We start from the raw sequence: 63,047 nt of genomic DNA, 5'->3' as shown, positions 1-63,047 counted from the left end.
ACACGTGTGACATCGTCAGATGTCACAACTGCAATGAAGAGGGGCACCTGGCAAAAACCTGCCAGGCAGCCAAAAAGTGCGACGGATGCGGCGCCGAGGGACACCTCCTTCACCAATGCAAGGTAAGCAAACCTTCCTTTGCGCAGGTGGTGGAAGCCGGCCGGCAGAAACCGGTCTCAAGACAAAGGGAGAGAAGTGAGAACAAAGAACCCGCACCTCCCCCGCAGAGAACCGAAACTGCTGAGGCCACACCCCCAGCCGCACCAGTGCCACAAGATGGCTGCCAGGACGACGGACAAAATGGCCGACCGGAGGAAGGGCCCTGGATAACTCCCAGCAAGAAGGGAAAGCGAAAGTGGGAGAAGAGAGGCAGGGCGGATCCACCTTTGGAAGGACAGAAAAAAAGAATGGTAAGGGAGAACCGTTTCCTCGTCCTGGAGGAAATGGAACTTTCTTCCCTCGAGGCCCAGGAACAACCGGAGGAGGCACCCTAGGAAATGGAAACCCTCCCCCCCGAGGCCCAAAGACGACAAGTAACAACCCAGCAAACGGAACCCCCCTCCCCTGAGTCCCACGGACAACAGGAGGAGGCAGCCCAGGAAGAGGTAACCCCCTCCCCCGAGTCCCAGGGACAACAGGAAGAGGCAACACAGGAAGTCGGAACCCCCTCCCCCGAGGCCCAGGAACAACAGGAAGAGGCAGCCCAGGAAATGGAGCCCCCCCTCCCCCTAGGCCAAGGAGCAACTGGAGGTTCCCGAAACTCCTGGAGAAAGGGAAGAAAAGAGCCTTCCCGAAGCGGTGGCGGAGAGTATCCTCGAGGAAGACTAGGATTACTTTGAAGCCGCCCTGGAGCCGGGACTGATGGTAGGGCTGGACCTGTCCAGCATGTTTACCTTTCAGTGCCCAGCGAGACCTGGAGGGAGCCCAGCATATTCCCCCCAGGACCCGAACGAGAGGAGTTACATCTAGGCTAAACAGTGCCCAGATGTAGACTCCCAAGTTTTCCACTGTAAGCACAAAGAGAGGAGGTTCAACTTTCACTTGTTTAATCATGACTATGAAACTTATCTTTCTAACAACTAACGTGAGAGGCCTAAGAGACCCGGTGAAAAGACGGGGAGTCTTTCATGATCTGGCCTCAAAGTCTTTCTCAGTTTGTTTCTTACAGGAGGTCCACCTGAAGGATGAAAGCGACAAGCTGACATTCAGCAGGGAATGGACGAAGGGAGAATCATGCTGGAGCGTAGGAGGGGTCCACTCTTCCGGAGTGGGAATCCTCCTCGGAAACCCAGAGATGACGCTGGTTTCCTCCTTCTCGGTGGTGCAGGGCCGGATCCTGGTCGCAGACATCGACTGGAGGGGGCAGAAGTTGAGAGCAATTAACGTCTATGCTCCGACGGAACCCTCTCTCCGGAAGGAAGTGTTTGCTGACCTGGCCAGCTGCTGCACCACCAACAGACAGGTGGTGCTTGGCGGGGACTTCAACGTCGACCGGGAGAAGGGGAGCGACGCTAGCTCAGCAGAGCTGGAGTCGCTACTCAAGCAGTTCTCCCTGGTAGACGGTTTCAGACGGTGCCGCCCTAACGACGGGAAATACTCCCGGGGAGTGTGCAGCCACCTGGACTACATCTTTCTGCACACAACCTGCTCCCTGGAGTCGGCGATGGTGTCCCCGGAGTGGTATTCCGACCATGAGTGCGTGACAGTGGTGGCTAACACCAACCTGCCTGCATTCGGTCGTGGGTACTGGAAGCTGAACCGGGAGATACTGGAGGAAGACGACTTCAGGGCACTGTTCAGTAAAGACTACGCAAGCTGGGTCGACATGAAGGATGGCTACAGCTCCGTGGTGGAATGGTGGGAGTTCATGAAGGACAGGACCCGAACCCTGGCGCAGACGTACTGCAGACGGAAGGCAGCCAGGGAGAGGAAGGAAGCTGCGCAACTCCTGAAACAACTAGAGGAGGAGTACAGCTTGGCTAACAGGGGAGGAGCCTTCAATTCAGCCTGGGCATGGGACCTGAAGGAAAGGATCCGCAAGCTGCACACTAAGAAAGCCAAGGCTTTCCTGGTCAAGGCACAAAGGGAGCATTATGAAAATAATAAAACCTGTTCCTCTTATTTCTTCAATCAGGTCCGAGAAGCCCAGAAAAAGAGGGTGATCTACAGCCTGAGACGGAGAGATGGAGAGGAAGTGCTGGACGAGAGCGACAAGGTAGAAGCGACCACCACTTTCTACAATGAGCTCTTTTCAGAAAAGCAAACGGAGGTGGAGGCAGGTGATGCTTTTCTGGAGGAGCTGAAGGCACGAGTACCGGAGGAGGTGAGGGAGGACTTGGAGGGTCCGATCGCGGCCGAGGAGCTGAAGCTCTTGTCCATGGAGAATGGCAAGGTGCCGGGGCCGGATGGACTCCCCAAGGAATTCTACACCTGCTTCTGGGACACCCTGGCGGCAGATCTGGTGGAAGTGGTGCAGGAGATCTTCCGCAGGGGAAACTCGGAAACACCATGAGGAAGGGCGTCATCTCCCTGCTCTTTAAGGGAGGAGATGCCGACGACCTCAAAAACTGGAGGCCGATCACGATGCTCTGCATGGACGTAAAGATCCTGTCCAAGCTTCTGACCGCCAGACTGAGAACCGCCCTTCCCCACATCATCCACAGCGACCAGACGTGTGGGGTGGAAGGGCGATCTGTTAGCTGGAACCTCCAGCTGACCAGAGACACCAGCGCCTGGGGCGAGGACCGGAATATGCCCATGACTGGACCAGGAGAAAGCCTTCGACAGAGTGAACCATAGCTATCTGTTTAGGGTGCTGGAACGCTTCGGTTTCGGAGAGATTTTCAGCCTCTGGATTAATATACTGTACTCTGACATAGGCAGCAGAGTCAATGTGAACGGAAACCTGGGGGATTTCATTCCCCAGGAATCCGGAGTATGACAAGGCTGCCCCCTTTCACCCCTTCTCTATGTTCTTTTCACAGAGCCCCTAGCAGAGGCGGTGAGACGGGACCCTGTCATCAACCGCCTGGAGATACCGGGAGGCGCGGGAGAAACCCTGAAGATCTCCCAGTACGCTGACAACACGACACTGTTCCTGAGGTCGGACAGGGGGCTAAGGAGGGCCCTGCAGGTCATGGAGCAATACTGCAGAGCCTTGGGGTCGAAGCTCAACCGCCGAAAGAGCAAACTGAAGTTCTCCGGGCCCTGAAAGCACAGGACGACGGAGCCTCTCAAAATACTGGGGGTTTCCTTCCAGAGCTAGGACAACGAGACCATCAACTGGACCGAGAGGATCGCCAAGGTGAATGTGATGCTGGGTCTGCGGTGTACCCGCTGCTGGCCAGACTCAGACGAGAGCTGCAAGGGATGATCTTCGGCTTCGTCTGGGGCGGCAAGTACTAGTACATCACGATGAAACCGGATGTGTCAGCCGGTCGAGGAAGGGGGTCGAGATGTCCCACATTTCCCCCTGAAACTCGACTGCATCTTCTACTGCAACCTCTGTTGGGCTCAGCGGGAGCCCATCGGCCACAAGTACCAGTACTTTGTCAGGCTGTGGCTCTCTGTCCCAATAAGGCACTTGGTCCAGTGGTCAAACACTGGGCCCAAGGCAGAAGGCGACCGGAGTTCTACATCCGCGCTGTCAAGTGGAGCAGGAGGTACGAGGCCACGAGAAAGCCAGAGCTCTGCACCAACCACAGAGACTTGTACAAAGACAAGTCTGGGAAAGGACACAGCCCAAAGAACTTGACAACCAACTGAAGGACCTCAACTGGATGGCTGTACACAAGAGACTGGCTACCAGAAAGGTCCTCTACAGACACTCGATCTCCAGGAATCCGCATTGCCCCCGGGACACGTGTTTTGTCGAGGAGACTCAGGAGCACGTGTTCTGGAGCTGCCTCTTCGCCAAGGCGGTGTGGGGCAGAATGGACAACATTATGCAACTCCTGGGAAAGGATGTGGTGCTCAGTTACCAGTACATTCTGCTGGGGGCTGGCACCCACCAGACTGGACAAGGGGACACAGGACCTGTGGGGGCTGCTACTGTCCCTCACAAAACAAGGACTGTGGAAGGCGAGGAACACTCTCATCCGGCACAACATAAAGTGGGGGGCGAGGGAGCTGGAGGAGAGGATCATGGAGGACCTCAGGAGGAGGACGAAGCACCACGTCGCCAAATGGGGTTTCCCCACGGCGAGGGAGCGCTGGAATGGACTTTGGGCCCTATACAGAGATTAAAGGACAATAGCAAGTGGTAGGTTTGGAGGTACTCTCTTAATTGCGCAAATCCGCCCCCACTTGAAAAGATTGATAATGGACAATCAATCTCTGTTCCGCCGTTGTTTTTTACTACATGGAGTGTTAATATGTGTGAGATGTTCCTTTTGAGATGTTTTTTTTTTTGCAGAATAAAGTATATTTTGTAGAACAAAAAAAATCTTATGACAAGGTTTACAAGTTATCTGTTGAACTACATTCTAATAGGTGTGGTCACATTCCAGGTCATTTGTTTACGTTTTTGTTTCTGCAGCAACTGTTAGATGAAATGTGCTAATATGTAACCTAACTCCAGTGTGAATAACTAGAAGAGGGGAGCAGCTCCATTCCAGACCAAGGGAGCTTTGAGATTGGCTGGGCCAGATCTCTCATTTGCATATCTGATTTGGAAATATAACACTACACCCCCTTCTTGCATGGATTTAACTTGCACCCAAGAGTCACCTACTGTGTATTGCTACTTATTTTTTTATGATAAGTGGTTATTACCAGTTGACAGGTTTTATTTGTTGAATTATAAATGGTTTTGTATTATCATCCTGAATGGCCTGTACTCAAGGTTTGGTAGGGTATGTGTTTTCATTTCATTTACCAAATGGAATTTTTGCTCTTTTAGTATTTGTCTAGAAGGCTTTCTGAAGTCAGGAAGACCATTTATTTGGTGAAAAAAGATTCTGTATTAATATTAATATTGCTCATACAACATAAATAGGGTCTTTTATGAATAAAAAGATCTTGCACTTGGAAATCTTGATAAAGCTGTGTGCTTCCATACACTCGAGCAGTTTTGATTCCTAATATTTGACCTTAGGTGTGGGAACGGGTCTTTTTTGCAATTTGATTTCCAATTGATCAGCACAGTATAGAAAATAGACCCATAAAGCAACCTCAGCAGTGACAAATGTCACTGGGTCAGTTGGGTTTATACGTCGGGGTCCGGTAGTGAAGCTCCGCTCCTGTTTAGCCTCCGAAGCCGTACAGGGTGCAGCCCTGGCGCTTCAGCACGTACACCACGTCCATGGCGGTGACGGTCTTCCTCTTGGCATGCTCGGTGTAGGTGACGGCGTCGCGGATGACGTTCTCCAGGAACACCTTCAGCACCCCGCGGGTCTCCTCGTAGATCAGACCGGAGATCCGCTTCACTCCCCCACGGCGACCAAGGCGGGTTGGGTTTATACGTCGGGGTCCGGTAGTGAAGCTCCGCTCCTGTTTAGCCTCCGAAGCCGTACAGGGTGCGGCCCTGGTGCTTCAGCACGTACACCACGTCCATGGCGGTGACGGTCTTCCTCTTGGCATGCTCGGTGTAGGTGACGGCGTCGCGGATGACGTTCTCCAGGAACACCTTCAGCACCCCGCGGGTCTCCTCGTAGATCAGACCGGAGATCCGCTTCACTCCCCCACGGCGACCAAGGCGGGTTGGGTTTATACGTCGGGGTCCGGTAGTGAAGCTCCGCTCCTGTTTAGCCTCCGAAGCCGTACAGGGTGCGGCCCTGGCGCTTCAGCACGTACACCACGTCCATGGCGGTGACGGTCTTCCTCTTGGCATGCTCGGTGTAGGTGACGGCGTCGCGGATGACGTTCTCCAGGAACACCTTCAGCACCCCGCGGGTCTCCTCGTAGATCAGCCCGGAGATCCGCTTCACTCCCCCACGGCGAGCCAGGCGGCGGATGGCGGGTTTGGTGATTCCCTGGATGTTGTCACGGAGAACCTTATGGTGACACTTAGCGCCTCCTTTCCCAAGTCCCTTTCCGCCTTTGCCTCTTCCAGACATCTTTGTAACGAACAGTTCTTTCCGGACCCTATGCGGACGACACAATCCGACGAAGTGGGGAAACACTGGGGAAACGTCATGCAGGAATACGGGGCTGAAGACAGGGGGGCGTTTCCAAGGTGCGCTGGTGCACAGCGGAGGTGTGGCCGAGGCGAACAATCCAAAAGAGAAGTCCTAAGGGGATATCCAAAACACACGAGAAAGTCCAAAACCAGAAGATCCATCAGAACAAGTTAAAAACCACGAAGGCTGGGTCGGAACCGGAGGACAGGGAACAGGAACGGGAACCGAGATTAAAACCTTAACGGGACCAGGCGCTTCCATGTCCCAGACTCGCACGATACGGAAATCAGATGCAGAGCCCGGATGAGCGTCAGCGCCAGGCTTTTAAGGTGGGCTGGGAATGGGAAACAGGTGCAGAGAATGAAGTCTTAAGTGAAAGGGCTGGAGCACCCTTAAGAAGGGGGAACTAATATCGTGACAATCTTCTAGTTATCAGCTGTGAACACAACACACACTGCTCATCTTTGATGTACAGATGCAGCCATTCAAAGTGCGCGGTACAGACACGTACCGGAGGTAATTGGCTACGGCGTCGTGCATCGTGACGCGCGATGACGCAAAATACCGCGGTGCGTGATTGGTTGACCGACAGGGGCACTCGTGGTCCGTTGGTCTGTCGTAGAAAGACTTACTGTAAACGTCTTTACTGTGCCCGTTGTAGATATTGAATTTTACCACTGAAGGGAAATCTTAGTAGCTGAGCATAAAAAGAATAGGAGCATACTGTAACGCGTGTGAAGGCCATAAACGATATTAATTTTGGAACATAAACATACAGTATATAGCTGGTCTTGGAAAAAAATACACACCAGTATTCCATTTCTCCCTAAACATTGTAAGCTTCGAAGTCTTTAACGTGATACCGGAGTCAACAAGCATACTTTTAGAATTTGATTAAAAGGGAATATAATATGGAATCGCGTATCTCAAGAATTTAATAACGGTATGATTACATCCGTGTGCTGCGACAGGGCTGTGTAGGGCTGTTTCGCCTGCCTGTTCATGCGAGCTGTCTTGTAACCTACTGGTCTAGGTGTGTGACTACCAACTGACAGGTTGTGTGTTCGAATCCAGCTGGTGCTGGACTTTTCATTTTTATTTATTTTTTAATCGCGTAACATAAACATATTACTGTATGCAAACTGTACTGTATACAGTATGTATATGTATATTTAATGTCTTAACTATGCCCGTTTAATTGAATTTAAAAAAATTATTTAACACGAACATTAAGCTGTTTACATCTTCCGCCTGAGAACAGTCACCCGTTGCTACCCAACGCAGAAACACAGCCACTAACTAGCAAAGAGAGGGCATTAGCTACCCAATATGATAAAGAAATAAATGATTATTTTGTTTATTTCTTTTGCACATTTATTTGAACATTTCCATCGATTGTACAAGCACTTGGAAACTGTCCAATCCCTAGTTCATCAGGCATTTTACCAGTCTGGCGCCGGTCTGTGTCTTCCAGGATATAATGCCAGCGAACTCTTGTTTTTATGTCCACTATAACAGACAATCTCCTTTGCTTTTAACCGAGCGTTTAATAATTTCCTAAAATGAAAATGATTTACTTTATTTCCCTCACGGGATCAATAAAAGTATCTATCATCTGTCTAAACTATGGGACAGAATTCTGGGGTCTCCCCATACCAGAGATTATGGTAGGGCTTCAGAATGGTGATTGGCTGACACCATCTGACATCCCTCTGATTGGAGAAAAAAGATGTGCTGGTTTGCTATACATACTGTACCAGGAAGAGGATTTCTTTCTATTCAAAACGTGTATTTTAAAAGTTTAAGAAGTAAAAACCTTACAGCGTACACAGATTTCTAAACTGATCAGGATCATTATCTTTGTCTTATGCATAATAATGTTCACCGCTCTGTCCAGCAAATTAATAATAAACTTTATTTTATATAGCGTTTTAAACGAATAAGTAATTAGATTGCTCATAAACCTAATCACTTGCTTTTTCTTTTTATTTAGGCTCAGATTTCAACTATAGATCGTATTATTAATAACCATAATAACAACCAACCAACAAAAACAACCATATAAACATAATACCAACCAAAAACATAGATAACAACCACAATACAAAATCAAATATATCAAACCATTTTACTCTCGCAAAGTCCTCCAATTATCATAATCCGGCCCCTTATGCAAAACCAAACCTTCCTCCCATCCCAGTTTATCCTGTTTATCATAAACAAAATCCACCTCAATTTTCAACATAAAGCATTACACAAAATCAATACCTCAACACTCCATACTCAACAATGATAATTCACAAACAGCCAGAACATGTAACTACACATTCCCAAACAGACCTAATTTCCATAGCCCCGCCCCTTATGCAAAACCAACATCCCTCCCCTGTTCTCTCTCTCCCCTGGCAGTTGTAATTGTTTTTATTTTCAAATAAATTTTAGCAAAGTCATGTATTTTAAAAATCTTAAGAGTTTTATATTTATGTCTTTATTTGGTGGTTTCATTAGTGACAAAGGCTAAACTTTCTTGGAAAAATGTCTTTTATGTAAACCATGTTTGCTATTAATTCATTCAGGGCTAAAATATGTTCATTGTCTTCTAATGAAAGAAGGGTTCCTTTCGCCGTAGTCGGGAGCCTAGCCTTTAACTAGTAAGTACTGTACTTACTGGGTTTTTGAGGGGGGGGAGGTGTCTTTCGCTGGAAATCTCGCCTCCTACTTTGAAAATACCCGTGAAACCGGTTCAATTCGTCACAGCCAGCACTCCTGCAGAGAGGGGGGTTGTACTTGCAGTGTATACAGTACACGTGTTATGCTCTTCGTTAATGTCTAAGCCGGAACATATCATTAAATCTAATTTTGTATTTCTTAAAAAAAAATCGTTTTCCCAGCCTAACAGTATTGTTTTTAACCTGTAAAGCGCTTTGAGGAGCCACCTTTAAAGGCGCCATATACAATAAAGTTCATTATTATTACTATTGTAAATTTGCTGGACAGAGAGGTGAACATTATTACACAGAAGACAAAGATAGCAATTTACGTTGCATTGTGTATCGTGCTGCTTTAATACAGTTTTAAATAATTAAAAGTCTAAACAGTATCAGCTTTATTTATGGGTTTTAAATAAAGGTGATTTAAACGCGATTTAAATCAATATAAATGTTTATATTGTAACGCATAGGTGACTATTCATTGTTATTAAAATGACTTAAATTCGATCATGTTGTGATATTTAGAAATATACATTTGTTTGGTGCGAGTTAAGTTTTATTTAATCTCTGAGCCATACTGATTCTTCTGGAAGCCAGTTTCCGCCAGGGAGTAAAAAAAAAAAAAACACACTATGGTATTCTCTCCAATGCAGTGCAGTTAAAAACATACCTCTGATGCTGCTCCTAAATGAATATCGTTTATGACCATTAGAAGCTTTATGCTCCTTTTCTTTTTTCCAGTGGATTGAACAGGGAGAGGCATTTCATGATGTACTTTTCACTGATGAAACAACAGTGGCTCTGGAACAGTTTTCAACCATGTCGTTTTATAAAAAGGGGAGATATGTACACATTACTGAAGCTAAAAGTTTAGCCTTTGTCACTAATGTAACCACTAAATAAAGACATATAGAAATCCCTACGTTACAGACTGTATATGGCTGGTATTGGTAGTTTAAAGAAAAAATACACACCAGTATTCCACTTTCTCCCTAAACATTTTAAGCATTAGAGTCTTACATATGGTTATTTCGGAAACGTTTGTACGTGCTCCTTCTGACCATGTTACTGTTTACTGTTACTGACCATATTAAGTTTAAGTGCCTGTGGGCACTTTTCCTGTCCGTGGGGGGTGGACCGTCTTTCATTAGAAGGTTAGTCTGTTCTACTCTGAGAATGTAGAGGGGGTGGAAAGTGCCCCCGGTCATTTAATTAGTATTAAAATTCACAATGATTCCCTTGCGAAGATACGGACATAGGAATATTCGTGCGTGGTCCAAAAATGGCATAAAAACGACAAAGTGAAGGTTGTGAAAACATTCACAATGTACTTTATACACAAAGCAAATATACCCCCCCCCCCTCTCAATTCAATTGAGTAGTAGTGACATTTTCATGGATCTTTTTAACAATAAAATTTACAACATCAGACTTCAGACACAATTAAACAGGCCTCAAAAACGTCTGGTACAAACATTTTCAGCATGGTGAAACATGGTGAACATTTCCACCACTGCGTCACACCACACAGCTGCCAGCACACCTCACCGTGCCAGGCCACCACTGCATCACCCTGCTGCCAGCGCACCTCACCGTGCCAGGCCACCACTGCATCACACAGCTGCCAGCGCACCTCACCGTGCCAGGCCACCACTGCGTCACAACACACAGCTGCCAGCGCACCTCACCTTGCCAGGCCACCACAGCGTCACAACACACAGCTGCCAGTGCACCTCTACATACCCGACCACCACTGCATCACACAGCTGCCAGCGCACCTCACCGTGCCAGGCCACCAGCTGCGTCAAACCACACAGCTGCCAGCGCAACTCACCGTGCCAGGCCACCACTGCATCACACAGCTGCCAGCGCACCTCACCGTGCCAGGCCACCACAGTGTCACACCACACAGCTGCCAGCGCACCTCACCGTACCAGGCCACCACTGCGTCACAACACACAGCTGCCAGCGCACTTCACCGTGCCAGGCCACCACTGCATCACCCAGCTGCCAGCGCACCTCACCGTGCCAGGCCACCACTGCATCACACAGCTGCCAGCGCACCTCACCGTGCCAGGCCACCACTGCGTCACAACACACAGCTGCCAGTGCACCTCTACATACCCGACCACCACTGCATCACACAGCTGCCAGCGCACCTCACCGTGCCAGGCCACCACTGCATCACACAGATGCCAGCGCACCTCACCGTGCCAGGCCACCAGCTGCGTCAAACCACACAGCTGCCAGCGCAACTCACCGTGCCCGGCCACCACTGCATCATACAGCTGCCAGCGCACCTCACCGTGCCAGGCCACCACTGCGTCACAACACACAGCTGCCAGCGCACCTCAGCGTGCCAGGCCACCACTGCATCACCCAGCTGCCAGCGCACCTCACCGTGCCAGGCCACCACTGCATCACACAGCTGCCAGCGCACCTCACCGTGCCAGGCCACCACTGCATCACAACACACAGCTGCCAGTGCACCTCTACATACCCGACCACCACTGGATCACACAGCTGCCAGCGCACCTCACCGTGCCAGGCCACCACTGCATCACACAGATGCCAGCGCACCTCACCGTGCCAGGCCACCAGCTGCATCAAACCACACAGCTGCCAGCGCAACTCACCGTGCCCGGCCACCACTGCATCACACAGCTGCCAGCGCACCTCACCGTGCCAGGCCACCACAGTGTCACACCACACAGCTGCCAGCGCACTTCACAGTGCCAGGCCACCACTGCGTCACAACACACAGCTGCCAGCGCACCTCAGCGTGCCAGGCCACCACTGCATCACCCAGCTGCCAGTGCACCTCACTGTGCCAGGCCACCACTGCATCACCCAGCTGCCAGCGCACCTCACCGTGCCAGGCCACCAGCTACGTCAAACCACACAGCTGCCAGCGCAACTCACCGTGCCAGGCCACCACTGCGTCACAACACACAGCTGCCAGTGCACCTCTACATACCCGACCACCACTGCATCACACAGCTGCCAGCGCACCTCACCGTGCCAGGCCACCACTGCATCACACAGATGCCAGCGCACCTCACTGTGCCAGGCCACCAGCTGCGTCAAACCACACAGCTGCCAGCGCAACTCACCGTGCCCGGCCACCACTGCATCACACAGCTGCCAGCGCACCTCACCGTGCCAGGCCACCACAGTGTCACACCACACAGCTGCCAGTGCACTTCACCGTGCCAGGCCACCACTGCGTCACAACACACAGCTGCCAGCGCACCTCAGCGTGCCAGGCCACCACTGCATCACCCAGCTGCCAGCGCACCTCACTGTGCCAGGCCACCACTGCGTCACAACACACAGCTGCCAGTGCACCTCTACATACCCGACCACCACTGCATCACACAGCTGCCAGCGCACCTCACCGTGCCAGGCCACCACTGCATCACACAGCTGCCAGCGCACCTCACTGTGCCAGGCCACCACTGCGTCACAACACACAGCTGCCAGTGCACCTCTACATACCCGACCACCACTGCATCACACAGCTGCCAGCGCACCTCACCGTGCCAGGCCACCACTGTGTCACATAGCTGCAAGCGCACCTCACCGTGCCAGGCCACCACTGCATCATACAGCTGCCAGGGCACCTCACCGTGTCAGGCCACCACTGCGTCACACATATTTCAGCGCCATATATTTCATGGATATTATGGAATATAATGGATGGATATCTTAGTTATCTTTCTAGTTCACAGGTTTGCATGCATAATTTAATTTTGAAAGCCACTGAGACATCAGGTACTACTGTTGTATTTATGAAAAAGAAACAAAACAAAAAACATACAAACAACTGTGCCATCCTACTCCTTAGTTAATACATTTTATTATTCAAAAACAGTTAACATTGTTAGCAAAATATTTTGAATTATATTTAACCATATATAATATTATGTAACCAAAATCCGCAATATGGAAACATAACCTGTGTAATTGTTGATAGATGATGTACTCGTAACATTTTTTCAAGACGAACTACAACATTTAAAAAATGACTTGTATGTACTTGATATCTCTAATCAATCCACGGGTCCCAGCCCAAAACGAAACTAAAACGCATACCGTTTCGCGGTTCTTATTAGTTGCTCAAAAGTAATTTGACCGTATGAAATGTATAATATAAACCTAGAAACATATACGTGAGCAGTACTTAAGCACTGTAGTATCGGTGTTAAGACATACCTCTCAAATACTGTAAATCAAGTTAAAAATATCTCAAGACCGATTCTGCTCATAATGAAACCATGTTTCGTGTATGTTTTCTTTAAAGTACCGAGACCAGCCATATACTGTATGTTTATGTTCCAAAATTAATATCGTTTATGGCCTTCACACGCGTTACAGTATGCTCCTATTTTTTTATGCTCAGCTACTAAGATTTCCCTTCAGTGGTAAAATTAGATATGAATATTCAATACTTAAACGGGCACAGTTAAGACATTAAATATACATATACATACTGTATACAGTACAGTTTGCATACGGTAATATGTTTATGTTACGCGATTAAAAAATAAATAAATAAAAATGAAAAGTCCAGCACCAGCTGGATTCAAGCACACAACCTGCCAGTTGGTAGTCACGCACCTAGACCAGTAGGCTACAAGACAGCTCGCATGAACAGGCAGGCGAAACAGCCCTACACAGACCTGCCGCAGTACACGGATATAATCATACCGTTATTAAATTCTTGAGATACGCGATTCCATATAATATTCCCTTTTAATCAAATTCTAAAGGTATGCTTGTTGACTCCGGTATCACGTTAGTTAAAGACTTCGAAGCTTACAATGTTTACGGAGAAATGGAATACTGGTGTGTATTTTTTTCTTTAAAGTGCCGATTCCTGGAACACCCCTCTGAAGTGGTTCCATAAGAAAAGAAAGCGTTGATAAATACAAGTGTCTTTTTTAATACACTCTTTGCTGTGCTCTTGAGGATCCTTGTGATATTTTAAGCTCTAGTTGAATGATAGGTGTCGCATTTTAAATCATTTTTGTAGTTAGAAATTATGAAACGCCCTGTTAAAAGCAAGGAAGTTTTTATGCCCGTTGAAGTAAAACAAAATGCCTGACAAAGTATGGCTTGGACAGATTCCAAGTGCTTGTACAAATGTGCTAAAGAAATTATACTTTGAGTATACAGCTTGTCCAAAGTCATCCATTATTAATACTATTAGTAATATCTTCAGTAAAGGCTTTGATGCATAAATATTTCTTATAAAGGTAGGTTGTGTACTTTTGTCCAACTGAGCAATCTTGCTTTCATAAAATATACCAACATTTTAATGACTGATGATTAACATGCTGTAATACACAGTTCAAAATTAAAGGCTCAAATGCTGTACATGAGAGGTTAAGCTCCCCCTGGCGGTTTTACAAGGCGACGCCGGATAGTTAGTCACGTGACACACGTGAACCGCGTGATACCCCGGTGGGCGTGTCGCGGTATGCCGCGAAATACCTCACCCATTTTGAATGGCTGCATCTGTACACCGATAACTAGTGTTCTCGGTGCACTCCCAGTGTTCAGAGGATACCCAGTGTTCCCAGTGCACACCCAGTGTTCAGAGGATACCCAGTGTTCCCAGTGCACACCCAGTGTTCAGAGGATACCCAGTGTTCCCAGTGCAAGCCTAGTGTTCAGAGGATACCCAGTGTTCCCAGTGCACGCCCAGTGTTCAGAGGATACCCAGTGTTCCCAGTGTTTGAGTTCTGCTTCTCTGGTGTTTCCTCTAAAGCAGCTTTCCTCCCCCGGAAATGCAGTCGGCCTTTCTTACCCAGAGGGGAAAGCATTCCTTCTCTGATCTAGGGTGTTTTTTTTTTGTCTGTCTTCTATATCTGTTACCTTGTTTAACAATCGCTAGCTACCGTCATTAGCCATTTTTAATAATGGTCGTACTTTCGCGTCATTGCAGTTTGCACAGGCCTGCTTCCTGTCGAAGAGGACATCTTGAGCAAGAGTTTGACCTGCCCAGTGTAGACTTCAGAAACCCTTAATAGGTCTCCACCAACCTTTCCTGCGTTTTTCTGAAGGAAATACAAATGTAATGTAATATGAGCGTTATGTAACACAAGCATGATGTAGTATTGTGAGTATCACTTAGGGATAATTGTGTCTGGGCTCTGCCCACGACATCAGGGCACAACAAAGGCATCCCTTCTGTCCCCTTTAACCAATGTGCAAACAATTTATCTTTTATTCCTCATTTATGTAGAGGCTGGAGATCCTTAATGAAGTTATATACTTTTTCACCTGAACAATCAGTGCAACATGCATCACAATCTGAGAGAGAAACAGAGTTTGATGACGCCCTGCACAGCCATCCTGGCTACCTCAGCCCCTGCTGTCCCCTTTAAACAGCATATAATTTATTTTTAATTTATATAGAGGTCGGAAACCCTTAATGAAGTTATATACTTTCTCACCTGAACAATTAGCGCTGCTTTTATTAAAGTCTGAAAGAGAAACAGAGTTTGATTAGGTACAGCAAAGCCATCCTGGCCCAGTGTTCCCTAGTGCCTAGTGTTCAGTGGATACCCAGTGTTCCCAGTGCACGCCCAGTGTTCAGAGGATACCCAGTGTTCCCAGTGCACGCCCAGTGTTCAGAGGATACCCAGTGTTCCCAGTGCACACCCTTGAAGTGGTGTTCCAGCCATACTCACTGTGACTTGTGGGAGCAGGAGTGGTGGTGCTGGATGTTGTTAAGTCTGGGAATGAATGAAAGACGTTAGTTCAGCACCAGCTCCAGACACCAGGTGGAGAGCTGACTTTGGTGTTGCAGGGAGAGCTTTTAAAAAATCGTTTGACAGGCCAGACTGATTAATTGATCGGTTCAGTTAATCCGGTGTTCAGAGGGTGCCCAGAGCACTCCCGGTGTTCACAGGATGCCCAGAGCACTCCCAGTGTTCAAAGGATGCCCAGCGCACTCCTAGTGTTCACAGTGCACACCCAGTGTTCAGAGGATATCAAGTGTTCCCAGTGTTCAGAGGATACTCAGTGTTCCCAGCGCACCCCCAGTGTTCAGAGGATACGCAGTGTTCCCAGTGCACGCCCAGTGTTCAGAGGATACGCAGTGTTCCCAGTGCACCCCCAGTGTTCAGAGGATACCCAGTGTTCCCAGTGCATGCCCAGTGTTCAGAGGATACCCAGTGTTCCCAGTGCACGCCCAGTGTTCAGAGGATACTCAGTGTTCTCAGTGCACGCCCAGTGTTCAGAGGATACCCAGTGTTCCCAGTGCACACCCTTGAAGTGGTGTTCCAGCCATACTCAATGTGACTTGTGGGAGCAGGAGTGGTGGTGCTGGATGTTGTTTAGTCTGGGAATGAATGAAAGACGTTAGTTCAGCACCAACTCCAGAAACCAATGGGAGAGCTGACTTTGGTTTTGCAGGGAGAGCTTTTAAAAAATCATTTGACAGCCCAGACTGATTAATTGATCATTGACATTTTGACTGATCTAATTGCTTGCTGGATTGTCAGAGGGTTGGCTGATCTGACAGATCGATTCACTGATTTATCCCAGGCAGTTCCTGGTCCAGTCAGTCCGGGGGTCTGTGTCCCCGGTCCAGTCAGTCCGGGGGTCTGTGTCCCCGGTCCAGTTCTGGACACTCCACTCAGAGCTCTTCCCAGGTCAGGGTGATCCCCTCCAGACCCCCCAGTGTGCAGCCCCCACCTGGATGATGCTCCAGTCCGCTCAGCACACAGCAGCTCTCAGTGGGGAGGAGAGCAGAGGGATGGAGCCAGTTCAGAGAGGGGGGGTGATTAGGAGGCCATCATGGGACAAGACCAGGGGGGGAATCAGGCCAGGACACTGGGGTAACACCCCTACTCTTATCCAGAGGCACCCCGGGATTGTTAATGAGCACAGAGAGTCAGGACCTCGGTTTGACGTCTCATCCGAAGGACAGCGCCTGTTTACAGTCCAGTGTCCTCCGTCACTATACTGGGGCATCAGGACCCACACAGACCGCAGGGTGAGAGCGCCCCCTGCTGGCCCTACTAACACCTCTCCCAGCAGCAACCTTAGTTTTTCCCAGGAGTCTCCCCTCCAGGTACTGACCAGGCTCCCACCTGCTGGGCTCCAGTGGGGAGGGGGCTGCCAGCTGGGAGCTGCAGGGTGAGATGGCTGCTGGGCAAACGATGGCTAAAGAGCTTCCTAGGACACCCTGGACTTCGTGGTCGACTTCCTGCTCTTCAGACGGAGGTGGCTTGAAATCTGTCCCGTTTCAAGGAGTATTGGACACGATGCCCCCCCTGCTATATCCCTGCCAACTGGTGGCACGCCGACGACGAGGACTCTCGGCCTCAATCCATCAACCACAAACTCTCCGGGATGAAAGAGAAGGACAGACTCTGTTCGTTCATTTCGGTGGGGGGGGAGGGAAAAAAACAAAAGCTAAACAGATTTTTTTTAATTTTTTTTATTGATGCTTAACAAAAGAACAAAAATTACAATACAGATTAATGTCAAGGGTTTATTTAGTGACCCCCCCCCCCCCATCTTACGATCATCACAGGACCTTAAAATAATACTTAATAATACAAGGTCATGCAGACGGTCTGAGGACTCAGGTGGAGATAATGTGAAAGGTTTCCACAGTCCAGTCTGGGGTCCCTTAGCTTCAGTCCAGACTGGGGTCTGGGGTCCCTCAGATTCAGTCCAGTCCAGTTTGGGGCCCCGCAGCTTCAGTCCAGTCTGGGGCCCCTCAGCTTCAGTCCAGTCTGGGGCCCCTCAGCTTCAGTCCAGTCTGGAGCCCCTCAGCTCCAGTCCAGTCCAGTCTGGGGCCCCTCAGCTCCAGTCCAGTCTGGTGTCCCTCAGCTCCAGTGCAGTCCAGTCTGGTGTCCCTCAGCTCCAGTGCAGTCCAGACTGGGGTCCCTCAGCTTCAGTCCAGCACAGACTGGGGTCCCTCAGCTTCGGTCCAGCACAGACTGGGGTCCCTCAGCTTCGGCCCAGTCCAGTCTGGGGCCCCTCAGTTCCGGTCCAGTCCAGTCTGGGGTCCCTCAGCTCCAGTCCAGTCCAGTCTGGTGTCCCTCAGCTTCAGTCCAGCACAGTCTGGGGTCCCTCAGCTTCAGTCCAGCACAGAATGAGGTCCCTCAGCTTCGGTCCAGCACAGTCTGGGGTCCCTCAGCTTCGGTCCAGCACAGACTGGGGTCCCTCAGCTTCAGTCCAGACTGGGGTCCCTCAGCTTCGGTCCAGCACAGTCTGGTGTCCCTCAGCTCCAGCATTGTCTAGTCTGGTGTCCCTCAGCTCCGGTCCAGTGCAGTCTGGGGTCTCTCAGCTTCAGTCCAGTCCAGTCTGGTGTCCCTTGGCTCCAGTCCAGTCCAGTCTGGTGTCCGTCAGCTCCAGTCCAGTCCAGTCCAGTCCTTGGTGGGGAAGGCGACTCCGATCTTAGCTGGCACAGAACCAGGAAAGGAACCTAGAAAGAATATTGTTATTGCAGGTGTGAGGGACACAGACACAGACGTCACCATGACATCAAACAGCAAGAGGAGACTCTTCCTTGAATCACAGACACGACCGGGCGGCGCCCCCCTGTCTGCTCACCTGCACCTCCTCTTCTTCTTCTTGTCCTTCCCGGCAGCCTGCTCCTCCTCTCCCTCGCTCTTCCTCTCCTGACCTACAGTCTCCACCGCCTCCATCAGCTCGTCCTGATCATCTCTCTCCACCGACACGCAGCTCAGGGAGTTTAAAAAGACGCACCAGCGCTTCTGAAGCAGAGACAGGAGAGTCACGTTAAGAGTCGGACTGGACACTCCAGTACATGAACACTGCACTGAGAGAGAGAGAGGGGTTCATACAGACACACCTGGACACTCCAGTACATGAACACTGCACTGAGAGAGAGAGGGGTTCATACAGACACACTGACTGGACACTCCAGTTCATGAACACTGCACTGAGAGAGAGAGAGAGGGGTTCATACAGACACACTGACTGGATACTCCAGTACATGAACACTGCACTGAGAGAGAGGGGTTCATACAGACACACTGACTGGACACTGACTGGACACTGGACAAGAGTAAAGAGAGGATCAGAGCATTACCCACCTTCTAATTCTTCTGTCTCACAGGAGGTGCTGATTAGACCTCCTCCAGCTGGAGTCCGAGGAGGGAGAGAGGGGGCAGGAGAGGGACAGCACAGGGAGAGGAAGAGAGACACAGGTGGGTCAAGTGTCCCAAGAGCACAGAGACTCTGCTGAGATCACACTCACGGTGAGTGAGCCTGGGTGTAGCCCACTAATACTGACCCACTGGACACCACAGGACAGAGAGGAGGAGGAGTAGAGAGACACACTGCCTGGTGTAGGGAAAACCGGTTCAGGGACGCCAAATATGTAATCATAGTGGCTCTCTGAAGGCACCAGTTCTGTAGGGTTTGGGCATTTACTGAGACAATTATTAATTGTAGCAGTAAATCACAAAGTTGATTCTTTTGATGGCTTTAGAATCCAACCATGCGACATAACTCAAACAACACGCACACACAGGTACTAATACACGAGGATACATTTATTAATACATAGAATATGCATGTAAATCTAACCGATCTTATCGTGAGGGTTATCAGAATACAAAATATATATATATTCGGTCAGTTACAAAGTGTTACACATATCAAGAGGACATACGTTCAGTATATTATTCATTAAGACCGTTTCGTAAAGTGAACTTGGTTACAACTTCTACATTAGATACTCAAACAAGTACATAACTCTTAGGAATTAAATTGATATCAACTGGTTGGGATAACAATTGAATTCTCGAGCTGTAATGCATTGAAGTTGAATACTCATCCAATCTTTGGGGATTCAGATCTCCTGCGGGCACAAAGAAACAGTTGCAGGCTTGTTGCTGTCCAATCCGCGCTCTCTGGCTCCGTGCCAGGCTGTGATGTGCGGCTTGCGACGGTGCGCTGCTGATGCTCACTGTTGGCTTTAACTAGCAAAGTTTGTGCACAGGAGAAAAGATGACTGTGGGTCCCAGCAAGTCAGGAAGAGGACCGGTTCGTTCCTGATGAAGAGCTAGTTCTGAATAGTGATTCAGCTTTCCACAGTTCCGACCTGTTCACGAGGCCTGCTGCTGGTTACTCTCTGGCAACCTCCACTCTAGACTCTTAGAACAAAGGAAAGTTCTGGCACTCGGACACACTGGCCGTTCCGTGGTTGTCCGGGCTGAGTCTCAGGATGGTCAGGAGGCGCGCTGCGAGAATGTCCTGCCCTTGGGATTCTCCTTTGAATTCCCTTTAGAATTGTTGAATCTGAATCTGAATCTGAATCTCAATCTGAATCTCAATCTCGCAGGCTCTCTGTGTTGCCTGTTTTTACCTGGAGGAACTTCAGCTCATTGATTGGCTGAAAGTTCCATGGGCATCAGAGTCCCACGTGGGTTACTCGGCCCTACCGGTCCCTGATTGGTTGATCAAGGTGAGATATGAGTCACTTAGTCCTGACACTTAGTAATGCAGTCCAGATGTCCAACTCGCACTCCCTAGACAGATAGGCGCCAATGGATAACCATTGATCATGATAGCCAGGCTTAGCTAAGTGCATCCCCCTTTGGGAGCTGTCCTTATCAAAAGAAAACATCTTGCATGAATGGTTTCTCTGTGGCTGCACCACAGAGATGAACAGAGAAATGAGGCCTAATTTGGGAAAGCTCAGAAACACTTAATTCTGCCTTATTATTAAGCCTCGCCGCTACATATCCCCCCTTTTTGAAGGCCACGAGGTCCCGAGGCATTGTTGCCTTCAAAACAAAACAGAGTTAAGTGATGTCCCTTGTCATTAGAACATTAATCTTAAATGTCTACATTACTCCTTGAGAATTCATACCGGAACCAGCATTGGATACAAACAGGATGAATAACATCTGGAGAATGTATAAACACAGTAGGAGACATTATCTAAGTCTAGGAATTACACATCAGGAAGTTCACTGTCAATATCTGATACCTCTGTAGTAGATATTTGGGGAGAAATCACTTCCTTTCTTTTGACATGCTACCTTTGACTCATTCATGCTACCCGGAGTACATCTTGATGTGAGAGTACAGCATTCAGAGTACACTGTCAGTCATGATCCAGCTACCTGGCAGTAGTGTTACAATAACAACAGTACCTGTTCCCAGCCCCCGATAAACCACAACACCTGTTTTGGGTATCTGCTAGGGTGGTTTGGAGGTTTGTTCCATTAAAGCAAACTAACTACCTGTACCTCTTCAGGGCTTACTGTTTCTTGGATTTCTATCCAATTGAATAGTGTGGCACCTGAAGGCATCTTAGACCTCAAGTTTGGTCTTATATTGTCTGGTTCCAGACCGTAAAGTGTTAAGTTACCATGCTGTACTATGGCCTCCTCGGGAACTTACAGGAAAACTATTGGTTAGGTAGATGCATTGTGGTAGCTGTATCATGCCCGTCACAAGTCATAGTGTCAGTTAAATGTGGTGTGCTGACCAGCCATTTACTTCCCACCTGCTCTTCATGGAGTTCATTAACCTCCCTCTGCTCGTTAATAGCTTTACACCCTTCATTGGTGAATTGTTTAGACACAGCCAATGGATAGCTTTGGTAGCCATACCCATCTCAAGATTTGGAACCGAATTCAATCTTGGATTGCCTTCTGGGTGAGCTATGAGCGATGGGGTTAATGTCACATACTCCTCTACTGAGAAGAGTGGAATCAAGTGGGTTGGGATTTGTGCCTTGGTTAGACTGGCTACAGTGGCACTAAACTCCCTTAACAGGTCTTGTGTCAACATTCTGGCCTGTTGCACACAAGCATAAACCCACTGTATAACACCAACAATCATGTCCACTGGTTGGGGAATAAGATTTAACCCTGTTGCATAGGAAATTGCCTGTAATGTTTTCCCTAAGCTTTCCAACTTTTGCTGCTGTCGATACAGTCTGTCACTACCCTCTGGCATCTCTGACCCCTGCCTTCTTGGGGCAGTCAGGGTGAGAGTGCCAGTAGCACACAAACCTACCAGAAATAGCAAATGCACAACAGTGGTGGCAGCAATCAGTCCTCCCAAAAGTCTTTTCGGGTGGCTGATCCCAGTCATCTCCTTCTGAGTGACTGTTGCCTTTCTAAGCTGGCGCAGCGTGTAGATGGTGTCTTTCTCAGTATGCCCTGTGGCATCTTGGGCACCAACATCCTGGAAATCTGGGGAGATCTGACGCAGCGGCTGATGCTGCTCCTCCTTTTCCAGGGCATCTGCTTTTTCGATTTGTTCATGCCTGTGCTCTAGGAACCCTGCCGGGAGTGGTGCAGCGGTGGAGCATGCCTGACCCTCGGCTGAGTGGTCATCTGGAGCACCTGAGTGATCTGGGATTGTTATCCCATTCTCACTGTTCAGGTCCACCCTGCACACTTCCTGATTGAGGAATCCCTCTATCGGCATGTTTACAATCGTTCGCTGGGGGTAGGTGTAGGACACGTGCTCGCTCCCCCCTTCCCTCGCTAGGGGTTCAGGGAGCTGCCCCAGCAGTGGGATAGCTAGTTCACTGTCTTTGAACTCACTATCACTCACCAGGCCCATGTCAGTGCAGGCGGGGATTCTGACACCCCTCTTTGCGATGTCCTGCACTGGCAGGTGGGTGACTTTACCATCCAGCTCCAGTCTGGCTGAACCACTGTTGGTCAGACTCAGACTGACAAACTGAGCTGGTGGCTGTAAGAAAACCAGCTCGGCTTTCATTCCCTGTCCCTTCTGGGGGACTGGGTGTGTAGGCAACCCTGACGTTGAGGCAGGAACAATCAGGTCAGTCTCACTCACTACCTGGTAGTTGTGAGAAATAATGTTACCTGACTGCAGGTTCCCTGGGTCACAGCAGAGGGAATCGGCATCTGGGATCAGGTGTGTCCACAGCGCAGTAGTCTCAGCGTCGAGCTGGACCTCCTGTCTAACCTGTGAATGTTGCACCAGGGGCACCTGGCGGTGGCCCTGCGACAGCTGCTCAAGCAGATCCTCACTAATAGAGGGCCTCTCAGGGCTAAGGGTGAGGGCTACATCACCAACCTGCTCTCCTGCCATCTGGATCCCTTCCACCACTGCAGGGTGGTGTTCCTGACCCCTCTTGGGTGCCAGGGTGCACAGGGAAAGCTCCTTTTCATCGCCAGGTGGGGAGATCTGCTCCTCTTTAGGGATGTAAAAGGTGAGTGCTTTACCTGGTGGATCAGGCGGCTGCTTGGAGCACCGCTCCTGTGGCATGGAGGCTGTTGGGACCTCAGCCGGGACACGACTTCCCTGTATATCCGGGGAACAAGGAAATATTTTTATTTCTTGTCCAGAGGGAACAGAAGGAATCTCCGCATAGGCTTCTGTGTTCGGTGGGCACTGTGTGAGCACAGTCTGCCTCTTGGCCCCCCTTTCCTTCTGTACAGAAGGCTTAGGAGCCTTGACCTGTTTCCACACCTTGCCTTTCTGGTGATCCACCAAAGGTTCCTCTCTGAGTCGCATGCCCTTTTCTTTTTCTACCCGTTTGAGCTTGCCGTGTGACATCAAACACCTTTCAACCTCAGTGTCAATCAGTGTCTCACTGGGTAAGACATCTCCCATGGCAGCCTTGAGGTAAAAGCTTCTTGCTTTTCCTCTGCGTTTTACTGCCTGCTCTGTGACTTCAGGGGTGGAGTCAGCACTCACTTGGGAGTGGCTGACCTCACTCAGGCAGGAACCCTTCCGCTCAATCAGATAGACTGAGGGAGGGAAAGGGGGCGGGTCTCCGCCTCCTCCAGTGGAGAGTATCAGCTCATTCACGCTTCCGGCAGCCTTGGGGAGCGGTTGTCCCTGTCCTAATAAAGCTTGTTCAAGCCTGGCCAGGCGGGTGGCTACTGAATCCTTTTGTTCAGCTTTTTCTAGCCCTTTCCCTCCCCCGGTGTTCTCATGGCACTTAGGACGCTGGGTGCGGTCCTGTGTGCCTGCTTTGGAACGGGGCTTAGCCAGCTCAGGAGCCTGTGCTCCTTCGAGCAGGGGGGAATTAACCCTGCTGGCTCTGACGGCGAACACAGTCGCTTTAACAGCTTTTTGCTCAGAGCGACTTTGGACATCATACTCCCAGGCTTTCTGCACGAATCTCTTAATATCAGTCATTTTCATGGTCTGTGCATCTGTATGCATTAAGATCATCTTTCTGACTGACGGGTGGAGATTCGCAATGAATAAACCCTTGAAATGTGTGTTCTCTTCGCAACCCTCATCATTTCGCCCTGCAAAATAAGTTCGTCTAAGTCTCTCGTAATATTCGCGAGGGGACTCTGCTCTCTCGTGCTTAATGTTAAGAGCGGCGGCTATCGCAGCAGTCGGGTCAATAAACGCACTGTATTCTTCGATAAGTGCTTGACAAAGCTGCTCAAAGTCATTACAGACTTCTTTCATCTGCCTAGCCATCCACTCATGTACAGCTCTGCTGGTAGTTTTCCTGACCAGAAACACTTTCTCCTGTTCTGTGGCGTTTGGCAGGTACTGCAGGTAATACCTGAGGTCTTGAATATAACTCTCGATATTATTCTCTGACACTGCGGGGTCAAATCTCTCTATGTCCTTCGCTAGCTCTCTCAGAGAATGGAGATTTATTCTCCTAGCTTCTCCGCTGACGGAGATATGGAAGAGATCGTGGTCAGACCTGTCGCTGCTAGAGAGAGTGCTTAATAGCGACTCGAATTCAGAACTTTTAGCAACCATCGTTAAACTTAAAGAGTATTACTTTTAAGTACGAAATCACAGTTTTACCACAGAAAACCACAAGATCAAGTATGCAATCAACCCGGTAGATCGCAAAAGATCACAAAACAATCAAGCACTGCTTAAAGAGCAAGGGGAACTTTTTCTTTCGGCTTTCAGCACACTGTATTGTCGTGTATGAAACCCGCGGCGTTTTATATTGAATTATTCCGCTTGGTTGACTCATTTCAGTCTTGCCACGCCCGTGCCAGGGACGCCAAATAATGTAGGGAAAACTGGTTCAGGGACGCCAAATAATGTAGATTATGCCGGTTCAGGGACGCCAAATATGTAATCATAGTGGCTCTCTGAAGGCACCAGTTCTGTAGGGTTTGGGCATTTACTGAGACAATTATTAATTGTAGCAGTAAATCACAAAGTTGATTCTTTTGATGGCTTTAGAATCCAACCATGCGACATAACTCAAACAACGCGCACACACAGGTACTAATACACGAGGATACATTTATTAATACATAGAATATGCATATAAACCTAACAGATCTTATCGAGAGGGTTATCAGAATACAAAAGATATATATTCAATCAGTTACAAAGAGTTATACATATCAAGAGGACATACGTTCAGTATATCATTCATTAAGACCGTTTCGTAAAGTGAACTTGGTTACAACTTCTACATTAGATACTCAAAACAAGTACATAACTCTTAGGAATTAAATTGATATCAACTGGTTTGGATAACAATTGAATTCTCGAGCTGTAATGCATTGAAGTTGAATACTCATCCAATCTCTGGGGATTCAGATCTCCTGCGGGCACAAAGAAACAGTTGCAGGCCGTTGCTGTCCAATCCGCGCTCTCTGGCTCGGTGCCAGGCTGTGCTGTGCGGCTTGCGACGGTGCGCTGCTGATGCTCATTGTTGGCTTTAACTAGCAAAGTTTGTGCACAGGAGAAAAGATGACTGTGGGTCCCAGCAAGTCAGGAAGAGGACCGGTTCGTTCCTGATGAAGAGCTAGTTCTGAATAGTGATTCAGCTTTCCACAGTTCCGACCTGTTCACGAGGCCTGCTGCTGGTTACTCTCTGGCAACCTCCACTCTAGACTCTTAGAACAAAGGAAAGTTCTGGCACTCGGACACACTGGCCGTTCCGTGGTTGTCCGGGCTGAGTCTCAAGATGGTCAGGAGGCGCGCTGCGAGAATGTCCTGCCCTTGGGAGCCTTCTGCTCCTGGGCCGTCCTGCCCTGGAATTCTCCTTTGAATTCCCTTTAGAATTGTTGGATCTGAATCTGAATCTGAATCTCACAGGCTCTCTGTGTTGCCTGTTTTTACCTGGAGGAACTTTAGCTCATTGATTGGCTGAAAGTTCCATGGGCATCAGAGTCCCACGTGGGTTACTCGGCCCTACCAGTCCCTGATTGGTTGATCAAGGTGAGATATGAGTCACTTAGTCCTGACACTTAGGAATGCAATCCAGATGTCCAACTCGCACTCCCTAGACAGATAGGCGCCAATGGGTGACCATTGATCATGATAGCCAGGCTTAGCTAAGTGCATCCCCCTTTGGGAGCTGTCCTTGGACCTTAAATCACCTTGCATGAATGGTTTCTCTGTGGCTGCACCACAGAGATGAACAGAGAAATGAGGCCTAATTTGGGAAAGCTCAAGAAACACTTAATTCTGCCTTATTATTAAGCCTCGCCGCTACAGTGTCCTTTAGCCTGTGGTCCCGCCTTACATGGAGAGCATCGTGCAGCTGTCAAGCGTTTCGCAGCCACGCCCCCTTTTCATCTTCTCTCTGGCTTAAGCGTCACTCCGCCCCTCTCTCTTGACATTTCATGTCAGCATGTCAGAAGTCCGAGTGACATTTTTAATGGCTGAGTGAGGGCACGATGCTGAAGCAGAGAGGCCACTTCAGCCACAGAGACTTGTGCTAGGTGAGATCTGAAAGACGGACTCGCAACAGAAACAGACCAAAAATGTATGGGTGAGATCAAAAGGCAAATGCAACATTCAGCAGAGGGCGTCTAAAGATTAGGGAACGGGCGACTGAAATCCATGTGAGGCAAACTTTCCGGTGTGTGTACTGCAGCTGGGCTTGTTGGCGTAATTGGTAGTGCGTCAGTCTCGTCATCTGAAGGGCCTGAGTTTGATCCTCACACGGGGCAGGGCTGCTTCCTCTCTTGCTCTTTTCAAACACTTGCGGCAACTGTTCGCTCATAACCACGTCTGGAATGCGTGACCTTTACACGGGCGAGAAGCAACGCCGCATCCCTTTTCTAAAGAACATTCACATTCAGAAATAAGTCAAGAAATTTGCCATTACTTTCGCTCGCACTGCTGTCAGCCTGCCCATGTTGCCAAAGAAAGATTCACTCGGCGTCAACATGACAGAACAGCGATCACTTGAAAACAATGTTCCACACTCCGTAAGCAAGAACTTCAGTGTTTGCAGTCACCCGATATGCCGATAGTCAAAGGAGCGCAAAACACGAAGCGTCAAAAGACAAGATGAGTTGATGGAAAGAGCGTTGAATTGATGAGCACAAAAGTTCAGCTCGTACAATAGGCAACGAAGGTCTCAGCGTCGTCATCGCACTTGAAAGGACTGCCTTGCAGACCAAGGGCAGTGGGGGGTGCCCGGTAAGAGGGGCAGAGGCGGTAAGACATGATGCCGAGACGCATGAAGCGAGGGGGATTAGCTCAAATGGTAGAGCGCTCGCTTAGCATGCAAGAGGTAGCGGGATCAATGCCCACATCCTCCAGGTCTGAGTTTGGATCTCCGGAAGCCCGGTGCTCTTGTTTAGCTTCTGCGACTTCTGACAGGTGCTCCTCCGTTGCGGAGAGAATGTCCTTCAGTTGTCAAGCGTTGAAGGGCCACACCTCCTTCCCAACCTCAGTCTGCACTGAGTGCGTCTCCGGCATTTTCTCGTCCAATTTGTCAGCTTAGCAAGTGAAAAGTATATCCGAGTGAAAACAGTGCTGATAATACTCTCACGAATTGTTAGAAGACGTGCTTTTGATCATCGATTGCTTAACAATCACATTCGTTCGACTTGAGCCATCAAGCTCGTAGTTTTCCTTCAAATCTTGAAAGCTCTCAGTGAGAACATCATAGGCTGCAGGACGCCCCATAACTTGATTACTTCAACAGAAAGAAGAGCAGACAGCTCGACAAATATGTGAGGCGCAGAGAGCGCAAGGCGAGCCGCACACGTTTCGGTGGCTGAGAGAGGGCAGTTTTTGCTTCTGCATTTCCCAAGTAAGGACGCATGACAACAAGCGATCGCGGTGCTCATCTACGACACAGTGGTGATGAGTTTTCAGTACGTGTTCTTTTGAACAAGCAATGAGGTTGCCGCCTTGGACAGCTGACTGCACGCTCTCATTGTGCCACGTGATGAGAATTCACCAGGCTCGTTCAGTCATTAGTCACATTCCATCGTTTGCCATAAGCAGACGCTGCGAAGTGATGTGGATATCAGTTCCCAGTCTTGTGGAAGAGGAGGAAAAGAGCACACGAGGGCTCGTCCGGGAGTTGAACCCGGGACCTCTCGCACCCTAAGCGAGAATCATACCACTAGACCAACGAGCCACAGCAGCCCTTTCCATTTCAATCTGTCAGCGAGCTTGAGGATGGGGAGAGGCGCCATTCGCTCGTCCAGTCAGACCTTCATCAATAAGTCAAGAAAGCTGCAATTACACGACTGCCTTGCAGACGAAGGGCAGTGAACTGTGCCCGGTAAGAGGGGAACAAGCGGCACTAGGTGACGCCGAGGCATAAGTCCCAGCGAGGGGGGTTGGCTTGTATGGTACAGCGCTTGCTTTGCATGTGGGAGATAGCAGGATCAATTCCCGCATCCTCCAGGTGTGTGCTTAGAGCTTGATGTGCCGAAAGGTGTCCTTTAGCCTGTGGTCCCGCCTTACATGGAGAGCATCGTGCAGCTGTCAAGCGTTTCGCAGCCACGCCCCCTTTTCATCTTCTCTCTGGCTTAAGCGTCACTCCGCCCCTCTCTCTTGACATTTCATGTCAGCATGTCAGAAGTCCGAGTGACATTTTTAATGGCTGAGTGAGGGCACGATGCTGAAGCAGAGAGGCCACTTCAGCCACAGAGACTTGTGCTAGGTGAGATCTGAAAGACGGACTCGCAACAGAAACAGACCAAAAATGTATCGGTGAGATCAAAAGGCAAATGCAACATTCAGCAGAGGGCGTCTAAAGATTAGGGAACGGGCGACTGAAATCCATGTGAGGCAAACTTTCCGGTGTGTGTACTGCAGCTGGGCTTGTTGGCGTAATTGGTAGTGCGTCAGTCTCGTTTTCTGAAGGGCCTGAGTTTGATCCTCACACGGGGCAGGGCTGCTTCCTCTCTTGCTCTTTTCAAACACTTGCGGCAACGGTTCGCTCATAACCACTTCTGGAATGCGTGACCTTTACACGGGCGAGAAGCAACGCCGCATCCCTTTTCTAAAGAACATTCACATTCAGAAATAAGTCAAGAAATTTGCCATTACTTTCGCTCGCACTGCTGTCAGCCTGCCCATGTTGCCAAAGAAAGATTCACTCGGCGTCAACATGACAGAACAGCGATCACTTGAAAACAATGTTCCACACTCCGTAAGCAAGAACTTCAGTGTTTGCAGTCACCCGATATGCCGATAGTCAAAGGAGCGCAAAACACGAAGCGTCAAAAGACAAGATGAGTTGATGGAAAGAGCGTTGAATTGATGAGCACAAAAGTTCAGCTCGTACAATAGGCAACGAAGGTCCCAGCGTCGTCATCTCACTTGAAAGGACTGCCTTGCAGACCAAGGGCAGTGGGCGGTGCCCGGTAAGAGGGGCAGAGGCAGTAAGACATGATGCCGAGAAACCTGAAGCAAGGGGGATTAGCTCAAATGGTAGAGCGCTCGCTTAGCATGCGAGAGGTAGCGGGATCGATGCCCGCATCCTCCAGGTCTGAGTTTGGATCTCCGGAAGCCTGGTGCTCTCATTTAGCCTCTGCGACTTCTGACAGGTGCTCCTCTGTTGCGGAGAGAATGTCCTTCAGTTGTCAAGCATTGAAGGGTCACACCTCCTTCCCAACCTCAGTCTGCACTGAGTGCGTCTCCGGCATTTTCTCGTCCAATTTGTCAGCTTAGCAAGTGAAAAGTATATCCGAGTGAAAACAGTGCTGATAATACTCTCACGAATTGTTAGAAGACGTGCTTTTGATCATCGATTGCTTAACAATCACATTCGTTCGACTTGAGCCATCAAGCTCGTAGTTTTCCTTCAAATCTTGAAAGCTCTCAGTGAGAACATCATAGGCTGCAGGACGCCCCGTAACTTGATTACTTCAACAGAAAGAAGAGCAGACAGCTCCACAAATATGCAAGGCGCAGAGAGCACAAGGCGAGCCACACACGTTTCGGTGGCTGAGAGAGGGCAGTTTTTGCTTCTGCATTTCCCAAGTAAGGACGCATGACAAGCGATCGCGGTGCTCATCTACGACACAGTGGTGATGAGTTTTCAGTACGTGTTCTTTTGAACGAGCAATGAGGTTGCCGCCTTGGACAGCTGACTGCAAGCTCTCATTGTGCCACGTGATGAGAATTCACCAGGCTCGTTCAGTCATTAGTCACATTCCATTATTTGCCATAAGCAGACGCTGCGAAGTGATGTGGATATCAGTTCCCAGTCTTGTGGAAGAGGAGGAAAAGAGCACACGAGGTCTCGTCCAGGAGTTGAACCCGGGATCTCTCGCACCCTAAGCGAGAATCATACCACTAGACCAACGAGCCACAGCAGCACTTTCCATTTCAATCTGTCAGTGAGCTTGAGGATGGGGGAGAGGCGCCATTTGCTCGTCCAGTCAGACCTTCATCAATAAGTCAAGAAAGCCGCAATTACACGACTGCCTTGCAGACGAAGGGCAGTGAACTGTGCCCGGCAAGAAGGGAACAAGCGGCACTAGGTGACGCCGAGGCATCAGTCCCAGCGAGGGGGGTTGGCTTGTATGGTACAGCGCTTGCTTTGCATGTGCGAGGTAGCAGGATCAATTCCCACATCCTCCAGGTGTATGCTTAGAGCTTGATGTGCCGAAAGGTGTCCTTTAGCCTGTGGTCCCGCCTTGCATGGAGAGCATCGTGCAGCTGTCAAGCGTTTCGCAGCCACGCCCCCTTTTCATCTTCTCTCCGGCTTAAGCGTCACTCCGCCCCTCTCTCTTGACATTTCATGTCAGCATGTCAGAAGTCCGAGTGACATTTTAAATGGCTGAGTGAGGGCACGATGCTGAAACAGAGAGGCCACTTCAGCCACAGAGACTTGTGCTAGGTGAGGTCTGAAAGACGAACTCGCAACAGAAACAGACCAAAAATGTATCGGTGAGATCAAAAGGCAAATGCAACATTCAGCAGAGGGCGTCTAAAGATTAGGGAACGGGCGACTGAAATCCACGTGAGGCAAACTTTCCAGTGTGTGTACTGCAGCTGGGCTTGTTGGCGTAATTGGTAGTGCATCAGTCTCGTTATCTGAAGGGCCTGAGTTTGATCCTCACACGGGGCAGGGCTGCTTCCTCTCTTGCTCTTTTCAAACACTTGCGGCAACGGTTCGCTCATAACCACTTCTGGAATGCGTGACCTTTACACGGGCGAGAAGCAACGCCGCATCCCTTTTCTAAAGAACATTCACATTCAGAAATAAGTCAAGAAATTTGCCATTACTTTCGCTCGCACTGCTGTCAGCCTGCCCATGTTGCCAAAGAAAGATTCACTCGGCGTCAACATGATAGAACAGCGATCACTTGAAAACAATGTTCCACACTCCGTAAGCAAGAACTTCAGTGTTTGCAGTCACCCGATATGCCGATAGTCAAAATAGCGCAAAACACGAAGCGTCAAAAGACAAGATGAGTTGATGGAAAGAGCGTTGAATTGATGAGCACAAAAGTTAAGCTCGTACAATAGGCAACAAAGGTCCCGGCGTTGTCATCGCTCTTGAAAGGACTGCCTTGCAGACTAAGGGCAGTGGGAGGTTGCTGTTTTGAGACGGAGGCATTGGGATGGTGGGCCGAGATCTATTCTTCTTAAGGAATTCTTCATCGTGAAAGATCGGTCCACAGGTCTTCCAAAGAACTCGGGGAATCATGTGCTACTGAATGGAGTGAAGTGCTGAAACACATGACATGCCCCCTTGATCTCACATCCACAATTCTGCTGCAACATGCACAGCTACCGTCCACACCAGGCAGTGGGGATTCAGCAGAATTTGCTACGCCACCTGCAATTACATATCCAGCTGCACACATATACATGGCCCTTCTTTCCTTTTCAGGATCTCAAAAAAAAGCATAGTGTGGTTTTCCTGCCACCTGATTGACCTCATCTCCCTCAGAATGTGCCCCGCCACATTCATTGCTGAAGCAGGACGGAGGCTAACGGACATGTCAGAACAGTGAGGTTCAACGATCTCTCCAAAATATTGTGGTTGTAGTGGAAGAGATATGTTTTAAATTGTACCTTGGTATTTCATACTCTCTCTAGAATGTTATCCATTTCTATTTTATTTTGACAGGAACTGTTAAAAGGCTAATGACACTAGATGAAAAGAGAAGAAAGAAAACACAACATTTCAGCCGTGGAGGCTTCTTCAGGTGTGAGGGCTCCACGGCTGAAATGTTGTGTTTTCTTTCTTTTCTTTTAAGCATGGAATAGACCTGTTACTTGTTCCTTTGCAGCCTACACATGGTGATGCAGCTCCCCACCTAAACTGCAAATGATACTAGATGCCTGGTAGTTTGTGGTACTTGGTTATTGTCTTATGTTTGCTCAAACTGCATATGTGTTGTAGCAGCGATGCTTATTAATAAGAAAGAATTAAGTGTTCTGAGCCTTCCCAAATGAGGCCCCATCTCTGTTCATCTCTGTGGTGCAGCTACAGAGAAACTATTCATGCAGGCTGATTTAAGGTTTCCTTTGATAAGGGACAGCTCCCAAAGGGGGATGCACTTAGCTAAGCCTGGCTATCATGATCAATGGTCATCCATTGGCGCCTATCTGTCTAGGGAGTGCCAGATGGACATCTGGACTGCATTCCTAGGTGTCAGGAGTAAATGACTCATATCTCACCTTGATCAACCAATCAGGGACTGGTAGGGCCGTGTAACCCACGTGGGACTCTCATGCCCATGGAACTTTCAGCCAATCAACGAGCTGAAGTTCCTCCAGGTAAAAACAGGAAACACAGAGAGCCTGTAGTAAGATTCAGGAGAATTCTGTGGACTTTTCTAAAGGGAATTCAAAGGAGAATTCCAGGGCAGGACGGCCCAGGAGCAGAAGGCTCCCAAGGGCAGGACATTCTCGCAGAGCGCCTCCTGACCATCCTGAGACTCAGCCTGGACAACCACGGAACGGCCAGTGTGTCCGAGTGCCAGAACTTTCCTTTGTTCTAAGAGTCAAGAGCGGAGGTTGCCAGAGAGTAACCAGAGGATCCACCTGAGGTTAGCACCAGTAGCAGGCCTCGTGAACAGGTCGGAACTGTGGACAGCTGAATCACTATTCAGAACTAGCGCTTCATCAGGAACGAACCGGTCTTCTTCCTGACTTGCTGGGACCCACAGTCATCTTTTCTCCTGTGCACAAACTTTGCTAGTTAAAGCCAACACTAACTAGCCGGTCAGTGAGCATCTGCAGCGCACCATCGCAAGCCGCACAGTACAGGCAACAGGCACCGCACTGGCACCGAGCCAGAGAGTGCGGATTGGACAGCAACAGCCTGCAACTGTTTCTTTGAGTCAGCAGGAGATCTGAATCCCCAGAGATTGGATGAGTATTCACTTATTACTTCACTGCATTACTGCTCGAGAATTCAATTGTTATCCCAACCAGTTGATATCAATTTAATTCCTAAGAGTTATGTACTTGTTTTGAGTATCTAATGTAGAAGTTATAACCAAGTTCATTTATGAAACGGTCTAAATGAATGATATACTGAATGTATGTCCCTCTTGGTTTGGAACTCTTCATGATTTAATATATACCTTTTGTATTCTGCTAACCCACACTCTTAAGATCTGTTATGTTTATATGCACATTTTATGTATTAATAAGTGTATTAGTATCTGTGTGTGTGCGTTAATGAGTTAACCCGCAAGGTCGGTTTTCTAATAGCCATTAAAGAATCATTTTGTGACTTACTGCTACAATTAATAATTGTCCCAGTAAATACACAAAACCCCCCCACACGCATGGAAACCAATATTTACCTGCTAATCCAGTATGCAGCAGAGAACAGTTGGACAGAAGGTTAGTATCTGTCGATACTGCATCACAGAAGTCAGTCTCTTCCCCCTCATTATGCAGGCTGACTTGTTCACGATGAACTGTCCTCCAGTGACAGTCAGCTGCAATCACTGACTCAGACATGGTGTTGATACACTGACGGCACTTTGGCTGAATTGGTTAACATGCTTTCCTCTTAAACAGGAGATGCTGAGTTCAAATCCCAGCAGTGCTTTTCTTCCTGTCTTGTCTTACAAAATGTATCACTATGGATGATTACGTACAGCTTGATTTTGTTTAACGCAAGTTTTCATTTTCTTTCTGGAACAACTTGCTTTTCATGAAATCCATACAGCTTGTGAAAGATGAAATACAAATATTGCCTTGTATATCGCAGGCTGGTAAGAAAAAAGCATTATTTTCTTTTTTTTAAGCTTGCAAATGGAGAAAAGGGACACACGTGAGTCTCTGTTAATTGAAAGGTTAGTGGTTTGAGCCCACCCAGAAATGCACTTCTCATTATTGCAATGTAAACCTCATCTCTACTTATTCGGATTTCTTAGCAAAACCTTAACCCACTTGATATTTGCAAGAAATGTGAATGTTTTTGTTAAACAATTAAGTATGTAAGTCAATATCACTGGGAATGGCCAATAATGACCAACATTCAAGGACATCATATTCAGGTAAGGACTTTGATCTTCGAACGGCTAGCAGAAGAATTCTCTTGATGCATCCTTAGTTAGAATATTTAAAATTACGACACAGATTTCTTGGAGAACTTGACAAGCAAAAAAGACAATTGGACAGCATGATTATGCTAGGACTGTACATTTGTATTTTAATACTTTTGTATATTTATCTTAATTGTAATATACATGTAACCATAAATGCTGTTCTATGTAAATACATTTTGTTGTATTTTATCATATTTTAGCTGAGGGCACAAGGGGGTCTATTATACCTTCCGAAACTTCCAAGACAACTATAACAGAGGATCATATTTTAATATAATTTGCTTTAAAAGAAAACTACAATTTGTACGATATCAACCCTCAATATCGACGTTCAAATGAAGGATTTAAAGAAGCAACAGCGATAGGAGAGTACATTGATTTTGGACCAATGTTTGCATCTGAACAATCCTTCCTCCTGGAAAGAAGAAAAAACAGGTATGTTTTGAGTCTCATGATGATGCTCTTCTGGATAAAAAAAAACAGTGCAAATTTGTTTCGGATGTATTTTGGATAACATTATAACTGTCATCGAAGAGAAATTTGATCAGTTGAATGCAGTCAAAACTTTTGACATTTTATATGATGACAGGACGTACATTTAGGACTCAGTACCGATAACGCTGCTGATATTGATGGAGTAGAAATTAAGTGTATTGGTAGTTTTATCTGAGGCAAGAAGTACTAGAACACCTCCTATAAAAATGTTAGGATTCAGAGCAAGAAATATTTTTCCACCTCACCCAATGGTATTGCATTAACGAGGCTGAATCTGGCTTCTTATTCGCCAGCTTCTTCTTCTGCCCTAAATGCTGCTGCTGTGATGTTATGCCGCCTTTCACCTGTAGATGGCTCTTTACAGTAATTTTTAAAAGTACTAATCGGGATGGATTACTGTATTTATCCTCAGTAAAGGGGAATATGTAAGTGACTATCCAAATATAATTTTTGTGTGAAACACATTTCAGAAAATTGTAAACCAATTTTCAAAACTCACAATAACACAAACACAATAAGTAAATAAGACAAAGGCAAAACATAAGTTCACAGGCACTTTCTGCATATTTACCACGACCTTACCTTCTGATCATCAAAAGTCTTAAAATCTTGCATTTTACAAGAACTTTTTAATATAAATGGGACATTTAGAACATGGCATATGAGAATATATGGTTAACCGAGGATGAGCAACGGGTGATGGCACTTTCTGCTTCTTGCTATAAACCTACCCCCTGGTTATAAAAACATCTAAAAATTATGACACTGAGGTGTGAGAGACAATGGAACAGACTATCAAAATCCTGAACTTTAGGAAATTTTACAGTACCATTTTTTCAAATATGACCCTGTGAACATGGCATGTCCCTCCTTCCTCATTACCAAAACATCTCAATGTTCCGACACTATGTACATTGGTAATTACAACACTTCACTGTTGCATTTCTGAGTTGTGACATTGTGAACATGGCATGTTAAAGTATATAGAAAATCTAGATCAGAACAGGCTAAATGCAATTCATAGTGATTTATCATTTTCTGACTTTCTAAATGAAAAACAATTTTTTTCGATGATTATGACACTTCGGTATGACATAAAATATGCTTCAATGACAGAATAAATAATCATGGAAAAAATACCCACAGTGGACATTCATAGTTGTGATTATAGGAATGTTAAATATCAGGTGAGTAGCTGCGTCAGCATGCGTAGGCTGCAAAGGAACAAGTAAAGGGTTATTCCATGCTGAAAAGAGAAGAAAGGAAACACGACGTGTTGGCCGTGGAGCCTTCTTCAGGTGTTAGAAAGACAGGGCAGTATGCAAAGATAATTTTCTTTTTATCTTTGCTGACTGCAGTTTATCTTTGATGACAACATCAAAGACATTAAGGAATTCTTACGGCTAACAGCTCCACATCAACTTCCTTTTATAACTAACCTCATCAGATCTCTCAACTGCACTCTTCCAGTTTCTCACTTCAGAGAAGGATAAAAAACTCAATCATCCTCTACAGAGAAAAACCATCAACACCCCTACCACCTCCACCAATCCTAACCTTGTTGTTACTGTACCCTCTGACCTTTCCCTTTCACCCCTTTGCATCCTCAGCTAACATATTTTAATATTACAACACAATTACAATAGATTGTACAGTATTTACAGTTTAAAATTAAGGTAAATATGTCAAAATATCAAAATCCAACTGCACAGTGCTAACAAAACAATGCTTGTCAAGTTCTCAAACAAATCTGCATTGTATTTTTAAAATATTTCAGCAGAGGATGTGACGGGAGTATAAATGACGATTCAACGATCATTTTTCTTGGGTGAATATGGTTTTCTGGGGAGTTGCGATGTTGGGCATTATTGGACATTTTTGACAAGTGTTGAACAGTCACATTTCCTACAAATATTAAAATGGCTATGGTTTAGCTGAGAAATCCAATCGACCTATGTGAAAACAATGTTTACATCACAGAAGAAACCCATCCCTGGGTGGACTTGAACCACCAACCTTTCGGTTAATAGCTAAACACGCTAACCGATTGCGCCACAGAGACTGACTGGTGGAGTCTCTTCTCGAATCAAAAAAAAAAATCTCTTACCGTTTATTTTGCTAGCCGGTAATATTTCTTCTGCACTGATAACCAAGAACTGAATTTCATGTTTCGCAAGCTGTGTGAATTTCATCAAAAACAAGTTTTCCAGAAAGGAAATGAACACATGCATTTAACGAAATCAAGCCCTTTGTGAGTGCCCAAAATGGTACGTTCTGTACTACAAGATAGGAAGAAAGACACAGCTGGGATTTGAATCACAGTTCTTTTGTTCAATAAAGAGGCACTTTAACCAAATAAGCTACGGTGACAGGACCACCATCACCTTTTACAGCCACTTGGACACACCGCTCTGAGACATCTGCGTTCAGAAAGTGCTGAACCTGCTCTCAGAGCAATTTGCCTCTTTTACATACAGTAGCAGCCCCGACACTGAGAAACGAAGAGAACTGGCTTTTATCTGGCATTTTTCATGTCCAATGCGTTTGACATCTCCCAAGGGCGACAAGGTTCTTCTGATTTTGGATCACAAGATTGTAGGTCCGACTTCTACCTGGCTCGTGTAAATTTTATTCAAGCTCCTCAGTAATAGATGTCTATTATGTAATGAACCGCACCTGAAAGCAAACATTGGGTCTGTTTCCTTTGTTTTCCAGCATGAAATAGCAAATTGTTACAAAAAGTACCTGCTAATGTCCAATAGCGTTTTTTTTTTTCAAATTACATTTTCAGGCTTCAGACACTTTTTAATAAAACAAAAGTGTCCGGAAACTCCCTAACTTTCAGGTTTGCTTGTATTGTATTAAAAGAAGAACCTGTATTAAAAGAAGTTATTTGAAACTTCCGGGATTCCATTCTCTGATGTAGCTGTCTCTAAAGACGGATGTGATGTTTCGCAGATGTGAACTGTGCCTTCTCTCTTGTGTTCAAGGGTATTCGCTGTGTGAGATCCTAACTGTATGTCCAGTAGGGCTCTATTTTGTTTAGATTATCTATGTGGTGTACAGATAGAACTCAACTGCATGGTGTGAATTCTGTGTTCAGGACGAGCAGAACCTGAAAAACTAAAAGTAGACCTCAACGTGATTTGAACACGCAGCCTTCTGATCTTTAGTCAGACACACTACCTTTGCACCACAAGGTCACAACTTCCAGCTCATTTGAATTCCCCAAAGGAGACAAATCAGCTTCACAAAAAAAAGATTTTTTTTCCTCCTGTGAGGAGCGCCGCTCTTCTGAAGAGAGTCTCTTCATCCCAGACCACATTTTATTCTTCCTGCGCAGCTGAAGTGCAGGTGTTGTTCTCAATAACAGATCCAGGAACACTGACTGTTTTTCTATTTTTTTTAATTAAGTACCCCATGGTGCAACGGTAGCACGTCTGACTCTAAATCTCCAAGTTCATTTTCAAAGTATATCAGAGTCAACTGATACTGATCAGGTTTTGCTGCTACTGAACCCGCAGTCTTCACCTTAAAGTTCAATTCCCCAAGCCTTCTGACCTTATATGTCCATCCCTTCTCGTCAAAACTCGTATTTTCACAGAGTACCCTACAGAAATCGCAGTATAGAATGAAAAACTCCAGTAGATCTTGGCCACTGTTGGTGATTTTCCTTTAAAAACAAATTAATCTCCTGAAATTTTTGTGTATCACTTTCACTGAGACCGAGGAGTGTTAAGCTGTACATGAGTCTTTGTGGCTCGGTTGTTAACAAAAAGGGTGGTGGTTTGAGCCCTCCCAGGGACACTATGAGCCTTTTAATGTACACACCCGTCTCACTTTATCTCCACGGCTGGTCTCCACCGCAATCAAATACAGAGCCCGTAGGGGGCAGTAAGCTCGCATATATAGCTCACTGTGTATATAATGAAGAAGCAGAGGTTAGTTTCTTATCTGCGCGTTACAGGGTCTTATGCAACTCGTACCAACAGCTGGGGTTTGATCCCTGCACGGGCTATTAGTTGAAAGGCCATTGTAAATGACATGTAAGAGATTTATAGATAGATACTTTATTGATCCCGTGAGGGAAATTAATCAAGCTTATCCAGCTGGCTTTTATGTTTCACACTAAATTGCGATCTTGAAACCAAAATAGTTAGAAATATGGAACACAACCGTTGTTCCCCAAGAAGGAAAGCTGTTTAACACTGATGTCACACCTTTTTATTTAACCCAGATTGTGAAGACAACTCCACCCTATCAAAGGAAAATGTTGCACAAAAGTTGGAAAGCACACTCTGAATCCATCTGTACTGTATATTTGATTTCCGCGATCCGTTCAAGGCTGCTTGGTGCTTCGCAAGCAAGTCATGTTCAGGGAAGAAACTCAGCTTAGAGAACTACTGGTGCATTTTCACTCATTGAATTTGATCTTTGTACTCTCTTTTCATTCTCAGCTATAATATTTCAAAATTACAGTTCGGATTTGTTGGAAAACTTCAGAGGCATTATTAAGTTAGGACTGTACAATTGTATTTTAATATCTTGTTATATTTACCTTCATTTTAATATGGATGTAACCATAAATGTTGTACTTTTTAAAACATTTTAACTGAGGACGCACGACGACTATTATACCTTGTGATACATGCAAGACATCTGTAAACGAAGATGTAATTACAGTCAAATTGGCAATTAAAAGAAAACCACAATTTGTATAATATTATTTCTCTATGTCGATGATCAGTTGAAGGATTTGAAGAAACTATATATTATTCCTCGATATCGATGATCAGTTGAAGGATTTGAAGAAACAGCAGCAATAGCAGGTGATTTTGGTTTTGAACCCTTTTTTACACCTCAATAATTCATTTGTCCTCGAAAAGAGAAAAGACAGGCATGTTTTGAGTCTCATAATGATCATCTTCTCGATCCAAAGAAACGTATAAATTTGATTCCTTCCGTAGTATTTTGAAGGATTCAGGCTCCTTCTCAGAGATCCTTGCTCGCCAAATAACTTTGCATCTGAGGAAGAGCACCACGGAAAAAACCCAACTCAACAAGAGAGCGCGTTGGTTGCTCTTGCTCTTAATGCAAGGAGCTGTTTTTTTTTCCTCACAATAATAATTATTAACCAGAAACAGCAGCACAGGTAGGTCGCATTTGTGATTATGTCACTTCTCTGCTTCAGCAAGGTCAATAAAAGACTCTGAAAGTAGTAAAGCAAAACTGAACTCAAAATCATATTAGGAATTCTGAGCGATATCTCCATACAGGTAATCCAACAGAACGTTGAAATATTTGAATATCATCTCTCTGTATATTGTGCTGCTTTTAACCCAGAGTAAAACTATTGGATTGAAGGAATGCTAACCGCTGGGTTAAAATGTATAGTTGTTATTTGGAGAAATCTGTAAACTCGTGATCTTATATGTTTTAAAAGACAGCACAGGAAAAAACAGTGCTGATTATTTTCCGGAGACGGAGCACTGATGACCTATCCGAGCTAATCGATAAAACCCACCCAGTGGATACTCTAGCAGAATGTCAAAGAACATTCACCTTTGTATCCAAAGAAACCACAGGAACAACATCAGGAAGCACAATCAATTCCCCTTTTAAATCTTTCCTGTAAGGTATGCTATGTGAATTCATGAAGTTAATCCTCTGATCTCTTTTGATCACGAACAAAGTACTTCTGATGGAGCGCTATGTTCAAAGATTTAATAAGCTTTACCCCTGCCAACGATTCGGCGTGAAGAATTAAAAGTTTCACAGACAAAAGCAGCTCACCACCACAGCCAATATTAAATGTAAAGGTACACTATCATGTGCACTGCCTCAAAAGTGATCTCGGCAGATGTTGTTCCCTATATAAAGCTGAACGTGCCAAAGAGAATTTCTGTTGAGAAAACAAAATATTTTTTCTGCCTTGATGTTAAGCCTGTCTTTTAGAAAGTCTATCTCTAAACACCTCCCGCAGTCTAACAAAAAGCGCTTTTACTGATCATATTGCAGGTCTTAAAAAAATAACATTTGGCAGCGGTGGGATTCGAACCCACGCCCCCAGAGAGACTGGAGCCTAAATCCATCGCCTTAGACCGCTCAGCCACGCTACCTTCCTCCATGCCCATCTTCCTCACATTCCTGGCTTGGAAAATGCCGGGGGCTTCAGCTCTTGTCGTCGGATCTAATGATATCATGACATGTGGAAGTGACTGCACCTTCATCTTCCAAGATGCTTTCAATAGCACAAACGCTACTTTCACCGGCACAAACATAGCAATAACGAAGGAGGTGGGTTTCATCCTTTGTGCTGTTCGTAGGGGCGCAACTCTACATCGATCTACTGACTTGAAGAGCAAAAATCAAAATCCTCTGCTGCTACTATTGCTTTTTTCATAGTTTCTTCAAATCCTTCATTTGAACGTAGATTTTGAAGGATATTGATGATAATACCACATAAATTGTGGTTTTCTTGTGATCGCCAATTTTATTCAAATACCAGCCTTTTTTACAGTTCCTTGCGTGTTTCACAAGGTATAATAGCCCCCCTCGCATCCTCAGCTAACATATTTTAAAATTACAATAGATTATACAGCATGCATGTTTACATTTATATTAAAATTAAAGTAAATATACAAGAATACATACAGTGCTAACCCAATAATTCTTGTCAGGTTCTCCAACAAATCTGCGTTGTTATTTTAACATGTTTCAGCTGAGGGTGCAACAGGAGTATAAATGAATTTTCCCGCCAGCCATTCAAAGACCAAATTCCATGAGTGAACATTATTTTCGCAGACGTTGCCGGCATTGGACTTTGCCGGTGGTATTGAATTATGTCCACAACTGTTGTAGTAGTTCCTTCTTGAAATTCGACACGTGCAAAGCACTCGTAATATCATAGGTGTTAACGTTCGCTGAGACTATTCGAGTCATGGTGTGTATCCCTGCCTATCATTGGGAGACGGGTAGCTTTTTTACACTCAGATTCCAATCTTCAATGCTTTGTGGGAGAGATTACATAACTTTCATTTTCTCACATTTTCTGACGACTGTTCCAAAGGGGCACCCTGTCAATTCCGAATACTTTTCAAAAATCTGCCTGCATGTTTGATTATTGTCATTTAATTTCGAAAAAGTTCAATATTGATCATAACTAAAGAAAATAATGATCACGAACAAAAAAGGGATAAAGATGCGAGTCGATCTTGAATCACAGCTGGGTGACACAGGCTTCTGTTCTGATATGGTTGTACGAGAAACAGGAGGAATCGCCAATCTCCTATAGAACATGAGTTGAATCAGGAGTGAGACATTTCGTATACCCGTGCATATGTCAACGCCTGACCTACATCGTAAAACTAACATTAAGTTGTCAGAGACATTCATTTATATACAAACAAGAGACAGACCAAGTAATAATTCTACATTAGTTCAGGTGGGTAAACCTGAACTAACTAACTAATAAACCTATTAATAATTCTACATTAACGTGTCCTACACTGATCAGACTAATTGACATGGTCTGATTCAGAGCCTGTGCAGTTCGTGCTAATTACAACAAGGACAGTTCTGAACCCTCATCACCGAACTGAGCACAAGTTCAGCTGTTCTCCAGTTTTGTTACGCATGGTTTTTCATTGCAATTGAGTTCAGAGCTGGAGCTGATCTCCAGACAGTACAGTGTTTTGGGTAAGTTGTCAAAATTCACATGAGGCTGCAGACAACTTACCCAAAGTGTTTTCTATAGCTTTCAGGTGGAGTTCATTTATATAAAAGAATGTAAGTGGTATAAACGCAACAAGCCAGACGGCAGGCCAACCTATAATTTTCCGACGCGAGGCCTGACGCGTTATTCATTACGCCACTGACCCTGCTATTGCAGTACTAAAAAAAACACATTTTCTACATTTATGTCTGTTTAAAAATCACTCTAAAAAAGACAAAGGGTTTGGGTGTCGCGCTAAAAATCCGCTTCATTTCGAATGCAAATAAAAACCGTTTTGTTCCAAGAAATCACAAATTTGTCACATCTTTCATACTATACTTCTCTCTTGCATCAGTAAAGCATTTTGATTTAAACTGAACAATATATGAAAGGTTTCATCTATACATTTACACATAATAAGTATACGAATAAATACTCGGAAGAAGCCGCAGCTCAGGTATTAGAGAGATTTAAAATCGGATCGGAGGATTTAGAGCCCAGACTGCAAACCAACAGCTGACACAGGTCTTTTATAGAACCGTTTTGATTTCCTCTGCTTTGTCCCCATGACGTCATTGTCCTGCTCGCAGCCGAGCCCGACACACGTCTGGTTTCTGTCGCTGGGCGCACACCCTGCGGTCCATGCGGGTCCTGATACCCCAGTACAATGACGGGGACACTAAACTGTAAACAGGTGCCGTCCTTCAGCTGAGACATTAAACCGAGGTCCTGAGTCTCTGTGATCATTCAGGAGAATGGTGGTGGTGGAGGGGAGTCCCCATTACCTGTAAAGCGCATTGAGTGGAGTATCCAGAACAGCGCTATATAAGTGTACGCAATAATGATGATGATGATGATTATTATTATTGTAATGTAAAATGCAATAAAAAATAAAAAAAATATCAAACTTTGATTCAAAATAGTGTAACGCTTACGGCCGACAAGCAGTGTGTGTAAGAGCCGGCGTACCAGAGTGGGTGACGTCACCGCCCTTCCCTGTTATAGCAGGACCACAGCTACTGGGCTGTAGAGAGATCTCTCTTTAGCTCACGGGGCTATGTCGCTACAGAGAGACGCGGAAGTCCCGGGTTCGAGCCACCTATACTTTGGGCCGACCAGATGCGGCAAGGGCGCCCGCCTGAGCCCCCGTTGCGTTACAATAGATTAATGTAAAAACTGATAAAGCTAATGCGTTTTTCAGGGCTATATCTACGTTTTTTTAAAAAAGCGAAGTCTGTCGCGATTGTGAAAGTTAGAGAATGTGTTCCAGCGGGTGCCTTCATATCGCGAGCGTCAGTCTCGCCCGTAGCTGCGAGAAGGTTAAAAGCGCACAAGTGATCTGTCTTTCGTCAAAGTAATTGCCGGAGCAGTAAGACTCAGAGCACCATCCAGCAGCTGTAGACGATGTTCGGGGAAGAGCTAATTCTGTTTTTAGCACAGGGAGTGAGAATGAGCTCAGTCCGGCTCCCAGCAGAATCCATCCTGGTTTGGTTACAGTGCGTCTGAGGCTCTTTGGATCGCAACGTAAAAAAAACAATTGCTCACATCGTGTGACTTCCACGACAGGAAGGAAAGATATCACTTAAAAAAATCAGAACTGAAGATTTGGATGCTGGGCCTCATACTGCAAAATAATAATTATCAAAATATCAGATTGTGTTTCTGCAAAATTTCGTGCACAGTACGCCATTTTTATCTAAAACAGTCACAACGAGGGCTTTACACGCAGTCTGGGGTATTTTCCCCTTTTATATTTTTGCCACTTTATATCGAACCTGTTATACTCCCAGAAGTGCGCAGTAGCTTGTACTTTTCACCGCTGGTATAAACAGATGTGTGCCGTGTTTGCCTTTGTAAGCATTTGTTTAAAAAATAAGTTCACAATACGATAAAAACACAGAAAGCACAAACTTTATAATACAACGATACAAAATCAATACCAAATCATTATGCCAATTAAGTAACTATCCTTTGAAAACAGAGAACACCTTTATATCTACAAAAAACTTGACATTTGTATGTATTTTTGAATTACAAAACAGACAGTGTAGTCCCTTAATTCAAAGATCAGATCTTGGCTAAATAAAGACAATCAGACGTGGGCTGAATTCGGAACAGGAGCCTTTGCTTAGTCGATTATTGAGCTTTTGATCAATGTCTGAATAAAACTGATTCGCTTTTTTAACTCTTTGATTAAATTACACGAAAAGCACCTTCCTTCGAGCCGGAATCGAACCAGCGACCTAAGGATTCCCTGTTGACTCTACTACAGTCCTCCGCTCTACCAACTGAGCTATCGAAGGGATGCTGTTGCATTGCTTTCTGGAACATACTGCCCAATGAAGTAAAATGTGAAATGGGTGATTTAAATCCCACTTCGACATCAAGTTTCCAACTCGTTTCCTTAGTCTCATTAACTTGAATTTAAGCCACGAACCAGGATTCTACTGTATAAACTTCCAGGGATATTACAAAATGTTTGATGGGGCATCAATCATTCCAGGCGGAAATTGATTCCTTTTTTTTCTCGAGGGATCATATTAAACATTTCATTAGTATCGAGAGGAGGATCACCAGTAGACACAAAACAAACAGTTTCTTTCTGTCTTTATTAGAAAGTAGCGTTTGTGCTACATTAATAATATTTTCAAATAAATAAAGAAGTTGTAAATTTTAAAAATTTATATTTGAATCGAAATGTGGTTTTGAGTTAAATATTAGCGTGTTCATGTAATTAGTTTGTGTTTGTCATTAATATATATATATATTGCCATGTTACTAGAATTTGTAACTGAAGTTTACTAGTTGTGTTTTTTATAATGATTAGACATTTGAATACAATATTGTATATAATGTATAATTTGAACTACATATTGTTAAGGTGTGAATAATTGTATATTTTAATAATACATTTCTAAAACAAATCATTGGCTTTATTTACTAGTTTCCACACCTATAAAAATCTTTCTTTGATGTATAATAGAAATCAAAGAAAGATGTCTATTATACATCAAAGATGAGCAGTGTGTGTCGTGTTCACAGCTGATAACTAGAAGATGTCTGGAAGAGGCAAAGGCGGAAAGGGACTCGGGAAAGGAGGCGCTAAGCGTCACCATAAGGTTCTCCGTGACAACATCCAGGGAATCACCAAACCCGCCATCCGCCGCCTGGCTCGCCGTGGGGGAGTGAAGCGGATCTCCAGGCTGAACTACGAGGAGACCCGCGGGGTGCTGAAGGTGTTCCTGGAGAACGTCACCTACACCGAGCACGCCAAGCACGCCAAGAGGAAGACCGTCACCGCCATGGACGTGGTGTACGTGCTGAAGCACCAGGGCCGCACCCTGTACGGCTTCGGAGGCTAAACAGGAGCGGAGCTTCACTACCGGACCCCGACGTATACACCCAAGTGACCCAGTGACATTTGTCACTGCTGAGGTTGCTTTATGGGTCTATTTTCTATACTGTGCTGATCAATTGGAAATCAAATGGCAAAAAAGACCTGTTCCCGCACCTAAGGTCAAATATTAGGAATCAAAACTGCTCGAGTGTATGGAAGCACACAGCTTTATCAAGATTTCCAAGTGCAAGATCTTTTTATTCATAAAAGACCCTATTTATGTTGTATGAGAAATATTAATATTAATACAGAATCCTTTTTCACCAAATAAATGGGGTTCCTGACTTCAGAAAGCCTTCTAGACAAGTACTAAAAGAGCAAAAATTCAATTTGGTAAATGAAATGAAAACACATACCCTACCAAACCTTGAGTACAGGCCATTCAGGATGATAATACAAAACCATTTATAATTCAACAAATAAAACCTGTCAACTGGTAATCACCACTTATCATAAAAAAATAAGTAGCAATACACAGAAGGGGACTCTTGGGTGCAAGTTAAATCCATGCAAGAAGGGGTTTAGTGTTATATTTCCAAATCAGATATGCAAATGAGAGATCTGGCCCAGCCAATCTCAAAGCTCCCATGGTATGGAATGGAGCTGCTCCCCTCTTCTAGTTATTCACACTGGAGTTAGGTTACATATTAGCACATTTCATCTAACAGTTGCTCCAGAAACAAAAACGTAAACAAATGATCTGGAATGTGACCACACCTATAAGAATGTAGTTCAACAGATAACTTGTAAACCTTGTCATAAGATGTTTTGTGTTCTACAAAATATACTTTATTCTGCAAAAAAAACATCTCAAAAGGAACATCTCACACATATTAACACTCCATGTAATAAAAAACAACGGCGGAACGGAGATTGATTGTCCGTTATCAATCTTTGCGAGTGGGGGCGGATTTGCGCAATTAAGAGAGTCCCTCCAAATCTACCACTTGCTATTGTCCTTTAATCTCTGTATAGGGCCCAAAGTCCATTCCAGCGCTCCCTCGCCGTGGGGAAACCCCATTTGGCGACGTGGTGCTTCGTCCTCTTCCTGAGGTCCGCCAGGATCCTCTCCTCCAGCTCCCTCGCCCCCCACTTTATGTTGTGCCGGATGAGAGTGTTCCTCGCCTTCCACAGTCCTTGTTTTGTGAGGGACAGCAGCAGCCCCCGCAGGTCCTGTGTCCCCTTGTCCAGTCCAGTGGGTGCCAGCCCCCAGCAGAATGTACTGGTAACTGAGCACCGCATCCGTTCCCAGGAGTTGCATAATGTTGTCCATTCTGCCCCACACCGCCTTGGCGAAGGGGCAGCTCCAGAACACGTGCTCCTGAGTCTCCTCGACGAAACACTTGTCCCGGGGGCAATGCGGGTTCCTGGTAAGCGAGTGTCTGTAGAGGACCTCTCTGGTAGCCAGTCACTTGTGTACAGCCATCCAGTTGAGGTCCTTCAGTTGGTTGTCAAGTTCTTTGGGCTGCGTCCTTTCCCAGACTTGTCTTTGTACAAGTCTCTGTGGTTGATGCAGAGCTCTGGCTGTCTCGTGGCCTCGTACCTCCTGCTCCACTTGACAGCGCGGATGTAGAACTCCGGTCGCCTTCTGCCTTGGGCCCAGTGTTTGACCACTGGACCAAGTGCCTCATTGGGACAGAGAGCCACAGCCTGACAAAGTACTCGTACTTGTGGCCGATGGGCTCCCGCTGCGCCCGACAGAGGTTGCAGTAGAAGATGCAGTCGAGTTTCAGGGGGAAATGTGGGACATCTCGACCCCCTTCCTCGACCGGCTGACACATCCGGTTTCTCGTGATGTACTCGTACTTGCCGCCCCAGACGAAGCCAAAGATCATCCCTTGCAGCTCTCGTCTGAGTCTGGCCAGCAGCGGGTACACCGCAGACCCAGCATCGCATTCACCTTGGTGATCTTCTCGGTCCAGTTGATGGTCTCGTTGTCCTAGCTCTGGAAGGAAACCCCCAGTATTTTGAGAGGCTCCGTGCAGAGCTCGAGACCCTCCGGCTCCGTCGTCCTGTGCTTTCAGGGCCCGGAGAACTTCAGTTTACTCTTTCGGCGGTTGAGCTTCGACCCCAAGGCTCTGGAGTATTGCTCCATGACCTGCAGGGCCCTCCTTAGCCCCCTGTCCGACCTCAGGAACAGGGTCGTGTCGTCAGCGTACTGGGAGATCTTCAGGGTTTCCCCCGCACCTCCCGGTATCTCCAGGTGGTTGATGACAGGGTCCCGTCTCACCGCCTCTGCTAGGGGCTCTGTGAAAAGAACATAGAGAAGGGGTGAAAGGGGGCAGCCTTGTCATACTCCGGATTCCTGGGGAATGAAATCCCCCAGGTTTCCGTTTACGTTGACTCTGCTGCCTATGTCAGAGTACAGTATCTTAATCCAGAGGCTGAAACTCTCTCCGAAACCGAAGCGTTCCAGCACCCTGAACAGATAGCTATGGTTCACTCTGTCGAAGGCTTTCTCCTGGTCCAGGCTGACCACCATCATGTGCATATTCCGGTCCTCGCCCCAGGCGCTAGCGTCTCTGGTCAGCTGGAGGGTCCAGCTGACGGATTGCCCTTCCACCCCACACGTCCGGTCGCTGTGGATGATGTGGGGAAGGGCGGTTCTCAGTCTGGCGGTCAGAAGCTTGGACAGGATCTTTACATCCATGCAGAGCATCGTGATCGGCCTCCAGTTTTTGAGGTCGTCGGCATCTCCTCCCTTGAAGAGCAGGGAGATGACACCCTTCCTCATGGTGTTTCCGAGTTTCCCCCGCGGAAGATCTCCTGCACCACTTTCACCAGATCTGCCGCCAGGGTGTCCCAGAAGCAGGTGTAGAATTCCTTGGGGAGTCCATCCGGCCCTGGCACCTTGCCATTCTCCATGGACAAGAGCGCAGCCTTCAGCTCCTCGGCCGTGATCGGACCCTCCAAGTCCTCCCTCACCTCCTCTGGTACTCGTGCCTTCAGCCCCTCCAGAAAAGCATCACCTGCCTCCACCTCTGTCTGCTTTTCTGAAAAGAGCTCCTTGTAGAAAGTGGTGGTCGCTTCTATCTTGTCGCTCTCGTCCAGCACTTCCTCTCCATCTCCCCGTCTCAGGCTGTAGATCACCCTCTTTTTCTGGGCTTCTCGGACCTGATTGAAGAAATAAGAGGAACAGGTTTCATTATTTTCATAATGCTCCCTTTGTGCCTTGACCAGGAAAGCCTTGGCTTTCTCGGTGTGCAGCTTGCGGAGCCTTTCCTTCAGGTCCCGTGCCCAGGCTGATTTGAAGGCTCCTCCCCTGTTAGCCGAGCTGTACTCCTCCTCTAGTTGTCTCTGGAGTCGTGCAGCTTCCTTCCTCTCCCTGGCCGCCTTCCGTCTGCAGTACGTCTGCGCCAGGGTTCGGGTCCTGTCTTTCACCGACTCCCACCATTCCACCATGGAGCTGTAGCCGTCTCTCAGATCGACCCAGCTCACGTAGTCTTTATGGAACAGTGCCTTGAAGTCGTCTTCCTCCAGTATCTCCCGGTTCAGCTTCCAGTACCCACGACCGAATGCCGGCAGGTTGGTGTTAGCCACCACCGTCAAGCGCTCGTGGCTGGAATACCACTCCGGGGACACCGTCGCCGACTCCAGGGAGCAGGTCGTGTGCAGAAAGATGTAGTCCAGGCGGCTGCACACTCCCCGGGAGTTTCTCCACTTCGTTCCGGCATCGTTTGGGCGGCACCGTCTGAAGCCGTCCACCAGGGAGAACTGCTTGAGTAGTTCCCCTTCTCCCAGTCGACGCTGAAGTCCCCGCCGAGTACCACCTGTCTGTTGGTGGTGCAGCAGCTGGCCAGGTCAGCAAACACTTCCTTCCGGATAGAGGGTTCCGTCGGAGCATAGACGTTAATTGCTCTCAACTTCTGCCCCCTCCAGTCGATGTCTGCGACCAGGATCCGACCCTGCACCACCGAGAAGGAGGAAACCAGCGTCATTTCTGTGTTTCCGAGGAGGATTCCCACTCCGGAAGAGTGGACCCCTCCTACGCTCCAGCATGATTCTCCCTTCGTCCATTCCCTGGTGAATGTCAGCTTGTCGCTTTCATCCTTCAGGTGGACCCCCTGTAAGAAACAAACTGAGAAAGACTTTGAGGCCAGATCTTAAAAGTCTCCCTGTCTTTTCACGGGGTCTCTCACATTTGATGTCAGAAAGGTAAGTTTCACAGTCATGATTAAGCAAATGAAAGTTTAACTTCCTCTCTGTGTACTTACAGTGGAAACTGGGGAGTCTACATCTGGGCACTGTTTAGCCTAGATGTAACTCCTCTCATTCGGGTCCTGGGGGGAATATGCTGGGCTCCCTCCAGGTCTTGTTGGGGACTGAAAATTATAGATGCTGGAAAGGTCCAGCCCTACCATCAGAACCTGGCTCCAGGGCGGCTTCAAAGTAATCCTCGTCTTCCTCGAGGATACTCTCCTCCACCGCTTCGGGAAGGCTCTTTTCTTCCCTTTCTCCAGTTGTTTCGGGGACCTCCAGTTGCTCCTGGACCTCAGGGGAGGGGGTCCCCACTTCCTGGGCTGCCTCCTCCTGTTGCCCTTGGGCCTCTGTGGAGGGGGGTTCTGCTTCCTGGGCTGCCTCCTCCTGTTGCCCTTGGGCTTCGGGGGGGAGGGTTTCCATTTCCTGGGCTGCCTTCTCTGGTTGTTCCTGGGCCTCTGGGGAGGGATGTTCCATTTCCTATAGGACGAGGAAACGGTTCTCCCCCACCACTCTTTTTTTCTGTCCTTCCGGTGGTGGATCCGCCCTGCTTCGCTTCTCCCGCTTTCTCTTTCCCTTCTTGCTGGAAGTTATCCAGGGCCCTTCCTCCGGTCAGCCATTTTGTCCGCCGTCCTGGCGGCCATCTTGTGGCATTGGTGCAGCTGGGGGTGTGGCCTCGGCAGTTTCGATTCTCTGCGGGGGAGGTGCGGGTTCTTTGTTCTCACCTCCCTCCCTTTGTCTAGAGACCAGTTTCTCCCGGCCGGCTTCCACCACCTGCGCAAACGAAGGTTTGCTTACCTTACATTGGCGAAGGAGGTGTCCCTCGGCGCCACATCCATCACACGTCTTGGCAACCCGGCAGTTTTTTGCCAGGTGCCCCTCTTTGTTGCAGTTGTGACATCTGACGATGTGTTCTCCTTGTGGCCGGACTGTCTGCACTTCTTGCAGAAATCCGGCATCCTGGGGTAATAAAGGTATCCCCTGTCAGATCCGATGTTGAAACGGGCCGGAGGGTGCTGGAAACCGTCGACACCCTCTGGGTCCTCTCTCAGGAGGACTCGGAACTGGCGTTTGCCGTACCAGATGCCGAGACTGTCCCTTATCTCCGTCGGTTGGCCCGCCACAGTTACATACCTCCCTAGGAACGCTGTTATCAGTTCCGTTGGCACATAGGGATTGTATGTGTGGACTGTGATGGTCATCTGGTTTATCCTCCTCATCGGCTCCGGCCTGATATCAGAGAAACCAGTGTGCTTACCTTTCTCTGTGATTAGTTTTGTTGCCTTCTCGTATGAGGAGTCCGTGGCCATATAGGCCTCCATGTATTTCTCTGCCTTGTTGTCTTGAAGGCAGTAGAGATCTCCAGCCACCAATTGCAGGATCCCTCTCAGGAAGGTCATGAAGAAGGTTTTTGCAGTTGGCATCGTCTCTCCTTTTCTGGTCCAGTGGAACCAGATCAGTTTCCTCTTGTCTGCCATCTTCTCTTTTTCCTGGAACAAAGAAGAAGGGAAAAAGGGAGAGAAAGAGAGAAAGCAAAGACCCTGTGGGGAGCAGCCAGGGATCCCTGGCCTTTGTCCTTGTGGGCAAAGCCCAGCTAGGTGCAGGCATAGGAGGAGGCCTTCGCTGGTCTCGAGGAGGGAGACAGGTTGTTGTGGTGAGCCACACATACTCGGTCCCGGCTGAGAGGCAGGAGAGGCAGAGAGAGAGGAGAGCTGAAAGTGCTCTCGAGGGTCTCGAGGAGAGACTGAGTGCCGCGGGCAGGCCACGTACACCCACTCTCAGCCGAGAGGCCAAGGAGGCAGAGAGAGAGGGAGCGGATAGCGCTTCCGAGTCTCAAGGAGAAAGCAAGCGCCGCGGGCAGGCCACGAGCACCTACTCCCAGCCCAGAGACCAAGGAAACAGAGAGAGAGAGAAGAGAGAGAGTAGAGAGAGGAGAGGAAAGCACTGGTTCCCACCCAGCTCAGCTGCTACTTGGCCTTAATCCCCTGGGCTCAACCTAGAGCGATACCAGCTCAAGCACTCTTCAGGATCTTCGATCGCCTTCTAGACCTTTGGAAAGACAAGAACTGCGGGCATGCCACTTGAACTTGATCTTAGCCAAAAGGCCGAGAAGCAACTTTCTGGTCTAAAGACTCTGGTCTTTACCCATCAGGGTCCCCTAATAACCCCTCTCTCTGAACTAGCTTCATCACTCTGCTCTCTTCCCCACTGAGAGCTGCTGTGTGCTGAGCGGACTGGAGCATCATCCAGGTGGGGCTGCACACTGGTGGGGCTGTGGGGGATCCCCATTAACCTGTAAAGCGCTTTGAGTGGAGTGTCCAGGAAAGCCCTATAAAAATGTAAGGGATTATTATTAATTATTATTATTAAGCAGTAAAAGATGGCAACACACTTCAGGCATGCGGAACATGAATGCTGGTCATGAATATTAATAAGCTCTGCATTCAATGACAACACCACAGAGCAAGAACACGTTTGAGCTGAAAGATTTATGTTTCACATTGAAACTGCAGGAAGTCTGATTACAGTGTAATTATGTGGCGAATGTTTTTACTACCAGGGGGGTTGTTAAAGTGTTTTTTAAAACTCTGTTCACTTTTGGACATCCACATTGTAGGAAGTGATTTAGCTCCAGTTTGCCTTTTATTTTATTTTTGAGTAAATAAACATAGAAATTGGCCTGTCTCATTATTGTCCAGTGCTTCAGATTAAGGAGCTAGAATTGTGTTAAGGAGCCTCTGAGATTCCTTATTTGATATATATGGAGCATTTGACAGCTCTATGGATCAGTGGTTTTGCTTGGCTGCCTCATACTGCAGGTGCCCCTGGTTCAAGTCCAGACCCAGAGTGGTGTCGGTATGGAGTTTGCATGTTCTTCTGTGTACGTGTGTCGCTTATTGGACTAGCAAGGTACGCCAATATCCATCCTGGATGCATGCATATGACCTAGCAAAAGACTTGAACCTTGTGCTTCCATAGGATAACAGAGTAGCTACGAACACAATGATACACAGTACCTAGCTTGGGCGATGTCTTACACCCATGAAAGTCCCCTGCAGTTCCATCCTCAGATATTGACCAGATATATTCCAGATTTATTCAACCCTGACAGCCTCGATCCTCTCTTGACAGCCTTGTTAGGAGCAAAGCCAATTACTGCTGCGTTTAATTACTCTGGTGACCGACACCAAGCTGCATGGTCACTATAATCCAGTATTTATTCCCTACATGCCAGCGTGATTAAGTAGCACTATAACCCTGAGTATGCACAGATATATACAGTATGTCTCCTTCAAGAAGTTTCTTGAAGTATGTTCCTTTTAAATCATTAATACTACGCGTTTTTATATAGATAAAATTAAATGGTCTGAGACCCATGTTTAAAAGTTTAAAACAGACGTTATCTACAATACAGTATTTCTAAATGTAAGAATGTGAAAGCTGTGTGGACCTGATCTTTTTTTACCTTGTTTAGTCTTTTTTTTTTGTCAAGTGCAACTGTATTACAGATTGTAGCCCCTGAATGTGTTATTGGTGTTATATGTTATATGTATTATTGTTTGTACTGTATGAATTATTGTTGTTGCAATAAAAAAATGAAAGTCGTGCATAGCAACGGTCACTAAGGAAGTGCGGCTTAACCCGGAATTCCAGTGTCCATGCAGTCCCGTCTGCTCTCACAGCGGATCAGCTGTCACCCTGCTCACAGACTCCACAGCGCCAGCAGTACCGCCTGCAGCCACAAGAGGGAGACACTCTCACAGTGGATCAGCTGTCACACTGCTCACATGGGGGTGGAGGGGATCCCCATTAACCTGTTAAGAGCTTTGAGTGGAGAGTCCACAAAAGCCCTATATAAGGGTAAGCAATTATTATTATTTATAACAAATCAAATTACTTAAGAACATATGAAAAGGTAATGATACCAATAGACAATTCAGCTTATTAGAGCTCTGTGTTTGTCCTATACACATGTACTTACAATACATGGAATAATTTACAAAGATCCCACTGTGTCCCCCCGTGTAGAATAGATGTTCATAATCTGTTTAGTCTATTCTTAGTCTCTAAGCCGTCAACATTGAAAATCTGACGTTCAATCATATTCCACTTACTGTAAGTCCACCTGTTCTGACCTGTGGCTTCAATGTCATCCACCATCAACCGACCAACCATTTTCATTCTCTTTAAAACTTTGAAACCCAACTTTTCAGCAGCTGGTCAGAAAGTCAAGTTGTCCAGTAAGGTTTATCAAATGTTCCCTTCCAAACATACGCAAGAGAAAAAAACACCAAAGCAAACAATTCTCAAATAGTATTTCCTTGGACTTTAATAATACTACTACATTTAAATGTGATAATATATATATACATTCATTAAACAACTCTCAATGAATTTTCACTGTACTGAGACCAGACCTTCATGTTTAAGAATCACTTATAAAGAAAATATTAAAATACATATCCATATATATTGAACCTTAATATAAATGCTACGGTATTTGAAGTTTGATGTCGGTCTGTCGCCAGTGGCGTTTTGTGTAGACCAGTGTTTCACACTGCCCAGAGGAATCCTGTGCAGACTGATCTTCTGACACTCAGTCTCCCATGGGGTGGCACTGCCCTGCGGAGCAAACGCATCACTGATGACCTACCCGGCTTTCAGAACGCACGACGGCAAGGCTGTGCTGCTTAAGCATCTCACCGTCTTCCTCCTCTTTCGAGAACACCACACCATTGTCCTCCTGGCTCCAGCGCAGGCTGGTGTTTCTCAGCTCGGTGTGCTTGGACAGCTCTCTCGTCAGCTGCGGAGGGAACAGCACCACAGCGCCCGGGTCAGAAATCAGGCTCGGTATGTCTTCCTGAATGAGAGCTGCAGTCTTTTCGCGGTGGGGAGGAAGCAATCGCTGGGCGAAACAGGGAAGCAGCAGCAGACTGCGCCTGTGGCGGGTGATAGTGGTCTGTAGTGGGAGGTGGCAGCTGGAGTGAACTCTCTGGAAAACGTGGGACGTAGTGGGATTCAAAGTCGCAGAACGAAGCAGGGAGGCAGCCAGAGAGGTGACGTCGAAAGCAAGCAAAGCCCGGAGCCGATAGATACCCAAGCGAAGCAGCTAAGAGACGAGGTCGAGGCGAGAAATCTTCGACGCCAAGGAGCAAACACAAGGGCAATCCAAGAGCAAGGTTGAGGGAAACGGGGTCAAAGCATCAAGGAAAACTTGACTAAGGAACACCAAGGCTCAAGCCTGAACTCCTTAACACTGAGCTAGTGGGGGGCTGATTGTCAATTCCCTTGGATAAGGAGGCAGGTGGTGGCTAACTGTGAGCAGGTGGAACTGATCTTCCACCCGATTGAACTGTCATGGCAACCAGGTGACTGACAGGTGGCCACGTCGGTTGCTGTGGTTACTCGGAAGGGTCTTCGAGCAATCCAACGTGAGCAGGCATGATACAATAAACAAAGCCAGCAAGGGAAAGGTCAGCGCTTCGATATAACCGCAACTATGATCTCCAGTCTTCTCTCTCTTATATTCTAGTTTAAAGCCCTTATTAACTCTATAACTCTACCCTGCACTTTTGGGCCTATTCATATGTTCCCTTAATTCAAAATGCCAAAAGGAAGATAATAGTAATTTCTTCTGTTTGTTTTGTATTGTGTTTATTAATCACTTCCACACCCCAGTTTATAAATACTCCCAGTCTGTCCACAGCTCTGCGCTCATCTTCTCTTGCTCCCCTCCCTCCATCCCAACTTGACCCTTGCGTCTGCCTCCCTGGCTCATTCTTCACAAATGATTTCCCCAGCCAGGTGAGGTAACACTACAATAATAAGTACACTATCCCTTTATATTCATCTGATTGTTTCCTGAATTCCTAAAATGCTGCTTTTTAACCAAAGAAAATCCCCAATAATGATTCATATTGGTAGGAACCCACTGCGTGTAATGTGTGACAAACATTTTGATTGAGTGCATTTCTGATTTCTGTATAACGTAGCAATGTGTGGCTCATTATGCATAGCATTGACTGGATGATCTTTTTTGTCTACTGCAGCTCCAACAGTATGATTTGCTTAGTTTCTTCTTTACGAGGAGCCTGGAATATCGCAAGCCACCTATGCACACTGACACAGTCTAGTAGTCGATTTCCTATACCTGGACCAGAAGCCACTCTTTAACATCTGGGTCATTAGGATTCACTTCCGAGTCCATTAATATCCTCACTCTCAGCACCACTCTCTTCCCTGTGGAGGAAAGGATGAAAGCATAGAAGACAATAAAAGAGGCAAACCCCATTCTGAAGGAGCATTCTGAAGTGATTCAACCTGCCTGGTCTGAGGGACAGTTATATGGTCAAGGACGTCAAAACATCACTTACAATATTACAAAAGACTGGTGCTCCGGAGGTGGCTCCAGAGTCTATCCCAGCAAGCAACGGGTGCAAGGCAGGGTTAACCCTGGCAGTAATGCCAGTCCATCACAGGGCACACACCACAGCTCATTTTCCCAGGAGCCCATTCAAAACCTACCAGCATGTCTTTGGACTGCAGGAGGCAACCCACGCAAAAACAAGGAGAACATTCAAACTCCATGCAGACTGAACCCAGAGCTCAGGCAATACGAGGCAGCAATGCTAACCACTGCACCCAGTGCACCCTGGGACCGACTCTGGGCCACCACAAGTGCAAACTGGACAAGCGGTCGCAGAGAGCGAAGTGCCGGTGACGTTCCCCGCATGTTTACCCCCATAAGGCTGTCGAAGTGGCCCCGCAATAACTTACCACTGTAGCAGAAGAACGCGTAGGTGGTATTGCAATAATAGTCATTCCAGGAGCCTCTTGCGCTCCCCTGCAGATTCACAGCGCCACAGCTCTCAATGCCGCCATAATTGTTGGGCTCCCCCTCGTACCAGGGGCGGAAAGTGGAGACGTCCCCATCGGACCACTTCCAGGGCTCGGTGAACAGCCCGATCCAGACCTTCCTGCCTCCGGCCGTGACTCTTACTAACTCATTCTCGCTCTGGCTCCTCACCCGGGTCAGGTCGGTGTAATGTTCTCTGCAAAACGTCAGGGCTTCTGTCCAGTTCTTGGCCTCAGCCACCAGGAAGTATTGATCGGCTGCGCCTTCCCCCCCTGAAGAAGTGAACCCCAGTCAGTAGTCTGGTTGAGGGTCACGGAGCAGCCTCAGCAAGCAACAGGCAGGATACCACCTGGATGGGACGCCAGTCCACCGCACGCAGACACAAGCCCTGGGGTCAGACATTCCCAGCAGCCAATTCACCCACCAGAGCGTCGGACTGTGGGGGACACTGGAGCACCTGGAGGAAACCCCCGCGAAACACGGGGAGAACATGCAAACTCCACCTTGCCAACCCAAGATTTGAACCTAGGGCCCTGGTGCCGCGAGGAAGTGATGCTAACCACTCCTTATATAGCGCTTTTCTGGACTCCACTCAAAGTGCTTTAACAGTAATGGGGACTCCCCTCCACCAACACCAATGTGCAGCCCCACCTGGATGATGCGACGGCAGCCATAGTGCGCCATAACGCTCCCCACACAGCAGCTCTCAGTGGGGAGGAGAGCAGAGCAATGAAGCCAAGTCATAGATGGGGATTATTAGGAGGCCATGATTGGTAAGGGCCAATTAGAAATTTGGCCAGGACACTGGGGTTACACCCCTACTCTTTTCGAGAGACACCCTGGGATTTTTAATGACCACAGAGAGTCAGGACCTCGGTTTTACATCTCATCCGAAGGACGGCACCTGTTTACAGTATAGTGTCCCCATCACTAAACTGGGACATCAGGACCCACATGGACCGCAGGGTGAGCGCCCCCTGTTGGCCCCACTAACACCTCTTCCAGCAGCAACCTTAGTTTCTCCCAGGAGGTCATCCAAGTACTGACCAGACTCACACCTGTTTAGCTTCAGTAGGTTGCCAGTTGTGAGTTGCAGGGTGATATGGCTGCATTATAATGACTACACATGTAGTATTCGTGCGAGAAAGATCGTAAAAGACTCATGGGACATTTACCTTGATAGCAAACGGAATACCTCGTGAAAGTGCAAGGGCGATCAGCCCACAACCCGCTGCTGATCATCGCCACGCAGTTCTCCTTGCTGCCGTAGTTGTTCGGTTCTCCTGCATACCAGCTGGTGAAAGCAGACCTCCCCGCGCCGTAGAGGTAGCCCCCCCCAAGGGACCACTGCCACAGGTCCCAGACGTAGTACAGGCCGATCCAGGCGAGGAGCTGCTCCAGGTCGGCTGGCCCGCTCACGGTAGCCATGTCCTTGTACTGGCCCCTGCAGTACGCCCGAGCCCCCCCCCCCCACGTCCTGCGCTTGCTCATGAAGTGGTAGCGGTGAGGTGAGGCCAACGCCCAGAGGCCTGAAACGCGGGAGGCAGGGTTGAGGCTTTGGAGCAGGGGGTGATCAGCTCGCGATGCCTGGCCAAGCCAGCCCACGACGGGCCAACGCATTGGAGAAGAACATCCGGTCAGGGAATGGCCCGGCACTTCTCAACCCTACAATTGTGGCTGTCGTTTTGAGTGGTTTCGTCTTCCCTGGGGGAGGATTTCAAATGGGTCTGCCCATGCATTGTGAAGTGGCACAGGGGCTAGAGCACTGCAGTTTTTCAGCGCTGGGATGCTGGGTTCAGTTCTGCTTCTGGTCTGGTTTGTATATTCGACACTGTGCTCACACTGGGTTTCCTCTGGGTGCTCCAGTCTCCTCCCTAGTCGAAAGGCATGCTGGTATATTCACTGACGTCTGGGAGAGTTAGTGCGGGTGTGAGTGTGTGTGCACTGTGATGGAGTACCACTCCTTGTGCCTGCTGTTTAGTGGAATAAGCTCTGGCTGTGCCACCACCCTGAACTGGATGAGGTGGAACAGGTGGGCGGATGGAATATCATATAATCAAGATTAAGGGTCTAAGGAGGTACAACCTCTGAGTTGGTAGGCTGGTGGCCACAGGTTTCTTGATGAGCAATCGGCCCCCCAGTCATTTCTGTACTTCGCTCAGGTCCAGATGAGTGGACCAGTCCAGACCGCAGACGATCGCAGGCAATACAGAGGGATTAGCGGAGGCCGAGAAGCGGGCAGCAAATGAAATTCAAATGATTTAAACCAGCGTGCAGGCAGGGAAAACAAAATTTTGATGCAAAACTCAGGGAGGTGACTCAGGGAAAAGACTGAGGTGTTTATGCTAAATCGTTTGCATCCTTGAAACATCCTTGAACCAATGTGGGCGAGCCATAAGCCACAGGCACAAGGCAGGGCAGATGAATGACTACGTTAACCCAGGGACACCAGCCCATTGCAGGGCACAGATATGCACACACTCACATCAGGGCCAATTTTCCCAGAAGCCAATTGACCCTCCAGCATGTCTCTGGACTGTGGGAGGAAACTGGGGCAAACCTATAAGAAACACACATGAACTGGAGGGACATACCACCTCCAGACAGCAGACAGCAGAACAGAACTGAACCCAGGGTTCAACCACTCCAGTCATTATAGGTCAAATGAAACCCAGTTAACTGACTGAAAAGGATCTATCCAGGTGAGTCAAGTGGTTATGAGAGGTTAGCCATCTTGATCCTGCAGAAAGAGACTGTACCCCCAACAGAAAAAGTGCATGTGTAAAACTCTTTGCAGAAACTCCAAACTCTCCTCGCAAAGCATATAATCAAAGGACACATATTGGCTTGAATACACTCTTCATATAATTAGACTCGATTGGCACTGTTACAAGGCTCTCACTCATATAAATTTACCTGTCATGCTCCAGGACCAGGAGTAAATAACAGTGCTTTGATCAATCAATAAAGGCCTGGATCACCTTGACTATGATCAATTAAACAGGTGGTCTGTTCAATTAAGTAACTGAGGAATCATTGGAAAAAACATAAATAAAACCGGTGATTCAGGGTGACCTATAAGATTCACTAGACCTGAGCTCTCCCTGGGTCAGGATCAGAGAGCCCTGCACTGACTGGACCAGAGTCACAGACCCCTGGACTCACTGGACTGAGGCACTGGCCCTTTCAACACCGAAGTTCAGAGGTCTGAATAAACCTCTTTTTATCTTCCATCTCCGCCGGTCCAAATTGGAAAGGAGAGAAAAAGCCCACATGAGGAGATTACAATACATGTACTGTATATAATCCATTTTTGTTAAACCAGCCATAAATTAACCTTGGCAAACTATCTACAACTGTTTACCGTTTTTTTTCCTACGACACTATATAAATTTGTGACCAATAGTAAACAAGTAGGCAGGAGCAAACGGTGTATTTGAATGAAGCTGGGGTTACTGGTGCAGAATGATCACTGTGCATCTCCCAGGTGGGGTTACTGGTGTATAATAATCACTGTGCGTCTCCCAGTTGGGGTTACTGGTGCAGAATGATCACTGTGAGTCTCCCAGCTGGGGCCGCTGTTGCAGGATGATCACTGTGCGTCTCCCATGTGTGGTAGCAGTTCAGTGGGGAGTATATCCCCTCCTATATATAAATTACTATCTGGGTGAAAGGTGTTATATAAATGCAAGGAATTCTTTATCATTACTAGTATTTTCTGAACCTAGCCTTTGAGCCACAGGAACACATTTGTTTTGAACAATGGAAGGGATTATTTCTACTGGTGCACACAGCAGATGCTGGTCAGTTCCAGATCCAGATAAAATGAGGTGCCAAATTTGAGGAGAAAAAAAATCGAATGTAAAAAATGAGAAGCTTAAAAAAGACATATGAAATAATGCACAATGCTATTATTTCAATCGACTGAGGAACTTGGGAAGGGTGTAGAAATTCTAATTTGTATCTATACATTTGTGTCTATTTACTAGGGAGGACTGGTGGCCCTCTACAATTTCTTGCAATAGGAATTTGTCTTTTCACAGACCCCAGCTTGCTCTCCATGAGACAGGGAGAGAAGTTGGGGGTCAGAATGGAGGGTTAGCCATTGTACAGCGCCCCTGGGGTGAAGGGCTTCACTCAGGGGCCCACCGGGGTAGGATTCCTCTGCCGGCCGCAAGATTTGAACCAGCAACCTTCCAGCCACAGGCACAGAGCCTTAGCCACAGAGCCACAATCCTGTTATATAAATATATATCCTGATCATGTTGATACTGCTCATTTGTGTAATTAACTTTTAGGCTCTTTAATGCGAATACAAGAACACTACCTTCTGAAGAGGTGCTGAAGTCTGTGAATGTGATCTCTCAGACCGTTCTCCAGACATCTTCAGAGCTCTGTGAACTTTAACTCTTTAACGTTTGCCAGTTTCCAGAACCAGCAAGAAGCGTAGATTCTCAAGACTAAACTTGTTTAAAAAAAATGAACAACACTGCAATTAAAACCAATGACATTAGAACAGGGTATTTTTTAAAATATTTTGCCAATACAAGTACATTGAAGAGTTTTACTTCTTGCTATATTCTATGAGTTGCTAATGACCGTTAAAGCATTGTAGCGTTATGACTGGATAATAAAAATTAACATTCTGGTTAACATTCTTAATGCGTTTGGGTATTAAATCAGCCTGAGATATCCAGATGTGCTACTGTGTCAACAACTGTGCTGTTGTGCCCAAATCTATCCTGAAAATTGTCTCTGTATTTTAATTGAAGCTTTTCAGAAATATTTGGTTGGACTCACAAATCGGACCCCAGACACTATCTTTGCACGTATCCAAGCCCATCTCACACAGGTTTACCAGCGACTGCAATCCCAACTACAATCCTTCATTCGAAAGCAGTTCAAATCGTGGCTGGGAGCTCCAAAATGTGCCGATCTGAGTTTCCCCACCCCCACCCCCCCAGGAGAGGGCACTGACAGAAGAAAAATCACAAAGCGACTCACTAAAGTCATGTCTGTGGCACTGTTCTTAGTGGAGAGTGGCACAGCAGGGCACGGGGGGCACAGTTCAATTCTGGACCTGGGGGGGGCTGTCTGTGTGGAGTTTGCATGTCCCCCCCCCCCCCCTTCTCATGGGTTTTCTACTTGGGTGCGCTGGTTTCATCTCCCAATCCAAAGGGATGCTGCTGGGTTTCAATGGCTGGGAAAATTGGTCCCGCTGTGTGTGTGTGAGACTCAGAGGGCTGTCTGTGTGGAGTCTGCATGTTCTCCCTGTGTTGGCATGAGTTTCCTCCAGGTGGTCCGGTTCCCGACAAAGAAGACAGTCCAGAACGGGCTCTGATGTGAGTCTGTGTCTGTGATGGACTGGTGTTAGTGGGGCCAGCAGGGGGTGCTCACCCTGCACTCTGTGTGGGTCCTCATGCCCCAGTAAAGTGACGGGGACACTGGACTGTAATATCTCCGGCCTCGCAAGCTGTTCACGCACGCGGCGGTTTTCATGCGGCTGCTGCTGCTGTATTTTTGAGGGGTTGTGGGTCACCCAGTCTGCGGCTCTTACCCCCGGGGCAGGCAAGCCGAGCGCAGATCCCTGGGTCTGTCGCCGTCAGCACCGGTGAGCTATCAGGGGATAGATGGTGGCCTCTGCTCTGCTGCTGGGCGGTCTCTGCTGGGTTTGGGAGCTGAAGTGAATAGAGGAATAGAGCACTGTGGTGTCTTCTTCCTGCTCGCAGAGAGACAGACACACACACACAGACAGACACAGAGGTGTGCTGAGCTCAGCTCAAGAGCTCTTGATCTTGTCTATTCTTGTACACGCCTCCAGGAAACTCACAGTACGCACA

The 63,047-nt window shown here is 47.2% G+C and overlaps 2 protein-coding genes and 8 non-coding genes across 10 annotated transcripts; 3 read left to right on the top strand and 7 right to left on the bottom strand.

Annotated features, from left to right (window-relative positions):
* Positions 1 to 4,880: 4,880 nt before the first annotated feature.
* On the top strand, positions 4,881 to 4,938 carry LOC138243867 (U7 small nuclear RNA). Its single transcript, XR_011192485.1, has one exon. It is a non-coding gene; the product is annotated as a U7 small nuclear RNA (small nuclear RNA).
* An 806-nt stretch (positions 4,939 to 5,744) lies between these two features.
* On the bottom strand, positions 5,745 to 6,056 carry LOC138242741 (histone H4-like). The gene has a single exon (XM_069198287.1). The coding sequence runs from the start codon at positions 6,054 to 6,056 to the stop codon at positions 5,745 to 5,747; it is 312 nt and encodes a 103-aa protein (XP_069054388.1).
* A 22,020-nt stretch (positions 6,057 to 28,076) lies between these two features.
* Positions 28,077 to 28,148, bottom strand: trnap-agg (transfer RNA proline (anticodon AGG)). The gene has a single exon. It is a non-coding gene; the product is annotated as a tRNA-Pro (tRNA).
* A 1,286-nt stretch (positions 28,149 to 29,434) lies between these two features.
* On the top strand, positions 29,435 to 29,507 carry trnaa-agc (transfer RNA alanine (anticodon AGC)). Its single transcript has one exon. It is a non-coding gene; the product is annotated as a tRNA-Ala (tRNA).
* Positions 29,508 to 30,261: 754 nt separating this feature from the next.
* Positions 30,262 to 30,334, bottom strand: trnap-agg (transfer RNA proline (anticodon AGG)). The gene has a single exon. It is a non-coding gene; the product is annotated as a tRNA-Pro (tRNA).
* Positions 30,335 to 37,031: 6,697 nt separating this feature from the next.
* On the bottom strand, positions 37,032 to 37,105 carry trnan-auu (transfer RNA asparagine (anticodon AUU)). Its single transcript has one exon. It is a non-coding gene; the product is annotated as a tRNA-Asn (tRNA).
* Positions 37,106 to 41,080: 3,975 nt separating this feature from the next.
* Positions 41,081 to 41,162, bottom strand: trnal-uag (transfer RNA leucine (anticodon UAG)). Its single transcript has one exon. It is a non-coding gene; the product is annotated as a tRNA-Leu (tRNA).
* A 3,810-nt stretch (positions 41,163 to 44,972) lies between these two features.
* Positions 44,973 to 45,060, bottom strand: trnay-gua (transfer RNA tyrosine (anticodon GUA)). The gene is given in 2 exon segments: positions 44,973 to 45,008; positions 45,024 to 45,060. It is a non-coding gene; the product is annotated as a tRNA-Tyr (tRNA).
* Positions 45,061 to 45,813: 753 nt separating this feature from the next.
* LOC138242636 (histone H4-like) lies at positions 45,814 to 46,119 on the top strand. Its single transcript, XM_069198186.1, has one exon. It carries the CDS (start codon positions 45,814 to 45,816, stop codon positions 46,117 to 46,119), a length of 306 nt encoding a protein of 101 aa, XP_069054287.1.
* Positions 46,120 to 46,425: 306 nt separating this feature from the next.
* Positions 46,426 to 46,481, bottom strand: LOC138243906 (U7 small nuclear RNA). Its single transcript, XR_011192524.1, has one exon. It is a non-coding gene; the product is annotated as a U7 small nuclear RNA (small nuclear RNA).
* Between the last annotated feature and the right edge of the window lie 16,566 nt (positions 46,482 to 63,047).

Source organism: Lepisosteus oculatus, chromosome 14 (assembly GCF_040954835.1).
Source record: "Lepisosteus oculatus isolate fLepOcu1 chromosome 14, fLepOcu1.hap2, whole genome shotgun sequence".
Lineage (NCBI taxonomy): Eukaryota > Metazoa > Chordata > Actinopteri > Semionotiformes > Lepisosteidae > Lepisosteus > Lepisosteus oculatus.
This window is presented reverse-complemented; position numbering and strand designations above follow the sequence as displayed.

Excerpts from the sequence above, each read along its gene's own strand:
- LOC138242636 (XM_069198186.1), top strand. The coding sequence starts at position 45,814 with ATGTCTGGAAGAGGCAAAGGCGGAAAGGGACTCGGGAAAGGAGGCGCT.
- LOC138242741 (XM_069198287.1), bottom strand. The coding sequence starts at position 6,056 with ATGTCTGGAAGAGGCAAAGGCGGAAAGGGACTTGGGAAAGGAGGCGCT.